This window comes from Ylistrum balloti, unplaced genomic scaffold, assembly GCF_031769215.1.
Source record: "Ylistrum balloti isolate Yb309-2 unplaced genomic scaffold, AGI_CSIRO_Ybal_v1 Utg370728, whole genome shotgun sequence".
Taxonomy (NCBI): Eukaryota; Metazoa; Mollusca; class Bivalvia; order Pectinida; family Pectinidae; genus Ylistrum; species Ylistrum balloti.
Window position 1 is genome coordinate 151,379 of NW_026782431.1, and position 72,089 is coordinate 223,467.

The 72,089-nt window shown below is 35.7% G+C and overlaps 4 protein-coding genes across 4 annotated transcripts in view; 2 read left to right on the plus strand and 2 right to left on the minus strand.

Annotated features, from left to right (window-relative positions):
• LOC132557824 (vigilin-like) overlaps nt 1-6,901 on the minus strand; it is an 18,069-nt gene extending 11,168 nt beyond the window's left edge. Inside the window, exons 1-9 of the mRNA XM_060222350.1 lie at nt 6,827-6,901; nt 4,909-5,154; nt 4,661-4,769; nt 4,337-4,452; nt 3,763-3,969; nt 1,141-1,356; nt 593-799; nt 275-382; nt 1-74 (exon numbers count right to left, since the gene is read on the minus strand). The exon at nt 1-74 is cut by the window's left edge and continues 31 nt beyond it. Of these exons, the coding sequence (XP_060078333.1) occupies nt 1-74; nt 275-382; nt 593-799; nt 1,141-1,356; nt 3,763-3,969; nt 4,337-4,452; nt 4,661-4,769; nt 4,909-5,106 (1,235 nt within the window). The 5' untranslated portion in view covers nt 5,107-5,154; nt 6,827-6,901. The remainder of the gene's footprint in view (nt 75-274; nt 383-592; nt 800-1,140; nt 1,357-3,762; nt 3,970-4,336; nt 4,453-4,660; nt 4,770-4,908; nt 5,155-6,826) is intronic.
• A 28,320-nt stretch (nt 6,902-35,221) lies between these two features.
• Nucleotides 35,222-38,567, plus strand: LOC132557798 (uncharacterized). The gene is made up of 5 exons (XM_060222327.1): nt 35,222-35,768; nt 36,597-36,731; nt 37,353-37,472; nt 37,740-37,866; nt 38,336-38,567. Exons 1-5 carry the CDS (start codon nt 35,222-35,224, stop codon nt 38,565-38,567), a joined length of 1,161 nt encoding a protein of 386 aa, XP_060078310.1.
• Nucleotides 38,568-41,813: 3,246 nt separating this feature from the next.
• Nucleotides 41,814-59,122, minus strand: LOC132557799 (tumor necrosis factor receptor superfamily member 21-like). The gene is made up of 10 exons (XM_060222328.1): nt 59,053-59,122; nt 58,731-58,880; nt 48,886-49,014; nt 48,303-48,378; nt 47,363-47,541; nt 45,874-45,934; nt 44,646-44,758; nt 44,141-44,197; nt 43,550-43,588; nt 41,814-43,160 (listed from the first exon to the last, which is right to left on the minus strand). The coding sequence occupies exons 1-10, from the start codon at nt 59,120-59,122 to the stop codon at nt 43,078-43,080; spliced, it is 957 nt and encodes a 318-aa protein (XP_060078311.1). The 3' UTR covers nt 41,814-43,077.
• Nucleotides 59,123-64,870: 5,748 nt separating this feature from the next.
• The window catches only part of LOC132557817 (transmembrane protein 185A-like), an 11,495-nt gene continuing 4,276 nt past the window's right edge, over nt 64,871-72,089 (plus strand). Inside the window, exons 1-5 of the mRNA XM_060222344.1 lie at nt 64,871-64,968; nt 66,490-66,666; nt 68,397-68,610; nt 70,775-70,858; nt 71,939-72,089. The exon at nt 71,939-72,089 is cut by the window's right edge and continues 26 nt beyond it. Of these exons, the coding sequence (XP_060078327.1) occupies nt 64,931-64,968; nt 66,490-66,666; nt 68,397-68,610; nt 70,775-70,858; nt 71,939-72,089 (664 nt within the window). The 5' untranslated portion in view covers nt 64,871-64,930. The remainder of the gene's footprint in view (nt 64,969-66,489; nt 66,667-68,396; nt 68,611-70,774; nt 70,859-71,938) is intronic.

Consider the following 72,089-nt stretch of genomic DNA (forward strand, 5'->3'; position numbering starts at 1 on the left):
ACAGCAGATTCTACTTCCTCTGGTGGGCCCTCCACAATAATCTTGTCTGCTCCATCGGTGAATTCAATGTGTACCTGTAGTTTGAAAATTTAACAGGTCAAAAACAATATTCACATAAAGTACAAGGACATACAACTCTTGCTTAGTGGTAAATTTATGCATTGAATAACTCAACACATATACAATCTTTATCAAATGTCTTTCTATGTAAAACATATATTTTCTTCAAATTGTCATTAAAAATAAATTCAATTCATTTGTCCTTCATACTGACCTTTGAGAATTGTTCAGTGATCCTCCTAACATTTGCACCCTGTCGTCCGATTACATACTTGTGAAGCCAGGTTGCAGCCATAACCTCCGCAAACACAACGCTGTTGGCCTGGAAATTAATTTAACAAGATATATTTTCATTCTAAAGTCAAATCATGAGTTAAGATATAAGCTACTAACAATTTTCATCAACTCTCTGAAATTAGTTGAAAATTAATAAAAAATTAGAAGAAAAATACGACAAATGCAGTTCTTGATTTTTTTTTTACAATTTTTTGTTGGTTGATGCAAAAATAGGACTCATAAATTCATACTATACCTTAGAATAAACCATGGTGAGTGCTGGTCCAAGTTTGTCTTGTTCTCCACGAAGAGTGATGGTTTCAAGTGAACTATCAACTGGTGGTACCTCAACAGACACTCCTGTCGCAGCCAATATTTCATGGACCCCGTTTCCACGTGGTCCAATGATGTATTTGTGCTGAGACTTTCTCACCTCCACAGACACTGTCTGACACTTGCGCTTCTGCATGAAAATAAAACAACTAGCATGTAATTATATTCCAAAGAACCAGCTAATGATGGATTTCCAAAACATAGTACAGAATTTTGTTCTCAAAATTCATGTTTATTCAACACGGTTTAAAAAATAAATATATGGGGAGTACATATCTTGAAATAATATAAATATCTGCATTTCACTCTGTATTTCTTGGAATAAATCAAGTCATAATAAGTAACATTGGCAACATCTACCAGTACTATTTCTCTTTCCTTTCAAAAATACTATGGGTTGATATAAGGGATAAGAACAGCTCAAAATTTTCTCCCCTGACCAGCCCCAAGCCAAGCCACTGCAATATCTACCTTCTCTTCATAAATCTTCATGATGTTAGCTTTACATTTGAGGACTCCTTCAACCTCTCCGGACACAACAATCTCATCTTTCATCACACTAGGTGGGGGCATGTGGATTTTGGCTCCAGTTTCCTCAATCCATTTCTTTATATTATCATTTTTAGGTCCACAAATGAAGGGATGATACACTTTTGGTACAGGTAGACGCTCAAAAGCCAGTTTAGCCTGCAAAAAAAAGTCAGAAATTAAAAAAAAAAAAAAAGAATTTTAGCTAATACTGATAGCTTGTTTACCCGTTATATAGGCAATTATTTTTTACCCCAACCACCCATACAACAAACCCAAGCATGTATACAATATCCAATAATTAACAACATTGAATTTGTTACATCAAGCAACCCCTACAGAATTTTATTTTCCATGTTAACACGACACCCACTAAAATTCATTTGTTACCCTTTTTTCTCTTCCAAACACATGTTGCTTACCTGAGCAAAATTGTTGTCAGTTTTCCCAAAATATTGATACTAAAATGGTAAGTATATTTTTCTAAACAAGGATGAAGATTGTTAATGTTTCCTATTTCTGCATGCATAAACACTAAACATAAATGTTTCAATACAGAAAAAAGATCAGTATGTTGCCTTGCATTTCAAACAGGGAAAGTTGTTAATTTTCTATCTATTAGCTAACACATGTATACTGAAAGTTTCCAAGATGACAAGTACTTCTCATATGCCATTTTTACCATTTCTGCCATGTGTTGCCATTATTTCTCATCATGTCAAATCCAAACAAAAACAAGCTGCCGCAAAGCGTGGCATTATCCCCCGCGCACATGTGTTGGTATGGAACCCAAATATGCTATATATAGCACTGTAATAATTTGAGACTTCACACACTTATGTATCAGTACTTTGCACGTGAAGGTCTATTACAGTGAAAGCACTAGTAGAAAATAATAAACTCATATCTCCTCAACTTCAACATTATAGATATATATATAGAGATATAATTGAAAATATAGAATCAACACAACAAATGTATTTCAGTAACATTTCAGGCATAACAGCTATCTTCAGGCAACAAAAGATTTACTATGTAAGAGATGTAAAACATGTAACAATAATGATCACACTCCGAGGGGCCAAAGCCTTGAAGTTGTAGCTCAGAAAAAGCCTTCTTTTGAGGTTTTTAACTATATTTTTGCAAAAACTGAAAAATTATAATAAAAAAATGAAATGTTGTCAATAGCAAAAGGTTCAACTATGGCACTAAGTTAATATGTGCAGAAAGTTTTGTGAAGTAGAGTGGAACGGTTTGGAAGTTATAGCCCAGAAAAGTCTTTTGGTGTATTCTATGTTTCCATGGTAACAGAAAAAATATAAAAAGTGAAATGTCGCCATTAGCAAAAGGCACAACTAGGGCACCAACTTAATATATATAGGAAGTTTTGTGAAGTTGAATTGAACGGTTTCGAAGTTATAGCCCGGAAAAGCCCTCTTTTGGTGTTTTCTGATTATGTTTCCATGGTAACAAAAAATATATAATAAGTAAAATGTAGACAATAGCAAAAAGCACAACTAGGGCAATGACTTAATATATACAGAAAGTTTTGTGAAGTTGAATTGAACAGTTTCGAAGTTATAGCCCGGAAAAGCCTACTTTTGTTGTTTTCTGACTGTTTCCATGGCAACAGAAAAAATATAAAAAGTGAAATGTCGTCATTAGCAAAAGGCACAACTAGGGCACCAACTTAATATATATAGGAAGTTTTGTGAAGTTGAGTTGAACGGTTTCGAAGTTATAGCCGAGAAAAGCACTTGGACGGACGAACGCACACACGCACGGTAGGACGGACAGAGCCCAATTTAATAACCCCCGCATATGCGTTTCGCGGGGGATAATGAAACAAACTTGTGGCTAGTCCGCTACATTATATTGATGTGATTTTGTATAACAAAGCTCCTACAAGTCAGCTTTACTAAACCGACACAACGCTTCTAATAAATGGGCCCATTGATGTTTCAAGGCAATTTCAGCCAAGTCATGTGGACACCTCATGTATATTTGAGTTATCCTTCACCATTATTTTTCGAAGTTGTGTTAGTTCTCGCATCTCACAAGAGTTTCAAAACCAGCACCAGTTATCTCCCTTGAGCATTTGGACTGGGAACAAATGTGCATTTAGAATAATAAACTAACAATTAAATTTTTATCTCTTTAAAAAGCAAAACAACTGAACTGTTCGTCCCACAAAATATGTTTTTATGTAGCCAGTTTACCCTCACAATTTAATTTTCTGGGATTCTCGTTAAACCAGTCACCCATTAGTTTAATTTGTAACTGCACAATTCACACATAAAATGCAATCTAGTGTTGTCTCAACAACCCACAAATAAAAACAATTCATCTGTTTCCCGACCCCTCCCACCATTTAATTTTGTAATAATCTTATCAAACATAGGTTTAACTTTAATTCAATATAATCTACATCATATTAAAGTTTCATCAACCATCAATAAGCTAAATCTGTCTTCTTTGTATGAATTCAATTTCAGTATAATAACTTTAATGCTATATTGCTTTTCACATTTCTTTAGTTTTAACGTGAGAAAAAATTTGAAGTACCTGTTCATCTGATGTAATCTGTATCTCATGTCTGGCCTTGTCAATGCCTTCTTTGGTTCCGGTAATTTTAATCATGTCGGAGTTCTCCTCTGGTCGAGGGATTGTAATCTTGGTTTGTGTAGCCAGTTCCAGCTCTTGGAGTTTCTTACCGCTTTTTCCAAGGATGAATCTGTGGTGTTCTCTTGGTATTTTCAACAAAGTATTAGCCTGAAAAAAACCCAATAAAATTGGCCTGAGAAACGGTCAATAAAATTGCGCTCAGTAACAATCTGTTTTATTTCTTCTCAGAATTTTAATTCAAATTTACATTTTGATGACAAACTCCACAAATCATTCTTGCTGCAAATTATTTTACATGTATACTTGTAAAACAGCAAATAATTCTAGTCTGCGTTAAGAGTACAACATACTTAATATACCACTTTTGCCAGATACTTGATGAGCTCTTCTGTAGTCTGACACACTTTATACTCTTAGGGAGGACACGTAATTTCATCTATTTCAGTATCTAAGACACCACTTCTTTTTAAATTTAATCAATTAGATCATTCGCATTTTGAAATTTCAAATTTACCTGTGTCTGTAAACGACTGACAATCTCTCTCCTGGCTTTCATAACATTTTGATCTTTTCCATGAATTACCACTGTCAAGCTCTGATCCTTAGCACAACTCATCTCGATGGACACATCTAAAAAAACAATTTTAGTCAGTATAATTCCAGGTTATCAAACTTCAATCTGATACATCTAATACATTAATGATGGAAAGTATGTGTGGTATCGACTAGAAACTTCTAAATTCAAGCTTTTCCCATTAAGTATATAAAGATCAATGCAGACTCTTGCATTTTGTTGATTTCACCAACATTCTGAAAGTTTAAAAATACAGATACATACTGTTACGAGCCATTATTTCTTTACAAATCTTTGCTTGGTCAGTTTCATCTCCAAAACTCTGTTCATTGAATTCTTTATATCTTCTTTCTTCCATAGGCACAGTAAACACCTAAAAAACATAAAGTTGAAGAAATATGATGTATAAGTATAATCAGACAAGAAAATGTCTAATTCCTGAAAAGAATTCTTGTAAATAAATGTCAAAATTAATTTCATCAAAGTCACAAATAAATGTAAAGGTTCTCTACCTGAGTGCAAGTTGATGTTTTCATTGTCATTTTGTTACTCCAGATCGTCTTCTCCATAGCTACATTCAAATTGGGTCCCACTGCCCCAAAAGTGGCAGCGGGGGCAAGGGGGGGAAAAGCCTCCCCATACTGTTGGGGCTTATCCGGGTCATAGGCCTCTGCATCGACATTCCGGACCACTTCTTCGTTTGTAGCCATGTTCTGAACTCGTTATCAATTGGGCGATTCCAAGTCGTACAGTACAGACTGAAATAAAAGGATCAAAACAAATGTTTATTTGTTTATTATTCAGTGAAATCTTTCAACAGAACTAGTAGAAATTTTCTGTGAGACCCATCATGTTACTACCTTGTTATCAATGCAATATCAAACATGACAATTTTTTGGTACCTTCTAAAGCCATTTAGAGTGAGAATTCCACCAATATGGATTTGTGAAATTATCCGACTTTTTGTTATGAACACATTTTCACATTTGTTCCACAAATTTCAAAGGAGATATATGAAACTTAAACAGGGAGTAGTCAATGATTATTGTAAATCACACCTTTAAAACTTTATGGGACACTTGTATTTTTCAGAAGTAGTTAATGTTATCAACCTTGCAAAATGCAATAGTTAAAGTCCAAAGATAATAGAAGTATTTAAATTACAAAATATTTGAAATTCTCAATCTGACTCCAACGACGAAGATTATTCTGTAAGCAAGTTCTAAGGTGAGAATGCTTTACTTAGTTGCTATAAACACAAACAATGGCCGACAGTGGCAATTTACTAATTTGTGAGAAAAGATCATCCACAAGGTCGCTCAAATCGTTATAAGATTATAATTTAATGAAATAAAACCTGTTAAAACTGTTGGAAGGTGAAAGATTACAAACAGAGCTGTCTCGACTCAGGCAGACGGGTGTTATGCTCAAAGTTACACTCACTCCCACCCTAACAGAAAACTTCTATTTATTTTTTGAACCCATTCAAATGAATATTTGGGTATATATTCCTGAACCATCCTTTTTACATCCTTTTTGAGATGTTTACATTTCAGATGTGGCAGTTTCATGTAATATACTTATAATACATCATATGCATGTTGTTACAATATATCTAAATTAAACCAATGAAGATGATGAATACAGACTACATATATAGACGTGTATTTTCTGAACCATTCCTATGCTAACTTGAATGTTTCTAATTATTCCATCACTATTAAGCTTACATGAAAGTGTGATTCTTTCTTAGATATTCTTTTGGAAAATAACGGTGTAGTTTATATAGGCTGTTTGAATGAAGGAATAAATGATGCCCATTTAAGAAGTATGAAAGTTTTATATAAAATCTGAAGCTGGACAAACTTGTAAATACCTGAATGATCAATCAAAATTACTTCCAAACAAGACATAAAATAGCAAAAACTACTTCACGCAAACGTGTTGTACTATTTTGGATAAGGATTCTGTCCTACAAACCGGTTTTCAAGTTGGTAAGCGGCCTGTTGTGGGACCTATATACAGCCAACCCTACTGAAATTTATTTAATATTTATAATAGGTGTGTCCCACTATCAACTTAATAGGACATTGTTTATAACTTTCAAATATTGGGATATAACAGCTTTTCGCACGCACTACACCTAACTCTGTACTGAAGTGATATCCCGGTACCACCCTCCTTTACTTCGGTGTCACCACATCCATCTAGGGTCCGGCGTCAATTTTTTTATTGAAACCCCATGCACATTGAGAAAAAAGATACATTTAATGTATACATGGTTAAGTTTTATCATGATGTCATGTATTTATCAAGAGATATGCCACATATATAAAACGGATTGCGAAAATTTTGACAGTTACAGGAGCCACGTTGGCAGAAAATCTAGAGAAACCATGTTGACGTGTCTGACATTTCGGCATTACTTACTGTACTGCGTCCGATAAAGTCCGTCCTAGGGTAAGTTTGAATGTGTTTTAAGCTCCAATGTGACTGATTGTCAGCCTGAAAAAAGAAGAAACAGTTTAAATATCTATACATACAAGTTTTCAATCGACAGACATCACTTCTACAACATGTTTTTTACCTTCCACGAGAGGAACTAACAACTCCTTCTAGCAAGTACGCGATATCCTTGCGCGAGGCGATCGTCCACGTAAACACATTTTTGATTGGCCAATGTTAGGATAAAAAGGTCAAAGGTAAATATGTCAACCACTCGATGCTTTCCTTTGAAACTTTGACGTCGTATATGTCCCGATGGACTATTTCTTGAATTATCGGTAATGTTGTGAGAAAAATGCTTGTTGGGAGGAAAGCAACTAACTCGACGGTTTTTGTTATATTGCAATAATGACAATAACACTGTTACGTCTTTAATAATTCATTCATCTCAAGTCGGTCATGTGTCAAGTGACGCGAATGTGACGTAAAGAGATCAGGGTCAAAGGTTGGCCCCCAAATACACCAACACATAGGTAGTCCTGATTACGTCCCTTTCACCAATCTGCAGACAGGACACGAAAACACGCATCAGACAAATTTTAGTTAAAGTTTACCAGTCATAAATAGCGATTTCCTAATAACGTTCATTGAAGAGTAAACGAAATTATTTTTTTATCTCGATTATAACAATTCTGAAGAAGAAATCCGACGAATGAAAATGCAAGGGCTGGAAACAATATTAAGACGTAAACGTGGTGGAGAGGCTGTTAATTTTTGTCAGATGCAGAGTTCCGGAATAAAGATAATACAAATGAATTTCTTTCGCGTGGAAAATTACTCAGCATTTCAATGTCATCTAACGTTGAATTAATGTTCTTCCTTTTATCTCTCATGTTCAATTTAGAAAAAAAATGGTTATATAATTTTTGAGAAGAATTGTATGATTGTATTTAAACACAGCAAGGCTAGTTAGCTCGAATTGATTGGTTGTAGCTAAGGAGATACTGAACGTTTCCTGCCCATCTTTTATATGTGGTAGAAATGTATTCCTTGAGTGACACCTGTCAGTAGCAGGACCAAAGAATCGAGACTCAGTAAGTTCATAATTGTTCCTTGTCGCCTTACTGTTATGTTGTGCAGCGTGTGCAAAATCATTATTTCTATCCTTCTTATTTTTACTGAAGGAAATTTAAATGGACTCTAGAAATTCAATTTTAAAAGTTCTAGCTATACATTCTTTAAAGTGTATGTTAAAAGTTCTCCGCGTTGAAAGTTTAGACCCAACGTTAGCGGAACGTATAAATGCTGACATGGATTTTATAGTGATGTGAACAATTAGTAATATGAACTCAAAATATACCTGAATCACATATTTGTTATAATATTTCATACGTTTTTAATATTAAAAATGGATATTAGTCCAGAATCCAACATTCTCTACTTGACTAGAAAACAAACATTGCGCTGTGTTCTTTAAATGATTCATTTTTTAAAATTGAAGTCTTAAACTTGCGTTCCATTGGGTACAGGTTTTTGCCTCGATCTTTGTCCGTCAAGCTGATCATGAGATGTATGCATCTTTATACAAACTTATCTTATTTACGCGTCTTCTCTTGAAACATTAAACATAGACATTTTTTCTACAAAAGTGATCTTTTATTGATAACTAATACCATATTTACATTTTATGATTTAACAACATGTAACAGATAATGTACAATATACATAAAACAGTACGTTTGTCAAACAGAACTAAATGAGCCATTCTGTAATGAATTATTTGAGACAGATTAAAAATGAATATTATAATTTGAATGCATATTAAGACATACAGCTTCATCAAATGATTATTAACCTTTACAGGTTCATCATAAAAATGTATGGTATTCAAAATGACTATGACAAAGTTTCACCGCGAGTTGATTGCTAACCCCAAGCACAAAGGCTATGAGTTTTTGTCCACAGCCGTGACAAACCAGCCATTCCAACTCAGCAAAGTTCAAGGTCAAATATTTTATTGTACTGTCATTCAAATAACGTAAATATATGTGGTATTCATAGAAATCTACGTCACGTAATAATGTGTCCTGTCAAATTAGACTTGATTGAGTATAAAAAAAAACCCTAAACTGAAATGTTACTTGACTGAACAGTGAAATGGTGATCTGATATAGTGTTACACATTTCACTACTTTTTTTAACATTTGAGTATGTCTGTTTCGCTGTCATGCTCAGTTACGCACACAATCGTACTAAAACATTAGTCTAAAATCGATGACTTTCCAATGTCCTTCATTTCTTTCCGTGAATATATATTTTCCGGATATCGATGTTTTTTAACAGCTGACTGTCCATAAATGTTCGCTGATGATACTTTGGTAGGTTGACAGCTCCACTGTTTTGTATTATAGAACACATTTGTAATCAATAACATCTTACACAAAGACACGACAGACTCTGTACAATTCAACGACACATGTAGACACAGCTTGCCCCATCTTCTACAAAGACACGACAGACTCTGTACATACAACGACACATACCGACACAGCTTGGCTTATCTTCTACAAAGACACGACAGACTCTGTACATACATGGAAACATATAGACACAGCTTACCTTCCGACAAGATGCATGATAATCGTTGTATTTTTATTCACGTATGGCGAACTTTCCATTTCGAATAACAGCATCCCTACGTCCAGAGCCAATAGTATTTACTTGTGACAATTGATTCGATATGTAAGGGCAATCCCCCAATATCACAATTTTTGTGACAATGATGACAACTGGCAGATACACTCACCACACAAGGTTTTGAGAGGTGCAGGTTAATTGAGATTATAAGGAAGCCTGACGTTCGCCATATTGATCTCATCGAGAAAATGGCTATACATTACGAGATATAAAGTTTGCCGTTTGAAGTGATAGTTATCATGTATGTTATCATTTACCTTATTGTATGTCCCACAGTTTTTTGTTCTTATTTCAATTTCTGTTGTGAAGCACTTTTGATGTCTCTATTTTCAATTATGTTTTTCATCAATTGTCTGGACATTAAGAAAAGTGGAATGATTCAGGTAAACGAGAAATCTACAGTATTCCGACGTCTCTATCCGACTCTGACATACATATAGATCTATCAGTTAAAACAATCGTGAAAACTTCAGTGAGTATTAAAATTTCTACACCACAGGTCAATACCATTGAGTTCACTCCATTTTTGGCATATACGTTACATTATATTAACATTTTTGACATCGATTGTTCGATTTTTCAATGTATTTATTATTTACATAAGTATTGCACTTAACATGTGTGCTTGATGCAGTTACAGCATTATAAAAACACCAGCAAGCCTTGTCAAAAGTTTCCCATATGGTCACAATGTTCATCTGAGGAAAAAGTATTCAATATCCGGTTCAGCGCAGAATGTTGTCCACATTAAACAGCAAGTTGAAAAGAAGAGTATTGTCACGGGGACCAGACAGATTCCTATGGCTGTCAGAAACCAAGCTGTGGAAAGGAGTGAGATTGCAAAGATAATATACACTACAGCTCTTCATTTTACATTTATATCTGGAAATCACACATGATTAATCATACTCACCCGATAAAAATTTCTATTACAATTCGTTCCCCATATTAAATATTATCTAAACTTTGATTTGATATCCTCGTGATAAAAAGGAAGGTTTCTCTCACCACGTTACATGTGATATCACGTGACATCTCTTAATTCAAACACGAACATATTATAAATTAAGACATACACCCATATTGAATCTATAATAACGTATTCAATTTTACAAGACTGTTGAATCAAAATGGTTGTAAACTTACTTGGAGGTGAATATATCTTTTTGTTTTGAACATCTGTAACAAACACTTCTAAAAAATTCGATGACACGCCATAAGAATCAGAACAACAGAACCGGATTCTGTAGTAGTTGGAAATTTCTTTGTAGTCGAAGGCAGCCTGTATTGTCGTATGAAGTTGATATACTGAAAAAAAGGTATTGAAGGTTGTAAGCTGTCACTTTTACAACAATATATCACCATGTCATATGCTATGTTGTATTTAGATCTGATAAGTAACATAAGTAAGCTTAATGACCAATCATTATACTGATAACATACTTAAGTTTGCAATATACACTTTTAATGCATTGTCACTTCTTGGCAAATTAGCGCATTGCTAAATTAGTGCAATGTTAAAATAGCGCAATAATAAATTAGCTATACTAGCACAAATAAGTGCATTCGTCATAATTGTTTTATGATAAAAACACAATAACTTCAATTAGTAAAATAACATTGTTATCAAAACAACTATAATATGAACTTGTCTCTCAGAAATTAGCATATTATTAATGCATGATGCGATATTACAGAGATATATCATGGTGTGATATAGCGTTTGGTACTGTAATACCTCAAGTATTCATTACAAACAAAATATTGATAGAGAGGACTAACTATAGTGCTTAATTCATCTTACCATTGTTTGTAAAAACTAACTGGAAATTAGGAGACCAGGGCACCACCTCTGAGAGGGTACAGCACACGCTGTCATTCTCCGAGAAGTCCGTGACATCAAGCTCATATAACATAGAAGGCGTGGCAATATCCTCCGATATAGACAGTTCCTCAGGTAAGTTAAGAAACGTTGGTGGCTGGAACGAAAACAGATTTTACATTTATTGGTAAATATGCAAAACCGTATTGATATTTATGAACTTAATAACATACATGAATATCTGTTTTAAAATGGTTGCGCAACATTGCTGCGCAAAATTTCTAGAATTAGAATTTATGTTTTCATGATAAAATGTGTTCGTCCAAAGTATTAAAATGTCACTCCAGTATAAGTCTTTAAATTAGTATGTTTAAAACACTAGCATTCAAAGTAAACGTGATTGCAACCATCACCAAATACACATACATTGAAGGAACTCTCTAATCAGACCACATGCTGGTGTCAGTGACAGTGGTCATGTAAGCGGGACGGTCTCCACACTGAGTTAAACGAGATAGATTTTGACCTACAAGAACCGTACCGGTTGGGCAAATCTGTGTACTACAATTGAACTGCTTTAAATGTATCCTTAAATTATCCTTAATGGTACTTACAGTGTACAAAGAGATATTCATATATATATTATAACATTAAAGCTGTATCAAAATTTTAATTGAAAAGCAAGATATGTCTATTACGGTATCGTATATTTCAGGGTCTAGAGACTTCGGACATTCTGTAATGTTCACGTTCAAGTACTGCAGATTAACAAATTTATCAAGATTACAATAAATAAATGATATTTCTAAAAACGAAGATAAAATAATGATGATGATAAATATAATAATAATAAAATGATATAATAAAATCATAAATAATAATAAAATGACAAGGGGTTCTCTTACCGCGTTATATGTTGTGATTTCCACGGTTGTTGTGGCTGTATTCGAACACATGTCCCATGATCTAAGGACCAGGGAAAATATGTTGTAATCCTTTGGCATGCTGGATTTGGTTTGTATGTGTATGTCATCTGAAAGACAGAAACTGCAGTAATAAACTAGCGTGTTTGTATTTGGTTGTGATATGATATTATATAAATAACCGGGTGGAGTAGATAGTCGCAATTTTCGGACTCCGTGCTTTCATATATAGTTAGATACACTGATGGAACAAATTTGTTTAAAGAGTCAAAAGGGTATAAAATCGAAGAAAAAAAAAAAAAAAAAACCACTTAGACAATACCAACATGTCAACATAATTATAATCCAAATATCATTTTCACAAAACTAGGGCAAAATATGAACAAAGGAAAGATTTATACAGAGACTTCTACAAAACGAGCTCAAGCACAAAACAATCTATTGAACTTATTTAAATGATTTCTAGGGTAACTTATGCTGATTAATAATACATGTAATTGTTAATATTTGTGTGTGTTTGTTTAAATAACGCACTTGCAAACGTCGTATTCAGTTCAAAAAGTCCGTGAGTAAACGAGTGTGTTAGTACATCATCCACGTCCTCGTCACTTATCCAGTAAGGTAAAGCTCGTGTTCCTATTGGACTGTAGTCTTTCACTAACGCCGCAAACTCAGTTTGGTTTACATACGGCATTGTGTCTAGAACGACAATGTTTGAGTTTAAACGCCTGTTTATTTTATAAAACCTAAACATCTGGTCAACCTATCATATTTCAGCCATGCTATGTTTGTTAGTTTATGCCAAGTTGCCTCTATACTTAAAAGTACACGAACAATCTTTAGTGATACATTTTGATCAGAAACATTTTTTATAAAGTCATTTTCTTACAACAATGACGTAACGATGACAACAGTAATACTTATAAATTACTAAACATAACTATAACTTTAACATCACTGAAGTACAATGATGATGTCAAACCAAAGTAAAATATCTATGAATACTTACTGATATAAACTTTTATTTATACAAATTCAAAATAGAATAATTTTACAGAAATTGTATGTGTGGTGTTATGTAATTGTGTAGTGGTGGTGAGTGTGTGTGTGTGTGTGTGTGGTGGTGGTGTCTGTGTGTGATGGCATGTGTGTGATGGTATGTGTGTGTGGTGGTAGTGATGTGTGTGTGTGATGGTATGTCTATGTATGATGTTGGTGGTGAGTGTGTGTGTGTGTGTGTGTGTGTGTGTGTGTGATAGTATGTGTGTGTTGTGGTGGTGCGTATCTGTGTGTGTTTGTATGTGTGTGTGTATAGTGGTGGTGGTGGTGGTGAAGGTTTATGTGTGTGTGAAAAATAAAATAAAAAAAAACAAATAAAAAATTCATTAACGATGAAAACCTCAAATATATGAATGAAATCTATCAAAATTTTATAAACTTACTAGCTTGTGTAAAAAATCGTATTGCGTAAGCTCGGTCAGGAATACTGGGTAGACTTTCCCAGTCAAAAACTTGGAACTTGGAGGGTCTAGTAGAGAATAGAGACTTTCGTGTTTTATTTGGACACATTTCACCGCTACACTCAGCATAAGGAATCATGTTAGCACCAGGACAATACCTAGAGTAAATACAGAAAGCAGATCTGAGCTTTTATCACAAGGATTTGAAAGATTTGAGCTTAAGTGATCATTATAAAGATACTATCTGATGGAAACGTTTTGATAATGTTGCACCACGTTTTCACGACCAAATGTGACGTAACAAGTCACGATATAAGGATAAAGATAGATGTAGATAAGTGTTGCACTGTTTTATAGATAAATGTTACACTGTTTTTATAGATAAATGTTACACTGTTTTTATAGATAAACGTTACACTGTTTTTAGATAAACGTTACACTGTTTTTATAGATAAACGTTACACTGTTTTTATAGATAAATGTTACACTGTTTTCATTTTACTTTTCAAACACCATATACATATTTGTCTCCATTGCTTTCTGTATGAAATGCTATGCTGAAAGTCACATACCATCCAATGTCATCTCCTTCTAGGACAGTTATCCTTTCGCCCGGCGGAAGTGTAAAATTAACCATTAGTCCAACTTGGGATTCTACAATTAATATAATATACGATAAATTCAGCATGTAGGCTCTTGTTTGTATAATACATATATAGTATTTTTTCTGTTTGATCAGACTCTCTACATTACGACAGTTTCGAAAGTTTTCGCATACTTACCGTTTACCATGTATGTTACTGATGAAGCCAGCTGGTACATCTCATTTGATTGTTTTCGCCAAATATGGAAGTCAATGAGCCCTGTTGTTATGGGAACAAACTCCCATGCTGATATCAACTCGCAACATGGAATGTCCCAATTAATATCTAAGAGGATGTAGGCGTTATCTGGTATAAAATAGATGTATCATATTAATGCACAGAATGAATATATATGATAGATATTAATGATATTTAAGCCAATTAAAAAAAAAAAAAAAAGGGTGTCACCTGTTCTGAAAACCGAAAATCTCGATTTATTCCGGGATGCTTCTATTGTTTCCAAATCAATAGTTTGGGAATTAATATCTCATTCTAACATAATTGTATCTTTCTTCAGAAAAGTGTATATGTAACAATAAAGTGTAGTTTTTTAATTATCGATTATATAAGACCATTCATGATGGTTCTTCGCCTCTTACCTGTATCTGTGTCGTTGTAAATACTTATATTCTTAGGGTCATCATAGCCAGCATAATGGTTTCCACATACTATAAAAATTGAAAAAAAAAAAACCATAACAGATCAATGTCCACTCGTATTCCAAGGTTATTTACATAAACATTACGTCATATTTTCCCATTTTCACCTGAATCCCAGTAATCTACAGCTATTTTAATCTTCTAGAAAAAATGTTGTCATTCACTTATCTGTATATTTAATGAAGTTATCAAAACATCTACAATAAATGGTAGAAGATGCAAATGTAAAGTTTAAGTAGAGGATTGCGCTTACGGCGATGTAAACGCAGTAGCATGCATATACAAATTACTCTATGTAACACTGTAAACTCAGTGAAAATGCGCCCAAAAGCCGTTTGAATGGTGAAAGAAATTTATCATTTCTGCATGAACCTCAGTTTACGAAAATTTATTTTTCCTAAATTGCAGTGAATATCTACGTGGTGTTCTAGAATTCATACCAGGACATGGCTCCGTCATGCACGACTTTGAATCATCGGGTGAATCTGCGCAGTAAAGGCCAGGTGAAACGGTAGTGGGATTGTCACAGACACGTCTGCGCGTGCGTGTACCTCCTCCACAGGTTACCGAACAATAACTCCAGGCTTGCCAGGCGTTCCAAATACCATCTCCTTTTCAAACGATATGTTAGGTACGAAAAATAATTAACATCCAATTTCGAACCATTAAGAAAGATGAAATGAACTGTAAAGAAAACACGACTGTACAGTTTATAAAGCAGGCCTACCATTGGCGAGGAAAAATACTGTATAAAACGGTAATAGCAGTTTTCCTCATTTGCCAAGACGGATGGACAATAAGTGATAATCTAAACATTTACAGAGTTAGAGTTCCTCAAATTTGGATAACATATTATCACCAATCATCATTATACACTCCTGCTGAACAACCCGTTTAATTAATTCTATCGTTATAAGGCTATTGTAATTTCTAACAAACAACGCCCATCTACATTCATACAAGAGGTTCAAAATATAATAGCATTCACTTATTACCTACTTACTTGCACAATACAGAGTTGCGTTCCCTTGTTTCGTGTATTGCCAGCAGGGGTCGCTGAAATAGGCGTCACTAAAACTAAATGAACAATTTTCACTGACTCCATGACATAACGCTGTTAGTGTTGCTGTCGCACTTGGATCATTACAGTCATGGTTGTCATTCCCATAGAACGCTGATCCAACAAAAACGTAATACCCTTTCGGACACACCATTTGGTAAATACTGTCGTCGCCCTCCAAATAACCAGTATTATATTCTGAAACAGCACAGAGAATACATCTTCAGCGCAAGCAAAATATATTTTTAAAACAAACTATTGACTTTGTAAAACTTTAAAGTTCTCTTTTGCAATGATTGAAACTTTGTTTTATTTCACGTTAATGTATACCATTGCATATAGGGAAGTCTGGAATACAGTCTATTGTCTCCGAAGCTTCTCCTGGGCAGTCTAATCCCTCTCCGACCATCGAAGGATTGATACACTGTCGGACTCTAGTCTGACTACCAGCAGCGTAACAAGTAGTGCTACACACTGTCCAGTTCGACCATTCCGTCCAACCACCGTCCACTACAAGATTGTACAAAAGACAAATCAACTATCAAACCGAATTCAGAATCAAAATACACTTTAGCCTTATAATAGATAACTGCATCATACATCTGTTTCGTCCTTTTAAGATTCGGTAGTTTGACCATTCCGTCCAGTCACCGTCCATTATAGTATTGTACTAAAGACAATGCAAGTGAATAGCACTTTACAACACCAACTTAATTTTCATTATCAACAAAGTAAAACAGTAAACAGCACCACACAGCTGTAACGTCCTTCTAGGACACGTTACATAGATTCTCTATGTATCTAGAATCTACATGAGTTCGATTTCAAAATAATAGAAGATACACACAGAAAATTACTCTTCGGTCCCGTTGGAAAATGGAAAATTATGCGTGTTTTTACATAGCATATTTGTACTATCAAATAAAACGATCTACTTACGGTTTTCACATAGTACTCCGTAAAAGTCCCCCACACATTCACAGTCATATGTAATACCCCTCTCGTAGCAAGTCGCACCATTTGCACACGTCACCATATTACAGTGGCCCTCCATACCTTAATTATAACATAAGAGTACAAAATTTGTTCAAAGTTTCCATTAGTCGAAGTTTTAACATGTACTTGATGCGCAGATTATTTGTAAAAATGCGGACTTTGTAGATAAAATAACAAAGTTTTCAAAGATTTTGTCTTGAGTTTGGATTATAATTATGTTTAAATGTTGGTATTTTCGAGTTTTTAGATATAATAAAAAATAAACATTGTATCTAAAATTGAAATCTAAAAAGAAGTCAATAAACTAAATTAATAATTAAATAAACATATCCATGATCTATTTAGCATATAAGAATAAGAAAATAAATAACTTACCTACAGATATCGCAAATACGTCTGCGGTCGCCATGTCTGTAATATGATGACATTGTCATGAGCTTTATCTCACGGAAACAATGTATAATTCTCTACCACGTCACGATAATTAAACAACAGGCCTTGGATTATACCTCCCATTCATACAAGTTAATCAAATATGATACTCTTGATCTCTGAATTTTTAAGAAAATGTCTTCGGAATAAGATGTCAAAAATAGCAGAGAAATAACAATTGCCAAAACACAAGAAGTGAATCCGAATAAAGATGAGATCCAATGATGATGTCGAATATACAAATAAACTTAATATGAAAACATTTTTCTTGTTGTGAAGCTGGGAAACATGTGTTCGTCTCCTAAGTTTCCATCCTCGATACTCCAAGGAATATCATCACCTTCGCTCCCAACAACCCTGGAACATGTCATGGCAAAACTGAAGGTTCCAGGTGCGACACCTTGTAGACAAGACGAAAAGAATAGTTTGATTCTTTAATGTAAACCATACTAATCTCTGAAGTCGCATAACTGTATATTGTAATGGCTTTGAATCTACAAAAGGATCGTATCAGCCTGTGATTGGTAAGCTTTTTTCTCCTGGAACCAATCAACGTACTTCGTTTATGCCTTCAAATTTGCCATGACATGTTGCAGGGATGCAGAAAGCGAAAGTGATCATAACCCAATGAGTATCGAGGATGGAGACTTCACATTTTCCGCAGCTTCACAAGCAAGAAAAACGTTTTTCCGTTTGTTCCTGATAGACAGAGTAATACCTACTCGTATTAATTTCGAACCCATTGTTGTTGTCCGAAAAGATCGCGTAAGGTGTTGCGAGTCGTTGCTCCCAGCTACACCCTGAACCTGCCTCCATTATCCCAAACCAACCAGAATCTGCACTACACCCATTATACTCGTACTCTAGGAAGAAGTAACGTTGTAAAGAGTCGTGTCTGTTGAAAAAAATACACAGCAAGATGATAGGTACTAATATCATACACATACTGCTCCATGTATCTCCTGATACAGCAGAACAATGAACACCAGTAGTTTAATTAATACATCAATAATTACCTACATCAAGGACATATGTATATATAATATGAAATTAAGCATGAGTGCCAATTAAAAACAAACAACTCAAACACACACACTCCCCCCCTCACCCCCACCTCTCTCTCTCTCTCTCTCTCTCTCTCTCTCTCTCTCTCTCTCTCTCTCTCTCTCTCTCTCTCTCTCTCTCTCTCTCTCTCAATGTCATACCCTGGAATACTGCAGTGGATGGTTGGGGTATCCCTATTAAGATCTTTGAATGAGGTATAAAGGATTCGTTCACAATCAAACCAGCTGATTTTGTCGGAGCTATGAGCGTCAAACACTACGTAGGCCTGCTCTACACCGGAAATGTAAAATGACACTCGTACCTATAAAAAAACAAAAAACACATTTATCCTTGTTCAAAGAATAATTTGCTTGATGAAAATATCGAAATGTGATGATTGAACAGATGGCTAGACTTCTATCATCGGTGCATTTAACCACAATGCACCTTACCAGCATATGTAGGTCAGGTGTAACTACACATGTACATACAAAATTTTGTATCTGGTTCACTCACAGTTTAATTCGAAGTGTATGAAATCTATCAGGATTACGCCACATCTCACACTCGACATGCTCCATTTATCAATTTTTGAATTTTAAACAAATTAACAATAGTATGATGATATTAATGAGGAGTGGATATCACATTTGTGACCTTTGTTGGCAATGAGTGTTTTAGAGGTTTTTGGATCGATCACAGTTCGTTTATAGAATACGACTGTCGTAGGTACATCTTTTTCACGAATTGGATATTAATAACATTGTACAAAAGACAGACAAATGGGTACCACCTTTGAACAGAAATTTAGAGTTGGAAACAGCAGACAAACATTGAATTTAATTGCGCAATACAGTTGTTTTGTCCTTCTAGGAATCGTCAATAATGCTAAGATTCCATGTTTTGAATCCAGAAGGCGACTGAGGAAGTCACAAGTTATCGGAAGAAAAGTCAGCATTTAGGTTAGGAGTTGCAGTGCCCCCATCATTCAATAAATGTATTTATTTTAAATCTGATGATTTAAGACCAACTTCTTATATAAAAAGTCACACATACATTTCATATCAACTATAATCCACTTCATGAAAAAGATTACTTTAGAGCATTAAGCAAAGTGTTATGTTTTACTTACCGAATTAATATAGAAATTATTCCAGTTATCTACAACACTAGACTTGAATGACTTCGTGCCATATTGAAAAGATAATGCATCCGCATCAAACTCATTCAAAATATAGCTTTTAGTCCAAAGGTCGTATATTCCTAAGGCAGGCGATACTGACTGTCCACGTGACACTTTCATTACTGGAAACCAGCCTATCACGAATAATCCTAAAACATCAGCGACTGGAAATCCGATATCGTTCCAACTACCATCTGTACAAATAATCAAATCATATTACTAAAACTTAAACGTTGTTAAAACTTCAGAATTGTTAGAATGCGTCAATCGATACCGTTGTTGATAAATCAACAGTAAAATAAAGAACACACATACATGCGAAAGAGTTTTACAATGAAGGTAGAATATTGTTTTTATTCAGCCTTATTAGATGTAAGGAATTATGATACCTGTTTCAACCATATCAGCAGTCGTTGATGCGCTATACAGAAAATAAGGCTTTTGTCTCGCGTTACTTTCATAGGAGCACATTGGTGAATCTTCTGTATTGTCGACTACAAGCATCCAGGACCGAAAGCTTGGACAACTGCTCTCATCATTTACGATAGCGAACGTGTTAAGTCCATCTCTGTAACAGTAAAAAACCATGGCAACTATTATATTTAACGTCATATCAAGTAATCACAGTGCTACATGCACAATGTCGAATGTCGAAAGTAACATGAAAAATTAAAATACACGTTCAATACATTGAAATTTTATTTTTTCTGAATGTGAACGAACCATTACCAAAACTCCAATATATCAGTGCTAAGACATTAGCCACATTCAGCAGTAGTATGTTCAACAGGTTCCTCAAAATGAAAGTGACACACGCTAGAAAATAGGCAAATTTTCAGATATCTAGAGGTGAATGCGATGACATTCAACATATTGTTAATCATGTCACGTGCTGTAATCCCCTGTGCCCACATTAACTTTTACAATAGCCATTATGATTGCTGACGCTGTGACATGTTATGTTGGTGAAACTATATACATATATATGTATAATTATTGTAGGTTTATTATCAGTAAGCATTGATATATTTTCATCAAAATACAAATATATATATATATATATAAATATAATAATAATAATAATAATAATAATAATAATAATAATAAATAAACAAACCCCGCTACAGAACATGTCGACTTGGCCGCTGTAGAAATGTCTGTGTAATGTGAGTACAGTATATTGGAGCTAGAGAGCCAGGATGACTTATCTGTGTCTTTACCATTAAATACTACCCACGATACTTCCTCAGCGTTGGTGTAGAAGGAATATTTGACCTGAAGAAATAACAGATTCACATCTTATGAAGTATATCTTTTCATATGACACATGTACATATTGGACAGACGAGTCGGGTTAAGTTTTAAGGAGAGGTTTTAACCTTGATGATTCAGTCAATCAAAAAATTGATAAACGGACTTCACGATATCATCAGAGTAATCACATTTCTAGAATGACACAACTTAAAACTATATGTATCTAACTGAGGAAAGAGTGTACCTTGACAGCTTTTTATTCCGTTTTGTTTCTTTCCACCAATTTTGATTTTACCCAGAAGCCTCTAATGTTTCACTATTTAGGTTCCTATCACTGACAAGTCCTAGGATGACGGCGTTGCTACAAACTGTAGTTAACTCCTCTATTTGGCTATACTGGATCTAAACCTGAATTTGTATTGAAAGGTGTGTTTTTTTGTACTATTTTTTCCATTTCGAGCATCTGACTTATGTGAGATACGTTTGCCGTTTTATTAAAATTCGTATTTACCATGATGAAAATTTGTATTGTCTTCCCAGTTAGAAAGGTCATAAGTCTAAATATCCTAGAACAGGAGAGAAATATTAAAGACAAGAAAAAGGAGAGAAAACGGCAATTCATATCCTTGTCCGATAACATGTGTTTAGCCAGCTTACTTCACCGTTGTTTAAAGACGCGGTATTACAAGTAAAACGCAATTCTTACACTGATTCGTCTGATTAAAGACATTCAGTGATTATTCTTATAGTTTTACATCTATTTTTAAAAAGATTAAGCTTATTTCATGTTGATGACGTCATATGCAACCGTCTAGGACCTTGCTTTTATTTGAATCCAGGCAAAATGGGATATAACGTGATCTCAATAGCCTCAAACCATTATGTATTTAATGTGACATTCTACAACATTTACGTGTTCTGCAGGGTGTCGGATCACAATAAAAGAACGTTTTCGTTTTTTTTGTTTTTTTTTTAATGAATCACAAGCAAATAAAGTTCTTTTTCGGTGAAAATATGCTCCCATGATAACAACATAATGACATAACACGTTATAACATAATAACGACGACCGCACTAAAGATACACGAAAGAATAACACCTTCAACACCAATCAAAAGAGTTGGATACAGTGCGACTAAATAATGAATTACGTTCGATGACTATCTAAACCTAGTCATGATTTTAAGCACAACATACATGTGATCGACGGTGGAAGAATCATGGACAAGGTGAAAGCCACAACACTGGTTGATTAACTTATAAAACTACCAATATGAAGATAACCAACTTTTCCATAACATTTACTCTTGTTGTTTATTGTTAAATACCATATCAACAATCATGAATGTATCCGTCCACTCCTCAACTAATCCTGATTTATAGGTTTGTTCTGGAATCTTGGTGATCGTTCGCACTGTTGTGTCATTGTCCATCTCGGTGTCGCTGCTTTCCCACAAGTCCTGAAGAGATCCAGCCAAGGGAGGCGAGCCATCGACACCCTTAAATACCATGTACCAGTCTGATAAACAAACGGAAATCCACATCAGCAATCATTACAAACTAAATAAACAGATAACATATCTCAATATGGTGATAGCTCGTTTTGAGACAGAACATGTAAACATGCCTGTAGATGAAAATATACGACCAGGGCCTTGCCTATAGAACTGGTTGCAAATAGATTTGTGTACGAACATAAGTGTTAGTTTCAGTTAAGAAGACAAACCAAGTAGAACTGTTCAAAATCAGATTTTGAAATATCACACAAGTATGACGTCTGCGAATAAAGTATGTGGAACAACTTATTAAAAAAACAAACGTTCGATGAAATTGAAATTAGAAGAGTATATTTGACTAATCAAAATCAGTCTCTGTTCAGAGAGTAAATATTTACCCATTACAAATATAGCAAGGGCATCTCCGTATCCCGTATTACCTGGAAAAGCAAAGTGTCATCATGATAAAAACTCCTAACTATCTGGTTAGATTTATGATTCAGAAGACGCTTACTCTTCCGGAAAAGCTGGTCTTTTTCACGTCTCCATGTAAATCGTTATTTCGTTTATTTTCGGCCATATTTTGCCCACGTTATATTGAATTTGAGTTTGGATTCTGTTTGATTTTTCCTTGTTTGATTTTTTTACTTTATAAACACACACACACACACCCTCACACACATACACACACACACACACACACATATATATATATAGGACAAATAGACCAATTCTGCAACAGAGAGGGCTATTACAAAATAGTACATATCACTTATATTATTTACATGGTGTATTATCAACCATTACTAATCAAAAGTATAAAAACCATTGTGCCATGTGACGTAGGTGCTGTCAGTTGAGTAGATTATGTAGGGCAGTGCTACTTTTTCCGTGTCCCATTCATCACATCCATAACTGGCACCAACGTCCTTAAACATTAACCATCCCGCGTCACCTTGACAACCACCATATTTATCATTGATAAAGAAATTTCTTTTCCATTCTCCAGTATCTCTGTAAAATCATCAATATGTTATTGTCAGAGACAAATATGTATATAATATGAATACTAATGAGATGGGGAAACTTTTAAATACCTTTCCCGATCTATACCCTATAGCCAGTTATTTTCGCGGGGATGTATTTTCGCTAATTCTTTGTAAATTGACATGATCGCACAAATCTTAGCTGATAAACAATGAGAATGAAATTTACGATGCGGCCATTTAATTACAAATCACAAACAAACCGTGGATATTACCAGCGACAGTAACAATTAGTCATGTACATGAGTGTGATAACATTCACGAAAAAATGGTGATAAACTTCAGTAAAGCGGATACAATGTGGAATATTTTGATACATATGTGATGGACTTACTCAAAGCCACATATGTTTGGATTGCTCGCCTGAAGGTCTGTCCAGCTGGAATCTATAATACGAGAACAGTCCATCCACCCTGTTGCACTGGTCACTCCTGCTGCATCAAATACGACATACGCAACCTCCTTTCCATCCTTGTACACCGACAATCGCACCTACAGATGAATGATCACATGTATACGTGTACTTAACGTTCTTCTACATTTATAAAGAACAACCTCTCCATCTAGATCAGAATATTTTGGATTTTTCTCAGTCGCCTCCTTAGCTTCAAACTTAAAGCCCTTGGCATCACTGACAAATCCTAGAAGGACAAAACTTGATGCAGTTAAAGTTATTGCTTGGTTTTCAATATGTATGTATGTATAAATGTAATATTCACTTGTGTGTCTTGTCCACAAATTTGATGGGACAATGACGATAGTAAAGAAAGACTTAAATGATTAATCATAATGCAATGATATCAAGGTAGACGTTTAAGAGGGAATATCTAATGTATATGATATTGTACAAAAGGATTAAATTACATATAAAATAAATAAATTACATCATACAGTGATGTTAAGAGTATAAATCTTGAAGTCAATGAAGCGACTGAGGAAAATCCGGAGTGATTTAAAGAAAGTCAAAATCTAGACAGGGAGGTGCAGCACATCCAATAATCAAATAAGTTCATATTCATTTTCATATATACGATAATTAAAGAACAACATACAGTACATGTGTATATTCTGAGACGTGCCATTATTCGAAAGAATTAAAACGTGGAATTCAGGTAACGGGAAACCTCGGGGACTGCATATATAATCACTGAAACATTTTTAGTGATAATTAAAATTCTTATATCAACTACAAAGATGATAATGAAAAATATCCACTATATATTTTACTATATTTTCACCAGCGAAATGTAATAAATGCGTATAATTTTTACCGCGGAAATACTGTGTTTAGTCATGTCATCTAGAATAGAGGACTTGTATAGAGATCCCCCAGGGGAGAAGTTCCTCATAGCTGACACACTTCTGTCATTGTATGAGCCACTGTCCTTAAGTAGAGAGACCACGTCCGTGTGTCCCGACGGAGCGACTCCACTTGGGGCTTTAAACACCAACCTCCAGGCTAGACAAATGTAATCAGCAATATAGCATGTAACATTTATACATAGTTCATTCGTACCCAGTTTCATTAAGCAAGCATTATTGAGAATTTTTTTTTTTAATTTTATTTTTTCGTTTTTATTTTTCTTTTGATTTCTTGCTGGTGTGTTATTTGTTTATTTTTAATGCGTGATGTTCATGGAATGAAAGTCATATGAAAGATTTAAACTCCATAACACAGAGACACGGACACAGATTTAAAAGTTTTAACAATAGATAAATGTATGATACTTACGCCCCCGGTGATCAAGGAGCTGTGCATTTTCTGAAAATTAAAGTATAAGAAAAATCACAATATTTCTAAGTTGTTGGAAGAAATGCTAATTTAGAAATCGTTTGCTAAACAAACAAATGAATATGATAGTTGATGAAATGGATAGCACAAAAAAAAAACAAAAACAAAAACAAACAAAAAAAATAGACGAGCGGAAACTGAGCAGACAAAAGGGTTTAATTGTTCACTTACAATTAGAAAATATTCATGTTTGAAAATGAAATGAAGTCAACATTTGTTGAATACTTCACAGACAAATTAAAATCACAAATGAATCAACCTGATATTGATAAAATGTCTAACCAGGCGATACTTTGCAGCGAAGCAACGGAATCATTGGTTATGTTTGATAACAGAAGTGGATACAGTAAAATGATTATTAACTAGAGAGCTGTAAAATCAAGTTTAGGTTCTAATTCAGTGCTTAAATTGATGCATTTTCTTTATTCAATATCACCCATTACAACGTGACTTTACATGAGAAGGACATCAACAACCAAAACATAACACACCACTATCTGGTATCATGTTTACCCACTTCATAATGACGTAATGACCAGAATTAAGTACTTGTTTATGAACAAATTCAATCTGTTAAGTAACTCGGTGGATAAGTAATATTTCGTGAAATTTAAATAAAAAATAATAATTTTTTTAATAGTATTGATAATAAAAATCGGTTTAGGACCTCAATTGATTTGGGCCAAGATAACTTATCTGCCATAACGAAATTGAATGGAATTGACACATCGTTCACATGGACAGACTTATTGTTAAATCTATACATTGAGAATCAACGCTGTAAACCAGATTCTGTAGAAGATAAACAAGATAGCACGTGATGATTAACAGGTGATTGCCCCTATCCGTCAAGACAAATGATTTACATTTTGTTTCTGATCGTACAAACAGGTAAGGCCCTTTGTATCGTTTTCGAGGTGTGTTGGAATAAGAGCATTGTAGAGCATGTCAAAACACTGACGTCACTCACTGTTGTAGAAGTCAGTAAGTACAGTGTATATGTTTATCAGGAATAGATTAGGTTCATTCTTAAATTAGTCTGATCAGATAATCATTTAGAATCAATTTGATACCTGGTCACACCCTCTACACAATAGTCAACAATATATATATATACAGGAACATGTTGTGTGGCCTTTTCAAATATGACAGACAAAATACTTCAAATTGTTAACTATAACCGAATGCGTTGTTTTTTCTGACTACGCGATGAAATCATATTTTTGAATTTCATTATTTGCACACCGGAAGCAATTAGTCACTTTCACCTGGACTACAAAGAATGCCCTTGCAGCCGCATTGCACATTTCCGTCCGACGATGACGTCACCGGAGCTGTTTTACACAAAACATAAACACGGTTAACAATAATAACATATGTTAGTGAATAAGTTGCAGTCGTTAAATTTAGCCAGGGTTCCTCACACCAACGGACGCCTACCTGGACATGTTTGGGCGTTGCATGATTTCGTTTCGTAGTCTGAACCGTCACAATAACTTCCGGGATACTCCGTGGTGGGATTGTCACATCTTCGTGTCCTGGAAACAACTCCGCCCCCGCATAGCACAGGACAGGATGTCCAAGAGACCCAATCACTCCATCCTCCATTGCCTAGGGAAGAGATACATTCAAACAGATAACAAGAGATTAGCTAGGAAATAATACTACAATGATTTTTATATATTGACGGTATTGTGGTTAACTATCCAGCTAATGAATAAAGGTTATAACATAATTATCCCATGACATTACAAAAGAGTCCGTAAATATGTCGGCTTATCGTAGAATAACGTCCTAAAACATGCTAGGTTCTTTGAAGGACGCGCCGGGGTTTGAGTGGTAGAGGAAAGCCAGAGTTCACGGACACAAACCACCAACCTGCGACCTGTGGTATGAGATTGTCCAATCATTGGTGACTTTTTCTACCCACTCAAACTAACCAAAATTTATTCCCAATAAAGAAATAGAAAATTGATATATACCTCATATATATCATTCATCCTCAGATTTCATTAGTAACAATATATTTTTGTTAAACTTACGTCCACAATACCATCTGGCGACTCCCTCTTTAGTTATCCCGGGACAGGGGTTTCCAAATAAGTTGTTGTTAAACTTGAAGCTGCATACGCTTAATTCTGCGCACGCATCATGAAGGTCAGTCGTGGCATCGGTGTCCCAACAACTAACGAAACTCCCATCATCTTCAAAATAGTCGGATCCCCAACTTGCGAAGTAAACAGAAATGAAATAACCGGATGTGCATGCGATAGTGTAATCCTGTCCCTGCCGTTGAATTCCTGAATCGCCAGTGTACGCTGAAAAAGATTCAGTCTTCATTCAAATCGTGTATTAATGAACGTGCTTGCGTGTACGTATTTGTATCATAAGTATTAGTTGTAATGAAACATTTAATGAATCGTACTATTCTAAAAATGTTTTTAATTTATCAAAGAACACCACATATCAAAAAACACGGTCCGACTTTGGGCGATCTAGTTACTAGCTCTTTTAAGAAGACTGTAAAATAGAAGTTCTCAAAAAAAAAAAATAAATAAAAAAAATAAGAAATAAAAAAAACCAGCATTACATTTAAGCTTTTAAGCAAAAGGATCTTAACCTCTCATTTCAGAAATTGTAAAGGAAAAAATCGACATTTATGTAGTCTTTTTAAACGAAACGAAATAATTAACCAAGACCTAATTGGTCGTACACTCCATGACAACATTTCTAGTGTGTTTTTTATGGATGCCCTGTTATGTAAGGGAACATCGGATAATTCTCTCCTTTGTCCTACCAGTGGTCTGGCTAATGGAGGCTTGGTTTCATAACTATAGAGAAATGCTACTTATTAACTCATTTTGAAATATATACAGTTTTGTTAATGTGACATACTAAGTACTAATTTTGTAACATGTTGATCGAAACGAAATTTTGTACAGTCCTTAATGTTTATTATTTTGACGACAGATATAAGAATAGGAGGTTATACTGATCATATGATACGTGTGTTTTAATCAAGTCCAACTAAAACTACAGTAAAACTAAAGTAAAGCATAATGATAGATGTTGCTATTATGATTTACCTTGCAACCTCTTCATGGAATGTTTGAAATTCATTTCAGTATTAATAACATATCGTTCAACATTTTGATAATACACTTAATATAATCATTGCTACATAGAGATTAGAAACTGTGAAATTTGGCTATTTATATAGTAATTTCATCACCATCACTTTCTATAGAGTCAACAAACCATGGATATGTTTGCCTGGTGATTGCAGGGCAATGTTAATGATCAATTGAACGGACTGAAATGCTATTAATTCCAAACATCAGCCCTTTACAGTGTTTATGACATTGCAGATGGAATTATTCATTCGATACTATCTTTATCGATTTTGAATTCATTTTTAAAATTCATTCATATATAATAAGTTCAACATAATATACTTTTAAAAAAATGCACATTCGCTCCGATTTAACAGTATGACCAAAAATTAAGGTACCCTATTGTTAAACATCTTATATATACTACAAGCAAATGAACTATTAAAATCGATATATCTTTAGATTATACTTGTGTGATTTTTACTTACCTTCAGTTATCTTTGGTTTGGATAATAAGTAAACACATATTAAAACCATTTCTATTGACAATATTAGATGTCCCATCTTACCGCCGGACTATGCGAATAAAGTTTATATTCAAATCTAATATTGGTTGTGTATTTAAATTCAATTGGAAACTTATTGTTCCGAGAGCTTCAATATGAGTAACAGACCGTGTGAGATAATTTTCTTTATCTGACGGATAGAGTGTAAATCAATTCGGCATTTACACATCCGGGGTCACTACACTATACATGTGTTTACGTCGTAAGATGATTATCTGTTAAACACAAACAAGAAAACTGTCAGACGATGTTGTATCATTACGCAGCACCAGAAAAACGCGATCGGTTCTTTAATCATAGATTTCAAGACAGCTTTATTTCAATTCATGGGCGATCTGACTGCATTTGTATATGTTAAGTAAATGTAGACTTATTCCAAAGATGTTCAATATTTTTTGAAATTTCCCTTCACACTGCTGCTTAATCTTACATGTTATAAAGATTTGTTTCACTGCAAATTTTTGTTTGAAGTAAAGGAAATGTTTTTATCGTAAACTTTAAAAGTAGTAAGTGATCGTGTATAACGTCAAGCGTATAGTAATCACTCCTGCTGACTCTGGTGGACGCGTGTGAACGCTTTACTGCTAAATTAAGCAGACTACCCACGGGAAACCCTCACACCCCGATCTAATGCTGATTAAATCTCAATGCTTCATTTCATTTGTAACCCAATAACGAAACATGGGTTAAATATGTAAGCTGTATGCCATCCACACGAATCTTTAGTATCTAAGGTTCGTATGGAATAAAATATCTTTCAATGTTTTAGGTTGCAGGTCATTGTATTAAACTGGCCATCCATTTCAGGTGTTTCGTTGACGAAACGAACGTGACGGTGACTAACAATATTATAAGAAAAATTCTAACATTCCAACTTCCTCCTACCACCCTCTCCCACATATATACTCATATCCTCATCCATACCCGTGCACCCAAAACCTTCAAAATCCGTTTTGACTACCAAATCCGAGTAAAAATATATGTAGCAATTTCTAAGATAACTTTCTTAGTGTAAATAAGAGCAATATGATAGTGAACTTATTTCGGAGCCTTTTCCTCAGGAAACAGTCTTCGTGTACACAGCCATAAATAGTCACGGAATAGCTGAAAAGGGAAATCCTTATTCAATACAAGGCTGACGACATGCCAACCTTCCCCCCTGCAAGCTGTACATGTACGATGCATCATGTAAATGTGTACGTACAACTTCCTCATTGTGGACATTCCTTTGTCGATAATGTATAATAACAACCCAGTTAGGCACGTCTTCTCTGCTACCAGTATACTATGTGGCTTAAAGATCTTACTATGTGTCTTAACGATCTTATTATGTGGCTTAAAGATCTTATTATGTGTCTTAACGATCTTATTATGTGGCTTAAAGAGCTTACTATGTGTCTTAACGATCTTACTATGTGGCTTAAAGATCTTACTATGTGTCTTAACGATCTTACTATGTGTCTTAACGATCTTAATATGTGGTTTAAAGATCTTACTATGTGTCTTAACGATCTTACTATGTGGCTTAAAGATCTTACTATGTGTCTTAACGATCTTACTATGTGGCTTAAAGATCTTACTATGTGTCTTAACGATCTTACTATGTGGCTTAAATATCTTATTATGTGTCTTAACGATCTTACTATGTGTCTTAACGATCTTACTATGTGTCTTAACGATCTTACTATGTGGCTCAAAGATCTAAGTATGTGGCTTAAAAATCTGCCCTTGATCTGTACTGTGTTGACAAGTCAGGTGAATTGATTTAGAAGTATATTAATATATATTATTTCAAAGTCGTGTATATAGAGTGGTTGTTGGATACGGCGTTTATTTCACTAAATTATTATCGCTAAAGCTCGTGTCGTTTGTAACTTTTAAAAAATAACTAACGAGAATGAAATAAACGCCGTATCCAACAACCACTCGTTATTTCGAGATCACAGGCGGTAGGCAAAGACTTTTATATGTATACGTGTGTAAACAATTTGCTGACATATGCAAATGTGGCGTAGAGATATCACTCAAAGTGAAAAGGCTCCATTTAATATTCAAAAATATATATGATGATAAATAATTTATTTCTTTATTATTTTCACAATTGTAAAGTTTACACATAATAACACAATGACGATTAGTTGTCTTATAAACTTGAACAGTCTATATAATCGTAGAAAATCGCGGACTATATTAGGCGCGCTTTTATACACACACATATAGTGGTGTCATCTGGTTCCCGCCGGAAACTTCAAACTCAATCACTGTCAGAATCAGAGTACAGCACCCTTGGTCTGGGACGTTTATAGACGTTTGTGTTGTTAATGTTTATTGTGAATGAACCATCGTGAATAGGAACCTGCAAATACTGAAGTAAGGGCACCGTTGGGATCTGCAGACACAGTTGATTCAGGATTTGGAGGTCTGACGATGACTTCGCTTGCACTAGATGTGCTATTAGCTCTAGTGAAAGGCCTGTCACCAACATGATCCAAGCATGACGATATCGCTCTTGAAAATCGTCCGGTGCTAGTTTGTATTTAAAGTTGAGTAACTGTTGATACTCTGTTGATACTCTGGATATTCTTGTGCCCGGAAATCTGGAGGATTACATAATTAGGCAACGTTTTATAGGACCAATGGAAGTATAGATCTAGTTATTGTTTACTCTAAGCCTGACAGTGATGCATTGCCCTGTATTATGAAAGCAGGAGATTTTTTTTATAAATTCATATTAGTGTTAAACTGTTTGGGATTTAATTTCCTTAAAGAAGGTAAGTGTTCATTTACTCGTAACGATTATAGGCCCTAATGATCATCATCAAGTTGAGATATTTCAATGTGAAAATAGTTTGTACCTACATAATCCGATTTGGGGGTAATCCTTTGTCATTGAGTTTTTGTACAAGGTACTTCCTGGCACTATGGTTTGTCAGTCTTTTTCCGTTATTCTTACTCCCAGACCTGTTCATCAGACCTGACTATATGTACAAAAAAACTCTGAATATGAACTGAATAAATAACAAGCAACTGAATCTAGACCTATATAAGCACCATTCCGACATCCGAAATAATTAAAGAAAGTTATTACTTTGGGCTGAAATTATGCTCAAAAGATTAATTTTGACTTCAATTGACTAAAATTCTGAAAAGGCTACAATGTTAGGCCTAGGTGTAAGCAAGTGCAACATTACAAATCCATTGTACTACAATGTATCAAAGACGTAAGCTGACGTAAAAGGGGCGGAGTATAAGCATTTGTAAACATACAGGCTACCACTGACAAGCCGGTATCACGTCGAAACGGTACTTGGCTTCTGTAACAGTCTTTCCCGAATTAAGCTCTATTTGGAAACGATCAAACCCAACATTATTATCTGCTTTTGAAATTGCCCGGACTACACCCTTTTCCCCATCACATAGCCTTACTTTATCACCTACATTCACCTCAAACCTATCCAGTTCAGCCATGTTGACAGCAGACGATATTAAACAAATCGCACGTGGAACAAATCACGCGAGTGAAAAAAGTAGTTCGGGTCAAAGTTCACCAACCAAGTATCCGGAAGGCCATATACCACTAGTGGGATATTACTAATATTTATCCAACACCTGCCATATTTACACAATGGCCTGAGAGTGGAATAAATTAAAGTAGAACGGTAGAAATGTGGTTACATACATATTACAGTAGATTGGTAAAGGTGTTATAACGTATATCTACGAACAGCTTCAAACTTAGTGACGTAAGTAACTACAAACGTAAGAACAAATAAAAAGTTATAAATTAATATTCTGGAACATTTTCTTCATGAAGGTAATGTCACTAGAAAAGAGGTTCTTATATTGACCAGTAGAAGATTAGAGTGTGACGTTTCGATGACTACACGGTCACCTTCATCTTATAACACAACCAGTAGAAGATTAGAGTGTGACGTTTTGATGACTACACGGTCACCTTCATCTTATAACACAACCAGTAGAAGATTAGAGTGTGACGTTTCGATGACTACACGGTCACCTTCATCTTATAACACAACCAGTAGAAGATTAGAGTGTGACGTTTCGATGACTACACGGTCACCTTCATCTTATAACACAACCAGTAGAAGATTAGAGTGTGACGTTTTGATGACTACACGGTCACCTTCATCTTATAACACAACCAGTAGAAGATTAGAGTGTGACGTTTCGATCATTACACGGTCACCTTCATCTTATAACACAACCAGTAGAAGATAAGAGTGTGACGTTTCGATGACTACACGGTCACCTTCATCTTATAACACAACCAGTAGAAGATTAGAGTGTGACGTTTCTATGACTACACGGTCACCTTCATCTTATAACACAACCAGTAGAAGATTAGAGTGTGACGTTTCGATGACTACACGGCCACCTTCATCTTATAACACAACCAGTAGAAGATTAGAGTGTGACGTTTCGATCATTACACGGTCACCTTCATCTTATAACACAACCAGTAGAAGATAAGAGTGTGACGTTTCGATCATTACACGGTCACCTTCATCTTATAACACAACCAGTAGAAGATTAGAGTGTGACGTTTCGATCATTACACGGTCACCTTCATCTTATAACACAACCAGTAGAAGATTAGAGTGTGACGTTTCGATCATTACACGGTCACCTTCATCTTATAACACAACCAGTAGAAGATTAGAGTGTGACGTTTCGATGGTTACACGTCACCTTCATCTTATAACACAACCAGTAGAAGATTAGAGTGTGACGTTTCGATGGTTACACGTCACCTTCATCTTATAACACAACCAGTAGAAGATTAGAGTGTGACGTTTCGATGATTACATAGTCACCTTCATCTTATAACACAAGTAGAAGATTAGAGTGTGACGTTTCGATGATTACAAGGTCACCTTCATCAGAGAAATGACCAGTGTGGAGGGTACTAGCACTTCTATTCCGTAATGAACTAATGTGTACGAAAATGAAACATTCTATCTTATTCTGAATTATGTAAGTAACCTTTCTTCGTCAAAAGTTACCAGATAAATAAATACTTTATCAGAAAAGCCCTCTACTTGATATCTGTATTACATTAGATATTTAATACTGTCAACTAGCACAATCAGCAAGGTGTATTGATTTCTATTATTCGAGAATGATAAATCTTCATTGTGTGGATCGTTATTGGTTGACATTATAATATAGATGCTAGATTAGTCAAATATCTAGATTCCTAGTCTCATACTCTAATACTAATAAAACACGTATAAAAATATTTTCACATTTTCTAATGAACCATATTGTGGTTTGAAAGGATTAAAACACTTGGAAATAATAGAAAACCACCAACATACACAAATGTCATATTCTAACAAATACTGCATCAATCAACGATTGATAAACATTGACAAAAGCAACTGCTTGGCCTTCCGAATAAAAGTATTAGCTTTCTCATAAAAGGCAAACAATTTTGCAGACTACGGTATCTTTAAAAATGTAAAACAATGATTTGATCCTAATAGAGACAGATTCTATGAAAACCTACCGGGAATATCAAGCAGCTCAGACCACCTATAAATTATCAGTAATGGATTAGTTGTTAGCAAATTGGTGCCACGTCAAATATTCCATAATTGCTAGGGATCATAAATCGGTAGGTCTAAGTATTCTAGTATGCAGCGTCAATTATAATGGTCAGTTATTGACATCTTTGAAAGGCCTCAATGTTCAGATTTTCGCCCCAGAGATAAACCACAAGGATTCAGAATTGAATAATAGATAAGCTTACGGTTTGCATAATACATTAATGTATTAAGATAATTCCCATGATCGCTTCACTCAATCTACAAATGGATTTCATTGGTCAATAATCGAAATTTAATTGAAATTTTGTGCATTTAACTTTTAGTAGTTAACGTATAAAATGATGAATCATTAAGGGGTATATAAATCTAGTAAACAGCTGGGCACGGCTTCTCAATAAAAAATGAAGACGGCAAAGCTACTGGTGCAAGACAAACAACTCGCCTAGTTTCTTTGGGTACAATTTCGTTTGAGTTGTTTCTTCACCGTAATAACTATGGCCGTTGGTAGAAGAATTAGTTCAGTATTTGTCTTCTGTAATTACAAGGTGAAAACAACGGGGTTTTAACCAGAGTAGAAGTATAGATATAAACACCGTCACATACTGTGCATAGTACTGTAAACAATGAAGTGGTTTATCTGTGTTCTGCATAGTGTTCTTCATATTAGAATTGAATCAGCAGCAATGCAGGAGACGATATTCACAACTTTTTGTGGCGAAGATGTGTCTGTTTTTTCTGAAATGAACCAGACAGTACAGGTCAACTCCGCTATAGAATGTGCAAGAAATTGTATACATATGGCGCCATCTATCGGCGGTATTTGCGAGGCAATTAATATATGTTATGAGAACTCGGATTCTATTTGTGAACTACTTTTTACACCAGTGCATGGAATTGATATAGTGTATGCAGTGCCCAGACACGGATGTGTGTTTTATGGTCGAAAGAATGGGAACATTACGTGCTTAAATGATTTGGATATTGCAAATGGGAGCAGTTTGTCTCCGTGCTCTTCTGACGGAATAACGGACAATACTTTACATGAAAATTCTGTTGATCCAAGTGGTAGTTCTTCACAAGGAACGACAGACCGAACTACACATGGAAACTCTGTGAATACAAGTGGTAGTTCTTCACACGGAACGACACCTCAAAATCAAAATGAAAACGGTATGTTATTTTCAAAAGAAATTAAGGAACATGGATGCAAATATCGCCACCTTAATGAACCTGAAAATTTTATTTTGTTCTATTTTCGATATTCCGTAACCCCGGTCTACCACATGCAATATCGAAGCTGTATGATTAGATTTCTTCATTGTGATGTTTTGTTTTCTGTTCACCCATGTGGAACAGCTGGCCATTCTATCCTGTGTATGTCTTTCATTTGTTTCTCTTTTGCCCTAGTTTGAACGAATTGGAATTGGAGTTAAGATTGATTATATTTAGGTATTTGTTCAGCATGGCATTTATAGAACCTTCAGACGACAGAAAAATAACTTTCTTATGTTTCTAAACGCTGTTAGGAAAAGCATTAAAAATAGCATTCATACTTGCATACTAGCATTGGCCTCATTTCAGTAGGTAATAATTTACAAAACCACTATACATAGCTCAGGTGGTCCTCCTGAAAAGCAACTGTGCCTGCCTTTCAAGAATTTGAGGCTTTTCCCGTCCTGGTAAAAGAGGGGTAGGTCCGGACAGTCACGATACATTGTGTGTTCAGAAAGCCGACATCTTTCATGCCCAAACAGCATTGTGATTTTCCACCTACCTAAATTCAATATACATGTATAACATTATCTAAATTCTGTACTATAGATTTACATGATAGGTATCATCGATTATGTCTAGACAAAACCTTCCAGAAGACCAGGTGTCTTTATACTTTTCCAGAGTTACCAATCTAATATGTAAATGATTTTACTTGCATTTAATAGTTTAAATATTTTTGTTTTCACATAAAACAGAATTAATCAATTAGGAAAATATTTTTAGCTATGATGTGGCCAAAAGGAATGTTCACATTGCTGCAGCCCACTACCGGCTGTCCTAATGGGTGGTCCACAGGATTGATCCAATTCGAAATGCAAACCAACGGGACTAGCTATCACGCTAGCAATTACCTGAAAGGTAGGAGTTCTAATTGAACGGAAATATGCATCTAATGTGGCTTTGCACTAATTGAATTATTCCAACATTCTTTCAACTTCATGCTGTCCATAAGCGTTAGAACCCTCAACAAGCGATCAGCGGGATCAGTCGGGATTCAAATTGTGTAATTAAATTGTCACTTCGTCATACATGTCACACGGGCTTCTATATTTTGCTAAGAATAATTGATTCTAAGTTTGTTTAGATAAAATAGTATGGGCATATGCTATATGTCATGTCTAATAGAGATTAAAGACAATGATTTTGGTTCATGAAATAAAACTTATCCCTTTGTCTTTGACACTACTGATCTTTCTCATTTTTTTCATTAGCAACTTGTATTGAATATTTATGAAAGTCATACATATATGCCAACATAAGTAATACATTAGTCTATTACTTACGTAAGTTTGGCTAAATAATAGTTTGCCACTCTTAATAAGCTTGAAAATAGAATATAGTGCGGTGATATGAACATCAATGTAACTACGATGTTGACATCGGCAGCAAACGGTTGTCCGAACACAATACTTGTAACTACGGTTGACCATTTTCTAAGATGGAAAAGTAATAAAACATCAGTCAAAACATGAATTGTAGGCACCGTGAACAACAATCTGGTACAGTGGCACTTCTGTACAAAGACATCCCAGGACGGATTAGAGGATTGGCCAGAAGGAGCGTATTGTATACTACGGCACGGCGGTACTTGTCCGACCTGTACGTAAGACTTTGTACTAGTGTGATACGCAATTTCTCATATAGCAGCCCATCCTTTTTAGTACTACTCGTGTTGCAAATAGCATTGATGTACGGACAGATACTTTATATTTTTTCCCCATTGTAATGTACAGTGTTCAATATCTACATGGTTATGTAACCATGTTTTTGTCTTCAATTAGCAATGTACAGTGTTCAATATCTAAATGGTTATGTAGCCATATTTTTGTCTCCAATTAAGATTTCTTTTTTGTGTTTCTTTTACAGACTTTATATCTGGAGTAGTTGCTTTTGACGAGGAAGACGATGGAAATATCAACAACAGATTACATGATGGTTCACTTCCGGATATAGATAGCAGATTCGATGATACCGCTCTTCTATTTTGTTGCAGGTAAACAGTCGGCATCAAAAGCACTATATATTAACGGCCTTTTAGAACTTTAGTGCATACTGCAAATTGTTGAAAATAACTTCGCACACTGCGAGACAGTTCGCTTCACTACATAGAAACCAATTAACTCTTTGTATCCTCCATGATGTGTTCAACATGTTCTCTAATCAGTGGGCAAATTAGAACAAGACTAATGCCTTCAGCATTATGTGGTATAACTGTATTCTTCAGCAGTTGGGTAAATAACATATGGTATTTGATTAGCATCAACTCTATAAGACAATGCTGTTAGATCTCATAAGAATATGTTTTTTCTTCTGTCTTGTAATTGCAGCATGGGCACTATCATTATCAAGCAGAATATCAATCGATATCACCATATATGTCTTCTTATATCTGTTGTCTAAATAACATTTGCATTAATATTCTGGATGATGAAGATGAACAGATATATATTAATTAATTACAGGAATGACGGTTCTGCAAGTTCAACGAACGTGACACTCCCGATTTCTGACCCTTTTTATTTGTTTCCTTACTACAACGGTGATTGTCCAGTTGTCCCTGGTATGAACATCGTCGAAGAATTCACCTATTTTGATTGCGAAAATACTCAAAACATAAACTTCGTCGCAGGTGCGACGCCACTCGATGTAATAGCGTCAAACCATAAGATTAATTACTGTTATTACTACCAATAGATATTGTAGCACATTTATTTCATAACATTTCAAATGATTTGAAATTTGATCTATATAGTGACAATGTCCTGTAAAAAATCAACCAAATTGTAGTATTTTGGAAACTTTGAGTTACTTCCCCTGTTACGATATTCGTGTTGCTCAAATGTGAGTTTTATTCAGTGAAGGAAATAATTAGTGTGTAATCAGTATGGCGTACACAAAATGTAAATTATCTTTTGTAAGAAAACAGTTTAGGAGAGGTATTTGGTAATAATGGTACCATGGTTTATTTTGCTATAATCGAAAGTAAACAATTTAAATGAAAAACAAACAAACAAATTTAATAAAACATACACACATAAAATCTACTATGTAGACCTTGATATCCAAATCCACTCTTTTAATTCCAATCCTCATAGAAAAGATAGAACTACAGGTCGGGGTGGTGGGATTGTAGTTTATTATAAGGATACTGTTGTTGTGAATAGGCGAAGGGATTTGGAAAGGGATGATACTGAACTTTTATGGTCTGAAGTATTAATTCATAATCACAAATTTCTACTAGGTTGTCTATACCGACCAGAAATTAATATTGATTACTGGACTACATTAGATGATACACTGACCAGTGCTACAGATACTTGACGTGACATGTTACATATACCTTTAAATGGCCATTTATCAAAGCTTCTTATTAAACATAACTTATCTAGTCTTATAAATGAACCCACAAGAATAACATCTTACAGTGCAACTTCCATTGATGTTATCTTCACTAATAACCAAAATATAGTTAAAAATACTCATGTGTCTCCACCATTTTGTAGTGACCATTACTCAGTAAATGCTTCCATTTCTTATTCCGTATTCAAAAAAGTGAACTATAAAAAAATATTCTAAGATATGAAGAAGCATACTTTGACAGCATGAATAATGCTCTTACTAATATAGATTGCTTGAACCTGTCATTAATCCAGGACTCAAACACATTCAGTAGTACTACATGTATAGTCAATGCCATTGCAGATCAGGTCAATAGTTTCATTCCTACACAAATAATAACTGTGCGTCCTAATGATAAACCATGGATGGATAACACTATTAGATTAAAAATGAGGCAACGTAATAGAATTCACAGAAAAGTTTAACTAGGAAATACTCCTCATTATTGGGAAAGATTTCGAACTCTACGGAACGAGACTATTGACCTGATTCGTGAGGCAAAGGCAAACTACGTAAACAAATAGAAAATTCACTTCATGATAATATTACTCCAGATAAATGGTGGAAAATTGCTAAATCTATTACTAATCTCTCTAATAAATCTTCAGCAATCACCCCTCTTTACTCAAACAACAAGTTAATTCATCACCACACAGACAAAGCTGAACTTCTTAATAATCACTTTACTAATATTTCTACATCATCACCTAACCTTGAATTACCTCAGAAAGCACATCCCGATACCCCTACTCACTTACAAATATTCATGTCACTGAACAAGATGTCTCTGACCAAATAAATATTCTTAATACTAATAAACCTCCTGGCCCTGATGGTGTTATTCCTAAAGTTGTAAAAAACCTTCATGCCTCTCTCAAATTACCTCTTATGCTCCTTTTTAATAAAACATTAGAATCAGGACTGATACCTAATAAATGCTATATATAAGGGTAATGGTTCATCTAATGATGTTTTAAATTACAGACCAATTTCCATAACTTCATGCTTCTGTAAATTAATGGAAAAATAATTTTTAAATATCTTTTTAACTATTTGTCTGAAAATAGCATACTTACAAAGCACCAATCTGGCTTTATACCTGATGATTCTACTGCTAATCAGCTCCTGTTTATTTATAATGAAATAGTTAGTAACATGGATAAAGGAAAGGAGCTTAGATTTGTTTTTTGTGATGTCAGTAAAGCTTTTTATAGAGTTTGGCATGAAGGTCTTTTACATAAGCTCAGATTGTAATGTATCCATGGAAATTTACTTCAATGGTTTGAAAGTTATCTTTCTGACAGAATGCAAAGAGTAAATACTGAAGGTTATTTTTTACAGTGTAAACATCAGGGGTACCCCAGGGATCTGTACTTGGACCTCTGCTATTTCTTCTTTATATTAATGATATCACTAATAATGTTTCTACAAATATCAAACTTTTTGCAGATGACACTTCCTTATATGTAATAATAGATGACAATCTAGCACAGGCAGCACAAACTCTTAACACAGACCTAACTAACATTGGTGAATGGGCACAATCTGGGACATAAATTTCAACCCTAACAAAACCACATCAGTTACCTTTTCTAGAAAACAGTACACAAATCACCCACCAATATACTTTCAAGATAATCAAATCACAGACACTTCAACACACAAGCACTTAGGACTAACACTTCAAGATAATGCCGCATGGAATCAACACATTCAGAATATATATATAAATAAGCTTACAACAGACTAAACATTCTTCGCCTTGTGAAAACAAAAGTTAATAGCAAGTCACTAATTAAAATATATGTAGCATTTATCAGGCCACTATTAGAGTATGTGGATATAATTTGGGATAATTGTGCACAACAAGACAAAGATCTTCTTGAATCCATACAACTTGAAGCAGTAAGAATCATTACTGGATTGAGATCTGGGACTTCACATGAAAAATTATACAATGAACTGGGTTGGGAAACACTAGCGGTAAGAAGAAACAAACACAAACATATAATGATATAAAAAATTATACATGCACAGACACCACAATATTTACAAGAAATCTTAGATCCCTTAATTAATATTCAAAATAATAACCCCTATCCTCTCAGACAAACCAGGCTTTTTAACCCACCTCTGTGTAGAACCAATACTTACTTCGAAAGCTTCTTCCCTCACATGTGCCGCACGATTAATAACTCTAATACTGATTTCTTAAACTTTCCCTCTATTGCATTTTTGAAAAACAACTTGAATAAAAATATAGAATCTGATAGTAGATCTGTTATGATATTTAAAACAGAAGGTAACAGAAGGGCTAATATTATTCTTTGTCAGTTAAGAAACTCCCGTAGTAACCTAAATCATGATTTATACAGAGATCACCTTACTAACAGTCCTACATGTACCTGCTCTGCTGCAAATGAATCGGTGTCTCATTACTTTTTGGAATGCCCTTTGTATGATAACCAAAGAATCTCTATGTTTAATTCTCTCGTCAATTACAACAATCATAATCATATAGATTTAAATATTCTTCTTCATGGCTGTCCAGCTTGTGATGAGCCTACAAATAAAATAATACTTGAGGCTGTTCATACTTTTATTGGTAAGTCGCGTCGTTTTATCTTTTATACAATTTAGAACGCCAAGATGTATGCTTAAGTCAACATGTTAGATAATATATTATCAATTACTTTTAAAAACAACTGTGTAAAATATTAATTGAGCATGTCTGCTGATGAATAATGTATAATGATATTTCTTGTACAAAAGAATAATTCTGCTAATATTAATTTATCAATAGTTGGTATACATATATAAGCACAGTACATATAAATCCTTTCAATCAACTAATTGATGACAGATGTCACCATACATTTTCATGCACATGGACATTTGGTCAAACTGTCAATAACATATTTCTTAAATATATGTACTAATTTCTATTTATTATACCTAAAAAATATTTAGTATACCTACAGTATGTGTGTATGAGCGAAAGTAGGATGAAAATTAAATACTATGTATTACCTCCCTTTACTGTTGTAAGTGTTACCTCCCTTGCATTTGTTGTTTTTCAGTTCTAATTACATGTGTTCTACTTCTAGCCACTTCAATGTTTGAAGAGAATTTACATAGGTCTTGTTTGTTATTCAATCCAATTTGACGTTTACATCTTGTCAATAAAATTTGTTGAAATTAAAATCTACTACAACAACTGTCTTTCGAGATAGTCATTTCCGGAGACGGTTTCGTATTTAGTGTCAGTCTTCGGAAATGGGACAAATGAAAACTTTCTGAATATTTGCTACATGCTACGCAGTGTTGCGACTTTTGTGATGTGATCGAGTCGCGTTATCGTGTACAGCGGTTTATTGTAGGGCCTTATTATCATTTTTGTGACATTTCCTAAATCAAAAATATCATGAATGATAAAAATCATCGTGAACAAGTCTTAATCTAGGAAATCGTGGATTTGATGAGCTATATATTTAGTGAATTAAGCTCACTTGAATTTGAGTTTACAATCATTAGACCATCGTGGACTGGAAACGATTCTTCGTTGAACTGAACTTGGAAATCCTAGAATCCATGATTCTACGGGCCACAAAATGTGAGTTATTTGCTATTGGTAAGTAGTTGATTATGTATAAATATCCAGACAATAGATGACGGAAATCGTGCTATGGCAATGGTTTGTTTGCCATAATAGCCAGTGATGGAAAAGGACTGGAACCTTTGTGTCAAGTCATTATATTGGCATGGCTCTTTCATCAGTCTGTACGTTTGTCAGAATGTACTGCTGTTATATATCAATCGACGGCGTCAAAGATGGAGCAGATGGTTCTAAGGGGACCTTATTTATCCCCGGGTAGACGGTCAGTGTTCCTGTAACAAAACAATATCTTTAACGGAAAGGCAACAATCCAAGAAAGGTCTCAAAGCTACTTCAGTGTTAAGTGTATAAGGACGATCGTGGTAATTGGTGAAGGTGTTGTTAATGTGGTGCCCCTCTGATATGTATCTTCAACTTAATACTATTATGTACGGAAATGTATAATGACTGGATCCGGTAAGGATCGGTGATATTTAAAATTTCATGTTTGCCGTGATAGAAATATAAAAAAACATCTGTTTTCGAGCTGAACCATAAACAACAAACATGATGTGTTTAAATTACATCTGTAAGTACTTTCTATAATATTTCAGGTGTATTTGTAATGACATATAGAGGAAATCACCATTAACAGGTCAAAGACATATCAATATTGCTTTACCTGGTTCTTCATCTCCAGTCAGACTGATTTTTGCGTGATCTGAATGAGGAAAACAGCTATTTACTGTGATAGAAATGGCACTTTTAAGAAGTAACAAAACAGTTTTAATAATGGTTGTAAATTACAGAAGATGATTATGCCGTTTGTTTAAATCAGAAAGAATCCACATCATTCCATTGGTTCAGAAACTACCAGTTCTTTATCAAGATAACATACTTATATAATTGTCAGTTTGATCAAGCGCTCTGAATGCCGCCTGGATTCCTATAAAAAGAGTATATGTCAAACTATGATTATATACCACATGACACTAGTGATTTTGCATATTCCATATTTGTGTATCATTGCAGCGTTGTTCATTTCAACCTGCATTTGATATGTATATACATGTATATATATCTGAACATTGTAACACAGTCGTCGACGAAAGACAACTTTTTACTCCTGCCCTGTTATTGCTCGTGTGTATTTAAATGAGCACCTGAAAATAGTAATAATTAAAACCACTTTAAAATGTTATTACCATATATATGTGCCCCACCTTTATAATAAGCTATGACAACATATTTTGTTTACATCATCAAATCTTACCTGGTTTATCGTCGCCCCTATTTAGCAACTTTTCGTCATAAACCTTCATCGCTGATACTAAACGATTGTACAAAAGACACACAAATTGATGAACAAATGCAAACAATACAGGATTAGTTCCATAAAATTTGAAATAAAAATTACGCACATGAACCTGCAATGTTTAATAGGGTATGATATATCAATATAGATCAGTTTTACATAAGACACCAAAGTGAGAAGCACCCTTCAAAAACATATTTAAACATAAACAGAGTAGAGACAAATAAAGAATGACCTTCATCATTAGTCCTTCTAAAGGCCTAAATTATTAACACAGGAAAATAAAATCTCTCCCAAGATTCAATAGATTCAATAACAATATTAAAATGAACAGTTAAGGTGTGTATTCTGATCCGTGTAAAAACAATAAAATATATGCAGTACTTGTAAATTACTGAAACTTAATAGTTTTTATATTTTTATGTCGCGATAACATAATCATCAAGAGACCTTTATAACTTACCCGATTTATCATTGGTGGGCGTTTCTTTCCGCCTTTTCCGGATAACCACACTCAGCAATAAAGTTAATGTGATGATTACAATGCTCATGACCACAATAACGATTATCAGCTCACTGGCAAAGGGAGCAAAATCGCAAAATAGCGAATATCACACACAAACCATACCTGACACACAAAGATATTTCATCACATGTAATAAAAACGAAAATAAAGTAATGGATGACCAGGTCCCACTTGTATAAAACATCTCAACGTGAGATTTCCTCAAGTCGAGATTTTCCTCAGCTAATATTTCCTTGAAAATATCTTGTATGAAAATTCCTCAAGGAATTTCAGGACATCCTTGAGAAAATTTTATACAAGCCGTTTTTGAGGAGATATCAGCTGAGGAAAATCTCGACTTGAGGAAATCTCAAGTTGAGATGTTTTATACAAGTGGGGCCAGAGGCCCATACGACCTCCTCATTTGATAGCAGTTTTTTTGTTAGATATTAAGATTTGCTATAAGCGCAAATACCATCTTTACAACATAAGTTCGTTATGTACATTTATTCGATGTATATACCTTTATCATTTCTCGTAAAACATTAACAAAGTTTTGATTCTATTTAGAAATCTTACTGTTACATTCTTAAACTTAACACATCAATGACCAAGTTAAGGTCACATTTATTTATCCAGTACGTGTAATTCACTGTAACAAAAAAGTACTAGATTTGGTGGAGCCCTTACGATACTCTTGTGTTGTTTGAAGAACAGGTGATGATATTGCTGAAATGGGTAACTTTTCAAGATTGGTGAATGAATAAAAAGCGATGACTGATATGATGTTTGTTCCTGTTAATATTTCAGTTAAAAAATGACCTTCAACATAATCTTAATCCAGCCTCAAAATCGATGACACAGAGATTCCTGCAAAAAGTACAATAAAACCAGATGTATCAGAACGGTAATCGTCCTTGGCTCCATCACGGACACCCACACTATAAGTTTTGACAATATCAAGTAATTCATGTCATAATCCTAAAGATGAGAACAATGTAAATAGTAACGGAATCACAAGGCACACAAATCACGTCTACGTCCAACCTAGGTATATGTAACACTGAAGTGATCAAATCAAACAGGATGTTGATGTATCGATATTCACCGATCATTCTTATATCCATCTCTATTAGACTTACTCTACAACATACATGGATATCAATCTTTCCCTCCCTTTAGATACCTGTTTTTGTATCTCTCAACGTCAATCGAATCTTTTCCCAGTGGATTTTTCAATTGAATGTCTGCAACAAAGTAAGCATTTGTTTCGAGTACTATCTCATTTTATGTTTTATTCATCATGTTTCGGCAATTTTCAAGCAATTCTACATTATTGAAACTGTTGAGATTAATAAAATTCTAGGTTATATGAAAGATGTTGGTCTATATTATAAATTATGACTTACCATTTTAATATTTTGTGATAATATAACCATTTCAGATTTTTAGCATTTGTCTTTTACCTTTTAGTTTGTTTGATGTTTTTTTCCCCTTTTTGTATCGCTGTGTGGTGCACCTACTGATGGCCCTAATGACCTGTTATGTGTTGATGGGCCGTTAAGAATGTAATAATAATAATAATCTACAGACATTCTTTAAATGATGATTTTCATAACAGAACTTTAGTCGTTATTAAATAATCACTTGGTCCATCCTTTTGTCAATACGGCGAAATGAAATATAGAATCCTGGAGCAGTATTATAAAATCGAGAAAATACCAACATGGCAACGTAATCGTAATCATAATAGGACAAGATATGAACAAAAATAAAGATTTACACGAAGACTCCTGAAAAAGTTCAAGGAGAATAAGACCAGGTGTTCCGGGAGAGTAAAAATCCGCCATGAAAACCTTGGTCAATTAAAGTAAATAATGTCACGTTCTCAAATGGAAAAGAAAGATAGAGAAACAAGCAAATCCATGGAATTTATATCCCCCGCTTTCCAAACATATTGTAAGTATATATTTTAGAGTTTAGGAATAAACATGTCATAATGCTAGGTAGAATGATATAGTTTAATGATAAACTGATAATATTTGTGGGACTTCAATTTACATCTAAATCAGATTATATTTAGGAAAGTTAGAGCACAAAAACTGACCGACCAAAGAAATGGAAGGATACCTAATTAGTATGCATAGATATTAACTAGCTAATTGCTAAACTCAGTCTTATGTGCCCTAATATGCATCTGCTGACCAAGTTTCATCTAAATCGGATTATATTTAGGGAAGTAAGAGCACGGATATGAACAGACCAATGAAATCAAAGGATACCTCATTAGTATGCATACTTATTCACTGATGACACTGATAGTCAAACTCAGTCTTAATGACCCCAGGATGCATCTACTGACCAAGTTTCACCCAAATTGGATGATATTTGGGGAAATTAGAACACGGAAACGAAAGTGTGACAGCAGACGGACGGACGGACAAACCCAAATTAATATCCCCCGTTTCGGTGAAAGCGGGGGATAAAAATGAAGTTTTCTGCGGGAGCGAAAAACATTGAGGGTGAATGTTCTTCATGTATAGTATGCATAAATGTGGCTCTCATCGAGTATAGTTACCATAAAATTATTTCTGTCGTGTATTGTTTTCTTTTGTCAAGGGTAAGACTACTGAATTAATAAGAAAGTGCGTCCATTTTACCAACTTTAATCTCACCTTCAGTTCCTTCTGATTCTTTGATATTTGTTTGCCAACCATTTTCTTTATGAGCTACAACAGCCTGCGGCACAATGTCCGTGGTTGTCACAGTTGAGGTTATGGTTGATCGCTTTCCACATACTGTGTCCATTGTGGCGTTCCCAAACAACACAGTTTCCGTGTTGTTCTGTGTACAACTATAACACAAAAATATTGATCAATGTTTATGATAAAATCCGGTTTATACATCATTGGCGATAATTGTTCTTATGTATGAAAATTAGTCAAGGTCTACGCTCATTGAGTTTGCTTTTACATTCACAATTACGTAAGTACTTGGGCTTCTTAAAATCTTTCTATACAAATACGCTGTCAATAAATATTCTATTTCACGTTAACAAACGCAAAAATATTATTTCAGTGATCCGAAACAGTTCAATGTATTGCCTCTCGCATTATATATCAAAACATTATTCAGCCAATGGAGAGGACATATCCGCACAAGAAGTATAACACAAAAATACGCAGGTGGATAGCATCTTTCACAAATTCAGACTCAGATACCGTATAACCGATTACGAATTAAACTGAATCATGCAACTCTTTTGTCCTATTATGACGCGACAATGATTCAAGGCACGAAAACAACACAGATGATACAAAACACGACAACATAAGTAAACTTCAAACTCGATGATACTCGCCGATAAATTCTGTCAGCCGAGAGAATGGCACTATTTGTTTCAATAGGTATGTCAATAGTCTGTTGGGAGATCTTACATTCAAACCTTAGGAGATGACTTTGTAAAAAATGCACAAAAATGTTTATCTGGTTAAATTATAGTTATTCTCGTCATTGTTGTCCATAAATTCTTTCAGAACGATAAATTCTTCAGCAAACGTGTGTCTGAATTTGATGCAAACGCGATGTGGTGAGAGTAATGTTAGAATTGATTACTTGGTGTGAGATTTACAGGAGAGGTAGCTTCGCTCAGGATTAAACGTTCCGACGGGACAAACACTACATGTGCCATCTGGAAATGAAACAAAACTGAGATTTGCCATATATTTAACAGACAAAACGTCCCATAAATAGACGGAAGAAGAGAGGACATTTATTTGGGCAACAATGCACCGGCATGCATATGTTAGTACGACTAAGCCATTTTTCCGTTTTCAAATTTCCATCTAAGTATATCAACGAATTAAGTGCACGAAGAAATACTAAGCAAAAAATAAAAATGTAACAGCATAAAACGAATAGTAGTAACAATGGCAAGAATTCATATCATCTTCGGAATAACCAGCAACTCCCGTTTGGCAGGAGTTATTTCAGTACGAAATCATTGGCAACTTTTTCTTACTTCTTGTATAACTGCTACTAAAGATTTCGTAATGAAAACAGACTCTCAGCCGACCACAACGATATTATTTTGATTTACTTCATTATTCAATGCATTTACGCTTGATTTCAGGGGTTCTTAAATAAACGTATTATACATTCATTATGAATTCAGTGAGGCAAAGAGGATATCGCGTACTTTCAATATCAAACCCTTTTCCGGGTGGGCATTTGGGGTATTTCAGACAAAGCATGGGGTCCTTTCCGACATATCCACGCGACGTATCACATTTACAATCGATTCCATCTTCAAGAGTTGGTACAGCTTCTAAACAAACAAAAGTTGTGTTATTTCGAAGTTGAGGTAAATCACTTTACAAAAACATACAAGACAAATTATTTATTATGATAGCGCTCATTACACATCGGAAATAAACTCTCTATCTCCAAGAAATGGTCGAAAGATTTGATATTACAGAAATGTGCGACTTTGTAAGGATTATTTATTGGTTTGCATCTGATTAGGATTTCTGATGTAGACTATAACAGATACGTCTAAATGATCTACACTACATATTGATTACGAAGCATTGTGATTAGGATTTCCGATGTAGACTATAGCAGATACGTCTAAATGATCTACACTACATATTGATTACGAAGCATTGTGATTAGGATTTCCGATGTAGACTATAACAGATACGTCTAAATGATCTACACTACATACTGATCACGAAGCATTGTGATTAGGATTTCCGATGTAAACTATAACAGATACATCTAAATGATCTACACTACATATTGATTACGAAGCATTGTGATTAGGATTTCCGATGTAGACTATAACAGATACGTCTAAATGATCGACACTACATATTGATTACGAAGCATTGTGATTAGGATTTCCGATGTAGACTATAACAGATACGTCTAAATGATCTACACTACATATTGATTACGAAGCATTGTGATTAGGATTTCTGATGTAAACTATAACAGATACGTCTAAATGATCGACACTACATATTGATTACGAAGCATTGTGATTAGGATTTCCGATGTAGACTATAACAGATACGTCTAAATGATCGACACTACATATTGATTACGAAGCATTGTGATTAGGATTTCTGATGTAGACTATAACAGATACGTCTAAATGATCTACACTACATATTAATTACGAAGCATTGTGATTAGGATTTCTGATGTAGACTATAACAGATACGTCTAAATGATCTACACTACATATTGATTACGAAGCATTGTGATTAGGATTTCTGATGTAGACTATAACAGATACGTCTAAATGATCTACACTACATATTGATTACGAAGCATTGTGATTAGGATTTCTGATGTAGACTATAACAGATACGTCTAAATGATCTACACTACATATTGATTACGAAGCATTGTGATTATGTTCTTTGATTATATTTAAGGAAAGGATACAACCGTTAAGGCCGTGCTATTCCGTCAATATTTGAACAAATACAATATGTAACGTGCACCCTATGGTAGCGCGCGTGCACGCCGGGTCTCTCAATTTAGACAGAGCTACCTGCTCCGGAAGCTATTGGAATTCCTCAGCTACCTGGCTGAGCAGTTGAAAATTACTCAATTTAATAAACAATATATCTATACACTACAACAGAGAAGGACAGTACCTCTGTCCACCATGTCACCATACACGAGCCAACAATGTGTCCGCGGTACGTATCACGTCGCCTAGGCGTATGTTGCCCAACAAGGCTACCACACACCGCAACACTAACAGACTGTCAGCACTACAACACTGCAAGCACGTCCCTTATTACTGAGCCGACCACCGTACAGCTCCGACGTCGCCTGCCAGTGTCCTGTTATTATCACAGTACAAAGTGTTGTGCCAAGTACTGTATCAGTAGTCAGGCGTACCAGAGTAGCCTTTGCAGGCAACCCCTTTTCAGGAGATTCTGGCGTACCTGACACGTCAACGTACTGGCACCGACCACACGTAACAATAACTGTTACCAGAGCTGCCTTATTCAGGCAACCCCTTACTCAGGAGCTTCTGGTAACAGTATAATTGAACTGTGTGCTATAATACTTTATTACCTGTGATATAGCCGACCTTCTTCCGTCTGTCAAAATCTTCTTTTTGTTTACTGGTTTCAACCAGTATTTACATAAAATCTTATGTATTATTCTGGGTGTCTCCAGTATTTTCCTTCTCAATTAATACAGCACCAAAACCCACAAATACGCAAGACAAATGTTTTTATTTATTTATACAGGTATGATTACACATTTAGTAAACACTAGTTTCATGAAAACATAAGTCAATCATCGATAATTAAAATAATTAGGTAGGTGGGGAATGATACAAAACAGGACGTATACAAAACGTTACATGAAGGGAGATAACTCTAACTGAATAAAATCGTCACACTTCCCCCTCCTTAAGTCGATGCGTCCCGCATGACAAATAGAACATTTAAAGACTATCTAAAACACCGATGATCACACTAACAGTCTCCAATATGTAATAAAATTACAACTTTCAGTAGGTCTGAAGGACACAAACACTTCCGTCCACATTTCTTCAATCATCTAACAGTCCGCATACACCACAGGAGGTCTCCGTCTCATGCATCTCAACCAGCTCGATTTCCCTATCTCCTTCTGTGTACCTTGTCGTTTTCCAGACCACATGCCTCTCTATAACTGGCTTTGTCTGAGTAGACACACTCGCCATCGCCTTTGACACCCTAGGAACTTGATGGAGATTGGTAGGAGGCCTCTCTACCCTTGGGACTTTCCGTGGGATACAATTCCTGGGATCCTTGGGACTCAATTTCTCTGGCGCCCGTTTAGGGGTGAACACTTGATCTGGCCGTGTATGCTTCCTCACCGTTGGATCAGGGATGGCCTCTACATCAGGTTCCTCGCCAGCAGCAGACTCATCATGGTCTTCCCCATTGTCAGAGTCCGACACATCACCTAGGATGCTAGCAAGATCACCAGGGTCATTGTCTTTCCACGAGTCTTCCTCCTCTCTCACTGTAGAATAGCTACCTCCTTCACGTGAGGGTCCCGGCTGTGCCGTCTGTTCTACACTGTGTCTTCTCTTCGTGTGCCGGAGAAGATTGCTTGCCGAGGTGGTAGCAAATGGGCATTCTTCACATACGAAGGATTTCTTCTCCATTTCCTTCAGACCACACATGAGAATATGCTCCTTCATCCTTTCAATATCTACACTAGTGAATGCACACATGGGACATTTCTGTTCCTTCCTGTGAGTGGTCTTTGTCTTCACCATCTCTACAACATACAAAAAAGGGAAGAAAGGATTCAGATGATGTATGAAAATGGTTCACAACTTACAAAATCAGGAATACAAGAATACTATTGGTACTCTAACTAATCAAAATTAGTAACATATTCGGCCAGCCAGCGGGGTGGCCGTCTCGTACGTCGGGACGTGAATGGGTTTCCCCATTCGCCCTCACTCGCCTCGACGATTTCACAATCATCCCCAGAGGTACGGGGTATGATATCATCCCTAACAGTTTGGGGACCTTGTCCTGTGTCTTTGACCTCCCCCTCCTTAGGTTCTGAGGTACCTTTCATCGGTCCTGTGTCCGATGTTTGCTCGCCTGTTAGCTCTTGTCTTTTCTTCAGTTGCATGCGATCTACATGAACTATTTGTGGTGCACCGCGAGTCCCACACAGTACCTTGTAGGTGACATCTGAACATCTGCTTACTACCTCAAATGGTCCTCTCCAATAACTTGTAAGTTTTGAAGAACGGCCTGGTAGATACCTCGGGAAGTAAACATAGACCTGGTCTCCAGCCGAGAAGGTTTGCCAGCTGAGCTTTTGGTCGTGCCAGATCTTTTGTCGTAGCATTTCTGCATTTGTATGTTTTCTGACATGAGCATGAGCTGTCTCCATTTTTTCCTTTAGTTCCCAAGCCCATTGGTTTGTTGGAATTTTCTTTGCGTTTTGGGGTAGCTCATACATAATGTCCAGTGGCGTTGATACTTCCCTACCAAGCATAAGGGCGTTAGGGCTACTGCCAGTAGTTTCGTGAACTGCAGATCTATATGCCATAGTAACAAAAGGCAGATGGTCATCCCAGTCCGTGTGGTGGTCATTGACGTAGGAAGCCAGCATGGAAATCAGCGTACGATTGAACCGCTCAACCATACCATCTCCCTCCGGATGGTAGGGAGTGGTTCGAGTCTTTTTGATGTGCAATACCTCGCACATTTGTGAGAAGAGTTGTCCCTCAAACTGTTTTCCCTGATCCGAGTGTATCACCGTTGGTACGCCAAACCTAGTGACAACCTCTCTAACAATGATATCAGCCACGGTCCCTGCAGTCATGTCTGGCATTGGAAATGCCTCAGTCCATTTCGTAAAATAGTCAGACACTACTAATACATAACGATTCCCTTTGCTAGTCAATGGCAAATCTCCAAGTATGTCGGTTGCTATCCTTTCCATGGGCATACCGGCACCAACTACTTGCATAGGTGCTTTCGGAGTTTTCATCGGCCCTTTTTTTCTTGAGCACACTTCACAGCCTGCTATATATTGTCTCACATCTCTCTGTAGACCAGGCCAGAAGAAGCTTTGTCTTACCTTGCTCAAGGTCTTCTTTACTCCCAGATGACCAGAGGTCCGATGATCATGACACATCTTCAATATGCTCCTTCGCTCAGTCATTGGTACAACCGCTTGCAACGTTTTGCCTTTAGAGTCTTGCCATTTGCGGTACAGTATGTCATTCGCGACTATCAACATATCCCGTTGTGACCAAAGGGACTTCACCATTACACCACCCATGTGCACGTCTTTGGTGTTTGGTTTGGTAGTGTCCTCTACCCACTTCTTAACTAACATAATATCTGGATCCTCTTTCTGGAGCATTGACAAGGATTTTCCCCCGGTTTCATCTTGTTGCCTGTCGGACTCTTCTTGTTTGCTAGACCCAGTCTCTGTCAAGCCACCAACAGACAGTTTTGTTACCTTGTCCCATTCAGGATTGAACTTACACTTCCGACAAGGTCGCCTACTAAGTGCGTCTGCATTTGAGTGTTGGGATCCTGGTCGATGTTCGATTTTCATGTCATACATGCTCAGAACTTCCAACCATCTTGCAAGTTGGCCCTCTGGGTTCTTGAAATTTAGGAGCCAACGCAGGGAACTGTGATCTGTACGAAGGAGAAAATGTTTTCCATACAAGTAATGGCGGAAATACTTGACAAAGAAGACAACGGCGAGCAACTCTTTCCTTGTAACACAGTATTTCCTCTCTGACTTTGACAGTGTTCGACCTGCGTATGCAATAACTCTCTCGTGTCCATCCTGGACTTGGGCAAGTACACCTCCTATAGCAAGGTCACTTGCATCTGTGTCGAGCACAAATGGTTTAGTGAAGTCTGGGTATGCCAATATCGGGGACTGGCACAGCTTTGCTTTGAGGCAATCAAAGGCTTCTTGGCACTCTTTAGTCCATATGAAACGTTTGTGTTTTTCTGTAAGCCGATGTAATGGTTTGGCGATGGCAGAGAAGTCCTTGACGAACCGCCTGTAATAGCCGCACAGTCCAAGAAATGATCGGACCTCAGTTACAGTTGTTGGTTCTGGCCAATCCTTCACTAGTTGTATCTTGCCAGGGTCTGTGGAAACTCCTTCAGGCGAAATAATATGTCCAAGGAACTCAACATTTCTAGCACACAGCGTACACTTTTTCGCTTTTAGTTTTAAACCGGCAGCTGACAAACGCTGAAGTACCTTCTCCAGATTGCTTAACATTTCTCCAAAAGTTCTCCCAGTGACAATCACATCGTCAAGGTATATGAGGCAGATGTCCCACTGCAGTCCCCGCAACACGGTTTCCATCAGCCTTTCAAACGTAGCCGGGGCGTTGCACAGCCCGAACGGCATTACCTTGAATTGATAAAGGCCACGTTTGGTCGAAAAAGCAGTTTTTGGTTTAACTCCCTCCTCCAGCTCGACTTGCCAATATCCGGAGCACAAATCGAGGGTAGAGAACCAGCATGCTCCAGACAGCTGGTCAAGGGATTCATCAATCCTTGGTAAAGGGTAAGCGTCTTTGATGGTTGCGTCATTAAGGCGCCGGTAGTCCACACAAAATCTGGTACTCCCATCCTTCTTCTTTACGAGGACGACACCAGACGACCAAGGACTAGTTGAAGGTTCGATTATCCCCCTGTCCAACATATCATCAATATGCTCGTCTACGGCTTGTTTTGCATGAACCGGAAGCCTCCGAAGGGGTTGTTTTACCGGTGGATGATCACCAACGCTGATTGAATGTTTCACGACACCGGTTTTTCCAATGTCTTGATTATCCTTTGCAAAGGCATTGGAATGTCGAACTAACAATGCGCGTACCTGCTTCACTTGATTTCTAGTTAGCCCTTCACTGGTCCTGTCTAACAGATCTTGAAGTACCGGAGTTAGAGCCTCTTTTTCTTTGCTGGTTGTTTCACAAGACATAACACTGTCTATCGGTGTGAGAGACCCCACAACCGTCCCTGCATGCACCACTTTCACATCTGGAGATACATTCATAATTCGCAATGGGACTGTTTCACTATTGCTGACCAAAGTCTTTCCTACCAAAGCTCGATCAGTATCCAGGAATTTTGGTGCAGGTTCGATAATGCTAACACCCTTGGGCACAGCGGTACCAGGAGGAAGAATGACCTGTCCATAGGTAACCATCTCAGATTCTGGGGGAATGTTAAGAGTATCAGCAACAGCCACACGATAACAACCTATTCTTCCCTCACTGAGCAACTCAACCTCCTGCTGTCCAATTGCGAGTTTCCGTTTCACCACATCGACAACGCATTTTTCCTCGTTCATGAAGTCCAACCCAAGGACTCCGTCTACTGATAGTCTGGCTACCACCAGTCCCTTCTTGTACAAGTGGTTATCAATTAATACTGGTAACACTGTATGACCGCTTACTATCAGTGGTTCTCCATTCGCAGACAAAATGTCGCGGGGCACCTTTGTCAAGGGATGCTGATACCTATCTCGACTGCATATTGCCGTGAACAAACATTCAGATACCAGCGACAAAGTCGACCCCGTGTCCACTAGAAATTTTCCTTTTACTCCATGGATCTCCACATTAACATAAATTCCTGGCTCCCCAGCTTGTCTATTCACACCAGCTTGCTCTTTCTTTTTCGCACCATTGGCTTTTCCTTTCTTATTACCTTGCTGGTTATCCTTTCTCGTCTCCGGGCAATTCCTTTGAAAATGGCCTTTTTCACCACAATTGAAACATTTACCGTCAGTACCTTTGTTACGGAATTTAGGTGCTGGTCGCCAATTGCGCTGTTTAGACTCCAAGTCTGCTACTTGGGTCTTTAGGCCTGCCAGGGATTCTTGTATCTCAGTCATAACTGCAGTCAATGCTTTCATTCCCTGATCAGTTTCTTGGTCATTAGCCTCCTTCTGAGCTATGGGCCTTAAGAACCCTTGCGACTCCCTGTGTTTCTGGTCTGACTTGATGAAGGCCTCCAATTCAACGGCATGGCGTATAGCTTCATTGAGACTAGCTGGCCTGGCTTGTTTAATCCGCAATCTCATGTCCGAGTCTATCAAGGCGTCAATGAACTGTTCTTTTGCTAGTACCTCAATGACATCGGATGGTGCGGTCGGGTATGCTTGATTCGCTAGCCTCCGTATACTTTGTCCCAGCTCCGGTAATGACTCGGTCGCCTTTTGCCGCTTTTCTCGTAGCTGCGCACGATAGAGTTCAGTCTGGTTTGGTGGAGCAAACCGTTCACTGAGAACATATACCAGGTCCCTATATTTCTTCAATGGTCCACCTGGGAGGTTACCGAGTACTCCTTGTGCCTGGCCCCTGAGGGAAACAGCTAAGTATAACCCCTTCTCATCCTCGGTCCAATTTGCCAATGCAGCACACGATTCAAAATGGGCCTTGTAGTCCAACCATGACCCACTGCCGTCGTAGGTTGCAGGCTTGATATTAAATGATGGTGTTCGCCTGGTCTTTGCTTCGTTTGTGTCTGAACACTTGCTGCGCGGTTGGTATGTCCCGTCATCATACCAATACTTTGGTCGACTCAGTGGTTTACTGGATACAGATTCTTGCCAGTAGTGATCGGACAAGGGACCTTGTCGCTCCTGTGACAACCCGTCGCCAGTATTATTTCCGTATCTGTCCATGTCTGGTGTCTGCGGGCTAAACTGTACAAGCTTAGTATGTAGGTCAGCAGCATCCTTCGAACTCTGCCCCAGACCACCACCAGAATCAACATCTGAACTGCGCACAGTCACTATCCCGGAGTCAGCTGTGTTTTTCTCGTCTAATACCACCGTGGTAGTACTCCTCGGAGTCGAGTGCCTGGCTGGACCATCTCCTGGTTTCTGTCCTACACCATATGATGCGATGCGGGCCTCCAGCTCCTCTATGGTCTTGTTGATATCCTCCATTGCAAGTTAATACAAAAAAAATAACAATAGCTATGTTCAACTATGATCCCACCGCTGCCACCATTAAAATGTAACGTGCACCCTATGGTAGCGCGCGTGCACGCCGGGTCTCTCAATTTAGACAGAGCTACCTGCTCCGGAAGCGATTGGAATTCCTCAGCTACCTGGCTGAGCAGTTGAAAAATTACTCAATTTAATAAACAATATATCTATACACTACAACAGAGAAGGACAGTACCTCTGTCCACCATGTCACCATACACGAGCCAACAATGTGTCCGCGGTACGTATCACGTCGCCTAGGCGTATGTTGCCCAACAAGGCTACCACACACCGCAACACTAACAGACTGTCAGCACTACAACACTGCAAGCACGTCCCTTATTACTGAGCCGACCACCGTACAGCTCCGACGTCGCCTGCCAGTGTCCTGTTATTATCACAGTACAAAGTGTTGTGCCAAGTACTGTATCAGTAGTCAGGCGTACCAGAGTAGCCTTTGCAGGCAACCCCTTTTCAGGAGATTCTGGCGTACCTGACACGTCAACGTACTGGCACCGACCACACGTAACAATAACTGTTACCAGAGCTGCCTTATTCAGGCAACCCCTTACTCAGGAGCTTCTGGTAACAGTATAATTGAACTGTGTGCTATAATACTTTATTACCTGTGATATAGCCGACCTTCTTCCGTCTGTCAAAATCTTCTTTTTGTTTACTGGTTTCAACCAGTATTTACATAAAATCTTATGTATTATTCTGGGTGTCTCCAGTATTTTCCTTCTCAATTAATACAGCACCAAAACCCACAAATACGCAAGACAAATGTTTTTATTTATTTATACAGGTATGATTACACATTTAGTAAACACTAGTTTCATGAAAACATAAGTCAATCATCGATAATTAAAATAATTAGGTAGGTGGGGAATGATACAAAACAGGACGTATACAAAACGTTACATGAAGGGAGATAACTCTAACTGAATAAAATCGTCACACAATATAACGATTTTAATGATTTTTAAATTCTGAGGACACTTCTCATACAATCTATTCCCCTATACACTTGAAAAAGCAAAAGGACGATTAAATTGACATGAATTATATTCAATTCTTCATAACAAACATAACGTAATAAGATGTTTTTTGGAGATATTTCTTGAATGTCTATAGGTACAATTTATATTACCCATCTTCGATACTACATGGGTTACGCTCACTATCGTTCTCTACAACCCTGGAATATTTCTTGGCCAAATTGAAGTGTGAGAGACCTCATAGATAAGAAAAGAAGACAAGTTTGATCCTTTGATGTATATCACACGAATCTCAAAGCCGCATAACGGTATGTAGTAGTGGCTTTGTTGGGTGTCGCTCCTTGTAATCTCAGGAGAGCGTATCACTTTGTGATTGGTCAGTTTGTTTCCTCCTGAAGCCCTCTCTACGCCAATCAATTTGCTTCACCTGTGCCTTAAATTTTGTTAGGAAACGTTCCAGGGGTGTAGAGAGCGATAGTGATTATACCAGTATTTAGGATGTATACGATACCTGGCGGACAGTCAATATGTAGACGCCGACATTTAAGTATTTCCTGACTGTCCCTTACTGTCCTCGAGTCCACGGAAAATGCCTGGAAACTTCCTATAGGACATTGATGACAATAGTCGGATGTTCTGTTCTTCTTACAAAACGACAATTCTAAGGATAGCAAAAAGACGAAATGGATATGGTTTATGCCAATGAAATTAACTGCACTGTTTATGATCTTTTAGATTTCAACAGTGATGGTAAAGGTCCAAAGTGTTAAATTAGCTTTATAATATCCAGTTTTACCAACATATCGTAAAGTATAATAGTACGATGAGATTACTTTCCTGGTGAATCTTAATATAGCTGCAGAACATCCGGGTCTTATGTGTTTCATGACGTCGTAAATTCATCGTTAGGTCGAATGACATACACTAGTAATGATAAAAGAACTAGAATGCCTCAAGTCAGGAATTCATCCATGTGATACTAATTGAAATTCTATTCATGTGAAATATATGTAGTTGCATGTGGATTTGTGTTGCTTTTCTAAACTGGAAAACAAAGTTGGATAGAGCACACCGTTCCATAGTGAAATATCAGTATACAGGTGTTTGAAGAGGGTACCAGAACTGATATGTAGGTACCATTTCTTGGCTGAACTAGCTTTTAATCTTATATAAATCGTGATTGATGCTCGATAGTTTGTCAGTTGGTTCCGTTTTGGTATAACTTGTCCTCATCTGAGAACGTCACATTGCTTATTAGATTTTCACATCGTGGATGAAGCAGAAGACACTCTTCCGGAACCCCTGGTCTTATTATCCTTGTGCTTATGCAGGAGTCTCCATGCATGTCGCCCTAGTTTTATTGAATTTCAGTTTGAATTATGGTTATGTTTATGATTATGTTGACATGTTAGTATTTTCTTGTTGTTTTCTAATTTATGATGTCATTAGTAGCTGTGCGGTAGTGCAAAGGATAGTTATGACTAGATCTGTTATGTTTAACGTGAATGTTGAAAAACAACGGGAATTTAAACCTGGTAATATGGAAATTAGAATCAGGCTGATATTCAAGACATAATACACTGTTTCCCTAACATGCATTAACCAGCACTGTAATACTCGATAACATTGATTTAAGTTGTATGTAAATTTCATTGTGTAAAGATGGAATAAATTAGACTTTGATTTAACCAATACTTAACTGTAATGTATTAATTGAAACATATAACCTGTCGGATGAAGATGTTGATTTTTTCTAGTTCTAGATCTTTGCTCCAAATGTTTAACATCTTTTAACCAATTTAGTATAGTTATTGATTTAATGTCGCTGTGTACATATAGATTCTTGTTTGTATGTTGATTGTAGGTAAATGTAAATATGTTTATATCTAAATTACCTTCATATTGAAATAGATAAGGAAAATATCAATTACAGTAATTTAACGTCAATTAGACAGGATATATTAGGACATAAAATCACAAAGAGAGCACATATCAAGTATACATTCGAAAACACTACATACCTAGAAATAGTTTTAATAAATACCAAGAAAACAATTCTCGTGCAATATTGGCAGTCACTTAGAAGTCATCTTTGTAAAGTATGCATTGATGAGAAGTGGTTTGTCCTCTCATGCGAACATGTATATATCCCATTAAGTGGAATGCGTTATCAGACATGTACTAGTTGTCCTAATCTCTTCTGTAAACAGTTGTTGACACAAGGGGAAGAAAATCACACGTGTATTTTTAATGACCGTGGACCTCGGATTTGTCAACCGGCACATAAACTTGAATTCTGCTGATATTTCGTTTAAATAACGTCAGTCATGAGTGCTAAAACAAAAATCAATGTTTAAAAAATAATATCCTGGCCTCGAGTGCCTGTGAGGAAAACAAGACAGGAGAACTTGCACGTGATATAAATAGACCTCCGACAAAACGTGCTTCCACTAATGACGTCACCAATACCCGGATGGTAAATCAGGGTGATTTGATCGCTTGCTTGATTAACATCTCGAAGCAGGTGTGAATCGGCGCGTTTAGACGGATATATCTCGGAAACGGATGGTCGAATTTCGATGCGGTTTTCGGCATTTTTGTTCTTATACAACAAAAAATCCATTAAAAATCGAACCTATCAGCATTCAGGTTCCTCTTTAAAGCTGTTCGTAGATACACAGAAGCAGGAACCTATATATTAACGATATATACGTCCCTGACAGAACGTAGATATACAGATACATGTATGTAGAACACCTTTATCAATCTACTGTAATATGTATATAACCACATATACACGACTTTTAAATAATATATATTTATATTAATATACTTCTAAATCAACATACCCGACTTGTCAACACAGTACAGATCAAGGACAGATCTTTAAGCCACATTGTATACAGGTAGAAGAGAAGTCTGGCATAACTCGGTTGTTAACGACGACACTAAAACACGGACTTATATGTATATACGCACATGTGCACTTTGCACAAGTGTATACATGTAACGAGCAAACAAGTGACTACATGATTGCTGAAAGAGCAGTGATTTGATATTTGCATAAGAAAGTTCTAGCACCTTAGGATATCCATACTGATATGGTAGCAACACTAGGGAATGATGCAGACTTTGTCTGCCATTAACGATTGTGGATTTGAATTGATTAAGCATCCGTCTTATTCGCCTGACTTCGCTCCGCCAGACTTTCATCTATTTCCGAAATCGGTCAGGTGATGACGTCATATATGCAGTGGAAGACGTTCTTATCGGTCAAGAAAAGGACTTCTTTAAAAGTGTTACCGAGGCCCTTAAACATCGATGGCAAAGGTGTATAAATACTGGAGGGGATTATGTTGAAAATTAATGCAATAAGTTCGCCAAAAGTCAGGCCCTTAAATATGAGACTCACAACTTATCAATTACCCTTGTATTGTTTCTTAAATGAAGTGTTAGGGGCTGGAACATCGAAGACATTCAGTAACCGATCTAATGTGTAACTATGAGTTTTAATGATGTCTACAAGAAGGGATAACCTGTAACTTCACCTTACATGATCATTCAACTGTGCTCGATCAATACATTTCTTAGAACAGAGTACTTGATAGAAAAATGGTTATGTTGTAAAGGGGTAGATATTACAAAGATTTAAGACACATTTAGATAAATCTATCTACAAAAATCTAAAGTGAATAAAAGGAAGTTTAGACAACCTAATCTAATGGTAGATATGACGGGATATATATCTATTCTAATGGTAGATATGACGAGTTACATATCTATTCTAATGGTAGATATGACGGGATACAGATCTATTCTAATGGTAGATATGGCGGATACATATATATTCTAATGGTAGATATGACGGGATACATATCTATTCTAATGGTAGATATGACGGGATACATATCTATTCTAATGGTAGATATGACGGGATACAGATCTATTCTAATGGTAGATATGACGAGTTACAGATCTATTCTAATGGTAGATATGACGAGTTACATATCTATTCTAATGGTAGATATGGCGGGATACATATATATGCAAATGGTAGATATGATTGGATACAGATCTATTCTAATGTTACAAATGACGGGATACATATCTATTCTAATGGTAGATATGACAAATACATATCTATTGTAATGGTAGATATGACGGGATACATATCTATTCTAATGGTAGATATGACGGGATACAGATCTATTCTAATGGTAGATATGACGGGATAAATATATATTGTAATGGTAGATAAGACGGGTTACAAATATACTTTGATGTTAGACATGACGGATACATATCATTTCTAATGGTAGATATGACGGGATACATATCTATTCTAATGGTAGATCTGGTGGAATACATATATATTATAATGTTATATATGACAGATACATATCTATTCTAATGATAGATATGGCGGAATACATATCTGTTGTAATGGTAGATATGACGGAATGCATATCTTTTCTAATGGTAGATATGGTGGAGTACTATTGTAATGGTAGATATGACGGGATAAAGATCTATTCTAATGGTAGATATGACAGATACATATCTATTCTAATGGTAGATATGACGGAATGCATATATATTCAAATGGTAGATATGACGGGATATAGATCTTTTCTAATGGTAGATCGGACGGGATATATATCTATTGTAATGGTAGATATGACGGTATACAGATCTATTCTAATGGTAGATATGACGGTATACAGATCTATTCTAATGGTAGATATGACGGGATACATATCTATTGTAATGGTAGATAAGACGGGTTACAAATATATTCTTATATTAGACATAATGGGTACATATATATATTCTCAAATGTTGATATGTATGACACTGTAAAGTGTCTTTTTATGACGTTTGAAAACACATGATACCAAATTTAGTGTTATACTCACCGAAGGTCGCGTACATAAAATAAAATGACCGACACTGAAGATATAGGGAATTTTTGTAACAGAAACTTGGGTAAATATTGATTTTAAAGTGTTTAAAGTGAGTGTACATCCGACAACTTCATTAGAGCTCACGTGAGGTGTTGCTTTCTGTCTCAGAATATCGTGTTATCTGCTCAGTTAATTCTAAAACAAACAAAAAAATGTCAGTAAATATGTGTAACCGTGGTAAATACAACTCGCAATATACAGCTTGGATAGCGAGGACTTCTCTTTCGCTGGATTGGTTGAGCGTCAGAGTAGTGAGTCAGAAGTCCCGGGTTCGAATCCTAGCGGAGGCATTGAAATGAATAATGACCATATTTGCTTATCATACTAAATTAAACGCCCATCATACCAAACCACCCGAGCAAAAATGTACACATGTCCGTTCTAGTTCTTAAATTGAAACCTTGAATTGATTTAACAATGAAATTCTGTGCCTTTTCTAACATATAAATTTCTCTTTGCTTTTATTGTCACAATTCACAACCATACAATGCTGAAGGGTAAACTTTAGACTTTACTATTTTTGCAGTAGTAAGAGGATTGAGCGTATATGGATGTGCCCCAGAACGAATCAAAGACATTACTCCACACTTCAAACTTAGAACAAGCGCGTTCTGTGCGTTCGATATTTTTATTTTTGCTGTTCAACAAAACACCAACATGTGTACTGCTTTCAACAACTGGTAATTTCGAACCATATAGAGTCACATCACATGATACACTTGAAAACAAGGATCTTAGATTTAGCGGAAGAAAAAGTAAATCTGCACTTTCGGCTGTATAATTCACAAACTGAAAGTAAATGCTGTAAATTGTAAACGTTGTTACTTACAAGAAATATGTCATCGGCTTGTGTGGGTGAGGATAACACTACTGACCCTTTCCCGCTAGATTCAACATTATTTAGCAGATCAGCAGAAAGTATAGTGAAGTTTAACCATCGTCAAATTAATCACGTTGGGAAATGTGTTATTTTCTTGTACAATATTCAGTATCATGCTTGCTTGTTTGTATTGTTGGTTTGTTGTTTACAGTGTCCTTGACTTTGTATATGTACTTGTTCAAATCGACCAAGATTTACGTACCGGGTGTGCTCGATGAAGCAGAAGACGATTACTCTGTCAGAATACTGTATCTTATTCACTTTTTATATTATTGGTGTATATAAATGTTTCTGTTGTTTATGTGTTGTCATACAGTTACATCGGCAAAGTTTTGTTACGATTACATTAGCACGTCGCTATCTTCTTTGTTATTTTAAAGTCTAGTATTATCTTCACCAATCTAAAATGTTTTACATGCTTAAAGTATGCAAAGTAAAAATGAAATTAAATATTACTTCTGTAGTAACAAGCAGATTCTAATATAATCAGCAGTATTATCCAAACACTGAGATTATTTGTCCGGTCAATTTTGGAAAAGCGTTCCGCATACTACCCTTTCCCAATCTTATCCCTTATATAGTAGAAAAAAATTCACGATCAATCTATCAGTCTTGCAATAGATGAATAAATCAATGTATGATATAAACTCATCTAGAAAATAACAGTTACTGATGATTTTCGTTTTGTGTCATTGAAGTATCTTCTTGTTAACCTTTTATTTTTATTGGCAGTGCTCTAAGCGACATAATCTCGTCTGTCTCTTCTACAAAATGACGCCCGTTTTGTTGTGAGGATAACCGTTGATATCGGTTGGAGATGATCGATCTGCCATTGCCCTTTGAAGACGGTGAAATGTTTCAATAGAAATGAATCTGAAAAATATTTTCAGAGATTTTAATCCAAGGTAATATACATTCGATGTAGTAGGTATTTGGGCATAACCCGCGTCGAATAGGATATTTAGATGTCTGGCAGCTTATATCTAGCACTAGGTCAACATTTGTTAAAATGTTGTGAAAATGCTATCTTAGCTTTTGGATATGTCCTAGTGCTTGCGTAACTCGCCATTGATCAGGTGACCACCTGGTGTACTGGTGTATACGACTTGCATCTGGAGTGCATATTTAAGCATATTGGTTACCCAAATAGCCTTAGATTTTTGTTCTGTATCTTACAAGTTTATTGGGCTTTCGATTTACTAAATGACTGTAATCACAATATATTGTTATATATTTTATTCGGAGATCATTCAAGGTTTTGTCTTAATGTTTTCAAATGATCAGATACGTACATTTTTGTGCTGTTGAGTCACATTATTTGAAATCCTGACTGTAAATTGAGAAATACATATCTTATAAAAAAAATAAGGGTATCACTTTAAGTTGAAGCTTAGAGACTGTGCTAGAGCTAAAGACCTTGGGTCTCTTTGTTCTTGTGATCAGCTCCTCAGCACTTTAGATGTAGCAATTCTAGTGTAAATTGAGATGGGCTTGCAAATATTAATACAGGCTGTGGAAGGCTCTGTCGAGCCTTGTCAGAAAGCAGAATAAGATCAGTAGGTCCACCCTTATTTAATAAACAAACAACCCTGGTCCAACTGGTAAAATTGATAAAAGAAGATATTTTATATGTAATAATCCGAAGGATTTTGACTTTCCACATCAATTAAGCTTCAAATTAACTGTAAATCTCCTACATGGTTTATTGTCAGACATAGGTGACACTAGATACATTTCAGAGTTAATTTGATTTAGGAATCTAACCCTGAGACCAGTGTTCATGTTGTTATACTTGTTATTTTCATCCCACCACCATAATATCAGATTTGTTGAAGCTAAACGTAACATAGTTACAGTTCCAGCCTAATGCCTCAGCACCTTGTAATAGATGTTACTACCATTCTTAGCTTTATGATTGATTCAAACTTTCCAACGAGTTAACCACAGTACCTAGCAGCAGTCCTATGCCATAGATAATGCTGCCATTATTCAAAACAGTGTCATGCTTGCATAGAGTTACTACGAGACAAGCAAGTATTATACTAAAAACTTACTTAAAGTGATCAACTGTGTGTTCCTGATACTGTTCTGATAGAAGCTATGCATCAACCATGAACTAGCATTGCTCTTGTTTTAAGTTAAATCTTTGAGATGAGATAATATTATGGGATGTTCAGTTTACTTTTATTAACTCTCATTAGCTTGATTATGTATTTAATTTATTTTGTCAAAGTACTAAAATCATGTCAGAGTAACCAGACCAGTCATGTGGGTTTTCCCAGCATACTCCAGTTTCCTGCCACAGTAAAACTTGTTACAGCTCCCTATGGAGCCAACTTGTTTTACAAGTGTTGTAAAGTGATTAATTTTATATAATTTAGCTTCTGCCAGTGAGTATGTTTACCTATCCTTTTTTTGTTTTTCAGTAAATTTCTGGTGTTTACAAGCCTGCTTGTGTTTTCTCTCCTGTTTGCACTGCGACTGGATGACACTATTCAGTGGAGTTATTGGGTTGTTTTCCTTCCCATCTGGATATGGAAGTTGATGGTTGTTCTTGGTGCCCTGACAGGCAGCTACATTTGGTGGAAAAATCCCCACTATAGGTGAGTTTGATTACCAGGAGATTTATTGTATGTTATCACAGCTTACCCACAGTCTATAGATTTATTGTATGTTATCACAGCTTAACCACAGTCTATAGATTTATGGTATATGTTATCACAGTTTACCCACAGTCTATAGATTTATTGTATGTTATCACAGCTTACCCACAGTCTATAGATTTATTGTATGTTATCACAGCTTACCCACAGTCTATAGATTTATGGTATGTTATCACAGCTTACCCACAGTCTATAGATTTATGGTATATGTTATCACAGCTTACCCACAGTCTATAGATTTATGGTATATGTTATCACAGCTTACCCACAGTCTATAGATTTATTGTATGTTATCACAGCTTACCCACAGTCTATAGATTTATTGTATGTTATCACAGCTTACCCACAGTCTATAGATTTATGGTATATGTTATCACAGCTTACCCACAGTCTATAGATTTATTTTATATGTTATCACAGCTTACCCACAGTCTATAGATTTATTGTATGTTATCACAGCTTACCCACAGTCTATAGATTTATTGTATGTTATCACAGCTTACCCACAGTCTATAGATTTATTGTATGTTATCACAGCTTACCCACAGTCTATAGATTTATTGTATGTTATCACAGCTTACCCACAGTCTATAGATTTATTGTATGTTATCACAGCTTACCCACAGTCTATAGATTTATTGTATATGTTATCACAGCTTATCCACAGTCTATAGATTTATGGTATATGTTATCACAGCTTACCCACAGTCTATAGATTTATGGTATATGTTATCACAGCTTACCCACAGTCTATAGATTTATGGTATATGTTATCACTGCTTACCCACAGTCTATAGATTTATTGTATGTTATCACAACTTACCCACAGTCTATAGATTTATGGTATATGTTATCACAGCTTACCCACAGTCTATAGATTTATTGTATGTTATCACAGCTTACCCACAGTCTATAGATTTATTGTATATGTTATCACAGCTTACAAACAGTCTATAGATTTATGGTATATGTTATCACAGTTTACCCACAGTCTATAGATTTATTGTATGTTATCACAGCTTACCCACAGTCTATAGATTTATTGTATGTTATCACAGCTTACCCACAGTCTATAGATTTATTGTATATGTTATCACAGCTTACCCACAGTCTATAGATTTATTGTATGTTATCACAGTTTACCCACAGTCTATAGATTTATTGTATGTTATCTTTGTATATCTTCAGTATCAAGATTTATAGTATGTTTTGAGTTCCCATATGCTGTCTTTAGATTTTTAAGATTGACATATGTTATTATCTACCTGCAGTCTTTAGATTTATTGTGTGTCGTCATTATTTATCTGGCTTCCATGTTTATTTATTTATGTTATTATTTTAATATGATACCCAAGATACAATACAGTTATTATTCTCAGCATAGTTTTTCAGAATGGACATTCCAGATGTCCAAATATTCCAAATATATATTTTTGGAGCTAATAAATCATATCTGCTATAGAATCCCCATACTTGGATAAATAACAAAAAAATTCCCATAGTGATTCATTGATCACTACAAGTGTCAGGGCACTTTTCTTTTATTATTATTTGTTATCAAAGTGTGAGGTTGTAAAGTTGGCCTGAGGAGATACAAGTAGATGGTGATTGTTACTTTACATGTTACTTTACATGTTACTTTACATGTTACTGATGTCTGTCTGGGACAGGGTGGAAGGCAACAATTACGTTCAGTTTAAGGCTATGGTGATATGTACTGGTATGCACCTACTATTACTGATGTTCGAGATCTTAGCCTGTGACAACCTGGAGTCCCAACACAACCGACACCCTTGGATTCTTGTATTCATCCCTCTCATGTGTATGTCTGTCATCTCAATTGGGATCTGTGTGTGGGCTGTAAAAAATGACCGCTCCTTTGAGGTAAGTGGTTAGAATATTGTTATTGTGACACAATTAAATATCAGCTTACTTTCAATTTTTAACAAATAAGCGTTATGATGAATGTGTTTTTCGTATCAATTATCCCCCGCTTTCACGGAAACGGGGGATATTAATTTGGGTTTGTCCGTCCATCCATCTGTCTGTCACACTTTCCGTGTTCTAACTTCCCCATATATCATCCAATATGGATGAAGCTTAGTCAGCAGATGCATCCTGGGGTCATTAAGACCAAGTTTGACTATCAGAGTCATCTGTTAATAATTATGCATGCTAATGAGGTATCCTTTGATTTCATTGGTTGGTTCATATCCATGCTCTAACTTCCCTAAATATTATCCAATTTAGATGAAACTTGGTCAGCAGATGCATATTAGGGCACATAAGACTGAGTTCAGCAATCAGCATCATCTGTTAATATCTATGCATACTAATTAGGTATCCTTTCATTTCATTGGTCAGTCAGATTTTGTGTCGCCTGCAGAGCTGGCAGACACTTAGGGATCACTTTGTCCATCATGACACGTCGGCGGTGTTTGTATGAAAGTTTTCTGGACTTTTTCCGCTTATGCTTTGAGTTAGCAAAATGAAATTTAGTATATGGCTTCTTGTTGGAAGGGTTCAGATTAAGTTCGATTCCCGGCTGTCTGTAACCCTTCTTGGAAGAGTTATGTCCCTTTGAACTTAGAAAATTCTTTGGGAATATTGTTTTCTGGACTTTCTTTGGTTATGCTTTGAGTTACAGAAATGAAATTTGGTATATGGCTTCATGTTGGAAGGGAGCTCTTTGCAAAGTTATGCCTCTTCGAAAATTCTTCGAGAATATGGTTTTCTGGAATTGTCTTGGTTATGCTTCGAGTTATGAAAATGCAATTTTGTATATGAGTTCTTGGTCAAAAGTTACGCACTGAGTTCGCTTCTTGGCAGTCTGTAACCCTTCTTGGCAGTGATATGTCCCTTTTAACTTGGAAAATTTCTCAGAAATATTGCTTTGCGCAGTTTTCCCTTTATGCTTCGAGTTATAGAAATAAAATTTGGTATTACAACTTTAAAGTTGAATGTTGCACATCCAGTTCGATTTCTGGGTGACCGTGACACTTTATGCAGGCGACACATACAGTTCAGAGGAACTCATGTTGTGCTCTAACTTTCCTAAATATAATCTGATTTAGATGTAACTTTGAAGTCCCACAAATATTATCAGTTTATCATTAAACTTAGCACCAGAGTTATGATCCATATATTTATCTTTCCTTGGCTATAAAACAATAAATCATAGCTCAAGAGAATATATCATTCTACATAGCATGATGACATGTTTACTCCTAACCTCTAAAATATTTACTGACAATATGTTTGGAAAGCGGGGGATATAAATTCCATGTTTCTCTATCTTTCTTTCCCGTTTGAGAACGTGACATTATTTACTTTAATTGACCAAGGTTTTCATGGCGGATTTTTACTCTCTCGGAACACCTGGTCTTATTCTCCTTGTACTTTTTCAGGAGTCTTCGTGTAAATCTTTATTTTTTTATATTGATACTATACAGAAACTATAATTGACACAATCTTCTATTGTGTTCTAGCTCTGTATTTTTACCTTGAAATGAAATTACTGCTAAAGTATGTATGTTTTCTGTAGTTTCTTGACATGGCTGATCACATAAAATGTAGATATATCTCTGTGAATATTCTACTGTTTGCACATGTCAGTATATGTAGGTCTTCTAAAATGCTGATCACTGTAACAAAAATATAATTACTGAAAATCTGTACTGCAGTTTGATGCCATTATAAACTGGATTAAATAAAAAAAGCATTGTTTAGTCTTTCTATAGATTTATGTACATGTAGATATATATTCTCTGTGTTGAATAGAAACCATTGTGTATCTAGATAAGAAGATATGGTAATTTATCCATATTTGATGATAAAATATACATTTCTCAAAGGACATTGTATAATTTAGACACAATCCTGCTGTCCAGTAAGTTATGAGAATTTAAAAATTTTGTGATATGCTGAAAAAATTACGTTTCAAATCTTTTTTGAGAAATGAATAAGGTATTAAAACCAAAATGTTGTGATTTTTGTTGAGAAAGGAACAATAGGTCTTTAGTAACCGACTTTCCTCTTTCTTCATCAGCTGGAACTTTTCTCATCTGTTAACATTCTGCAATTTATATTCTTCGCACTGCGGTTAGACAATACCATAGACTGGAGTTGGGTAGTAAGTATATATCAGTGATGTATGTATGTAACAGTGTGCAAGGTGATGACAATGTTAAATTGTAACGATAAAAGGATAAAATCAAGGCAAATTTTTGGTTAAAGACATTGCAAAATTTCAAATTGAAAAATAATAGAAAATCAAATTCATGATTAATACAATACAGAGTAATGTTTGGTCAGAGTAAATACATTGTAAATAGGAAATTCTTCAGTAATGTTTGGTCAGAGTAAATACATTGTAAATCGGAAATTCTTCAGTAATGTTTGGTCAGAGTAAATACATTGTACTAAGTAAATCGGAAATTCTTTAGTAATGTTTGGTCAGAGTAAATACATTGTAAATCGGAAATTCTTCAGTAATGTTTGGTCAGAGTAAATACATTGTAAATCGGAAATTCTTTAGTAATGTTTGGTCAGAGTAAATACATTGTAAATACATTGTAAATCGGAAATTCTTCAGTAATGTTTGGTCAGAGTAAATACATTGTAAATCGCAAATTCTTCAGTAATGTTTGGTCAGAGTAAATACATTGAAAATCGGAAATTCTTTAGTAATGTTTGGTCAGAGTAAATACATTGTAAATCAGAAATTCTTTAGTAATGATTGGTCAGAGTAAATACATTGTAAATCGGAAATTCTTCAGTAATGTTTGGTCAGAGTAAATACATTGTTGTAAATCAGGAAATTCTTCTTTGATATTTTTTAGTAATGTTTGGTCAGTCCCACATAGTCTATCAAACCTTTAAATACATTGTAAATCGGAAATTCTTTAGTAATGTTTATTAATATTTCTATCTCTCTATATACTTGGTACATTGTTTATATTGATCTGAATAAATGTTTTTTGTTTTGTACCATATCAACCTGTTGGTATATTTTAGATAACATCTAATTTTGTGAGATTATAATTTCAGTTGTAGAAAGGCCCCCACCACATTTTCTGTCTAATTTGAAATTAGAAAATATTATAATTTGCTCTTTGTGATAAGTTGTCAGTTTTGTATTTCTATAAATTAAAAAAAACACATTGTTACTGGGAATTATTTGATAAAGTGTTAATTTTGTTTCTCTCTGCAGATTGTATTCATTCCTATCTGGATTGTTATGTGCACTGCTATGATTGGTGTTTTATATGCGATAATTCTTGCCATAATATTGGTCAAGTCTCCAGACATCATTCCCGAACAGAGACGAGGAAACATCTCGTCAGCAATTGGTTATGCTTTTC

Excerpts from the sequence above, each read along its gene's own strand:
- LOC132557798 (XM_060222327.1), top strand. The coding sequence starts at position 35,222 with ATGAAGTGGTTTATCTGTGTTCTGCATAGTGTTCTTCATATTAGAATT. Across the intron at positions 36,732-37,352 it reads CGCTAGCAATTACCTGAAAG|GCACCGTGAACAACAATCTG; the intron begins GTAGGAGTTCTA and ends CATGAATTGTAG. Across the intron at positions 37,867-38,335 it reads GCTCTTCTATTTTGTTGCAG|GAATGACGGTTCTGCAAGTT; the intron begins GTAAACAGTCGG and ends AATTAATTACAG.
- LOC132557799 (XM_060222328.1), bottom strand. The coding sequence starts at position 59,122 with ATGAATTTACGACGTCATGAAACACATAAGACCCGGATGTTCTGCAGC. Across the intron at positions 47,542-48,302 it reads TCCTGTAAATCTCACACCAA|TTGTACACAGAACAACACGG; the intron begins GTAATCAATTCT and ends TTTGTGTTATAG. Across the intron at positions 44,198-44,645 it reads GCCCACCAATGATAAATCGG|TATCAGCGATGAAGGTTTAT; the intron begins GTAAGTTATAAA and ends ACAATCGTTTAG.